The sequence below is a fragment of the Pinus tabuliformis genome, chromosome 1_2 (genome assembly GCF_031772625.1).
Source record: "Pinus tabuliformis cultivar Carrire ecotype Pingquan chromosome 1_2, CPIR1, whole genome shotgun sequence".
Classification (NCBI taxonomy): domain Eukaryota; kingdom Viridiplantae; phylum Streptophyta; class Pinopsida; order Pinales; family Pinaceae; genus Pinus; species Pinus tabuliformis.
In genome coordinates, this window is record NC_142298.1 from 795,071,082 (window position 1) to 795,143,170 (window position 72,089).

The window sequence follows — 72,089 nt, forward strand, 5'->3', positions numbered from 1 at the left end:
AAAACAGAGAAATATTCACAGAAAGAAATATACACAAGTTGTGAAACCATATTTCCTCATTACAAGACATCAACTTACTGCCAAACTTACCGTTAACCTAACCTGCAACCAGCACAGAGATCCAAGTATAACTTTCTAAAATTTAAAGAAAACCAAAACAACCCTTTAATCCTTTGGGGTTTCAAATGAAAGGAACCTTCAACCAGTCATAGGTTGCCTTTACTCGTTCACCTTTCCACGAAAACCAACCCAAATTATTATTACTCAAAATCGATGATAAATATTCAATACCTACATTCCTACTTTTATAGCAAATCTTTTGGGCAAGTTAGGCGCTGCAGAGAGAAAAAGAAATGTGCAGGATTACTCAAAATGCACCATTACCCGACAGCTCTTACAACTTCTTTTTGGCTGGAATCTGGTCGTCATCACAGTTCCAGATTGAAAATATGATTTGCTTAGAAGTTCCAACGGGCCGAGGGTTTTCTACATCTCGATCTATAAGCTCAAAACGGCAAATTAGTTTGGTAGATTCTAGCCGATTTTGAGTAATCTATATCCAACACTAGAATTAAATTTCTTATCAGATTCAACTTATTGTCCGTGCTGTCACACTCTTCTGCTTGTTTTGTATTGCATCAAACATCATTCTTATAGCCGTGGAAAATCTGTACTACTTTGAACTTAAGTCATCGATATTGAACGAAGCAATGATTGGTGGACCCGTGGCCATTTATTTTCCTGTTAACAATCTTTATGACTCTGCAGCATTGCCATTAGTATAATATAATAAACCAAAAGAGAAGAAACCGTGCATCGAGCCATTGTTGATGCAACTTTTCTCAAAATTCAAATTGAAAACCTGTGGGAAAACGTGTGATTGCTCTTACAAATTCACCAAATTTTGTCATATGAATAAAGAATCAACAGGAGTACAGAGGACTGAATTACAGCAAGCCAAACTGATGGACGTGTTTTACAAATACATTGAAGGATGAGAGACGAGCAAAACTCTCGCGCTGTCCTTTGAAAATTCTTACCTCGACCTCAAAATTCTGAAGTATGGGTAATAAGAACATAAGCCGGAAAACCATAAAACAAAGCATCGTTGGTAATATAGAGCTATTTAGATGCAATGCCTGTCCTGTGTTGCTGTTTCAATGCTGTGAATTTAGCAGCCAAGTCATCATAATCTGGGAGTTTTGGATGGACATGTGGTGTGCGAGGAGAATGACCATAAGAGGGGAATTCTGATGAGGCATTACGCTGCAAGGAATTTGATCGAACTGTCAACCTCACTGGAGAAGCCCCGGAGCGTTCTGGAGGCAGAGATATGACCCTCTCCCATGTACATGGAGGTTTTGGTGGTGGTCTCTGAGGAGGTCCCATTAAAGGTGAAGCCGGGCTAGAAGGTTTAGTATGAGAAAGGAGCTGTGAAGATGAAGTAGAGTGAGTAGATGGCGATGGTGGTGGCCTCGATGGAGATGGTGGTGGTCTCGATGGTGTTCGAGCAGCAGCAGTAACAGAATTGGCAATAGAACTATCGGTGGTGGATGTAACATCAGAATTTCTATTAATAAATTGCATTTTCTGAGGCATGACAGAGTCAGAAATTTTGTTAACACTCACTGACTTTGTAAACACAGACAGATTGACATATTCAACATGAGTTGGTGCAACTGGGGGATTCCTACTCATGGGTTGCTGCACATCTTGAATGTGACATGCCACGTCAAGTGAATGTTGCATTTTTTCATCCTTGGCCAGATCATTTACAGCATTCCTTTCCCTTCGCTTTGTTGCATAGGCATACTGTTTGGTTTTTCTATGAGAAAGATCCACTTCAGGAATCTCATGCCTTCCACTCAGTAATTCATCATCATTTTCTTCCATGTAATACCTCATCCTACGCTGCCGCTGAGCCTTCTCACCTCTGTCAATGTCCAATGCAGAAGCCCTGGGAGTATGAATTTTTTCAGCAGGAAATCTGTGAAAACTATCACCACCTTCAGAGTCCAGTTCTTCATAGGTTTTTTCTAACGACTTATTGCTTCCTCTGTGCTGCCTGTACTCATAACTTCTACCATCAAAATCCCTTCTAAATGATTCCAAGTTTCTTACATGTTTTTCTTTTCTAACATTTGCTGTGCTGTCAGACAGTTGGGAATACTGATCTTCCATGTCTGAAGTGTCTATGTCAATATCATGTAGATGCTTATGTGCCAAATCTAATGATCTATTTCTTTCTCTATGTGGCTTATCTCCCAATACTTGTCTAGCCTTATAAAGCATCTTGTCAGATCCATAGCTTTTAATTAGAGCAGGTTTAGAACTTTCCCTTTTATTGCTGTACTGCTGAAATTGCTGCTCCATTTGAGAACCATGATTGTCAAGATGGCAAAGGCTCTTTTTCGATGTACCACTGAAAGAAGGCTGACTTTGACTAAAAACTTGTGGGCTTGATTTTGTGGCTTTCTCAATCAGCTGTGGTAGTTTATAAGATTCCCCATTGATAGAACTGGTAATGTAAGCCTTCTCATCTGGATAAAAACCCTGTTCACAATAATTGCATCTCTCGTGAAGTTTTTCTTCACTTTTCAGGAAATCATTAATTTCTTCCTTAGACCTCAGCTTTCCAGAATTATCATTATCCTTGCTATATACCTTACTAGTACCATGCCTTGTTGCCTCGAAGGAATCCTGCTCTTGTCCAAGAGTTTTCCTGCTGTGAAGTTTTACATGCATTGGGAATGGAGAATCTTTTTCTGGATTGATGTTTTGAGAAATGATGGAAGCTTCATCACCTGAATCTGAGTCAATATAGCAATCTAGCATATCACACGACATCCAGTGTCCATTTTCTGATATTGACCTGTCTTTGTCTTCATATAACTGTGGTGTAACCTGATTATGGGTACTGTGAATTGAACGCCTCCTCAAATTCACACCATCCTGCACTTTGGCAAATTGCTCATTGTACAGATCCCTCATTATATTCTTCTTTCTTGAAGAGACAGTGGCAAAAGGATCTGCCCTTTTGGCCACAGGAAAGATGCTTTCAGCACCATCATTATAATTAACACCATAGAAAGTGTTCATATCAATGGGATAATGACTAGACAGCGAATGCCTTCTCCTTGATTTTGACCGAACTTTTTTGCCTGTTCTCGATGAATATCGATGTTCTGATCTGTGTTCCTTTCTGGAACTGACTTCAACTTGAGTACCATCTCTGAAATGGTATTCTTTACCTCTAGCATTCCACCCCTCAACATTTTCATTGATCATTCCTCTCTCGTGAAGTTCAATGAAGTTTTCACAGTTAGCTTCTACGGAAGTAGGTTTTTGACTGCACCATCTATGTCTACCATCTTCTACACCAATCCCTCCATGCCTCTTTGACTCAATAGTAATCTTGGATGATCTTCTTCCCGTGTTACCACTATTCACTTGTGCCTTAGAAAAATCCTGAAGATCATGCATTTGTCCATTCAAGTCAAATGTCCTCTGACTGTAGCTCTGTCCAAAATACGTAGCTGGTCCTAACTCGGAATCACTATCCACTATTTCCTTGCTCCACTCTGGAAAGTGGGTATCCTCTTTCCCATATATATCTTCAACACTAGGTGACCGTCTTGAAATCTTGCTTTCAATTAGCTGGGTGCCAGTTTGATGAATATATTTTTGGTCACTAATATTCCCCTCTTTTTCTATCCTGCAAACCAAGGGGCACTCAAAGATATTTCCTTCTCTAGACAACTTTGATGATTTGGCTAGATTTTCAGTTACCAATGTGGCTCCAGCTGCCATTTCAGCAGATCCAGCAAGAGATGCAGAAGGAATGTTATTGTCCACATAATGGCATACATTATCAAAATTAACACCTGCAACATCACTAGAATCGAAAGAAGTATCCTTCATAATTTTGTCCCTGTTAGATCTTCGGGTAAATTTCTTATCTCTACTTTGTAAAGAAATCACACATGGTAATGATTCCTGCTTTTCCACACCTAAAGTCCTGCCATTCTGTGGTGGGACAGTAAAAATTTCTTTGATAGTACTAGAAATAACTGGAATATCTCTCTCAAAAATTTTCTCTTCAGGTCCAACATGTTCTGTCAATGTCTCATCTTGTTTGTTGGACAACTCATCTTCCTGTTTCTTGACAGCAGTGGAGAAATTTTCACTGATACTGCCATCACCATCATTTATAGAATGGGCAGTGACATCCACGTCTAATACATGCAAAGATGGTTGACAAACTGAATCGACATCTCCCTGGCAAGATTTGAACTTCTCTGGTCCTCTGCTACCTGTCTGCATTCACATGAAGTGAGTCAGCAGTCACACAAAATCAAAACTCTAGAGCAATGCGTGCATGCATAAAAAATAAAGAAAAAGAGTCAAAGAAATGGTGCAATGGTCATCTCTGATCTGCCAATACCAAAGAATCTTCTATGGGCTTGCATAGTTCTGCCTCGATTGATGAGTCCCACTGGAGATTGAACTCCCTTGCTATTTCTTTCATTAAGTTCAACTTTGAATCACATGTTGGAGATCTAACTGATAGTTTTTCAATAATCTACAAAGCAAAAGAAAAGAATTGTGTCAGAAAAACATTAGCAAATGGGAAAAAACAACTTTACAAGACATTCTAAGCAAAAACCCTGTCATAACATTGTAAAACTGGAATTATCGTTTTCGGGCACCTGTTTGTTTACACCAGAACCAGGAAGTAGCTCCACTGAGGAAGATGCAAATTCAAGTCCATATCTCTTCACAAAATAACTGCGCAAGCGCTGTAACTCTGGTAGATCGGCACACCTTGCAGCAGCAAATATCAGGCTTGATAGTGCTTCATCAATATCCTGAGGACGATCCCTGAAAATTTCAACACTTAATAAGAACCATCGGAGACTTGCTTTGACATGTCTAAAATCTCTACTTCCATCATCAGTATTAAGAATGAATCCATACATACATGAATATATACATACATATAAACACAGATACAAACGTATACATGTATAGAATGTAATTGAGGTCAATAGAAAAGAAAGCAAAAACATCAAAGGTCAGCAGTCTTCTTAACTACTTTCACTATGTAGTTCTAGTGACATGTAAATAATTACACATCATAGTTCTTAACTTAGAGAAAGTCATTATATGCTTTAATTATTATTAGTCACATTATGTGAAGCAGTTGTCTGTAGATGGCGTGAGCTCAAGAGTTTCTACAAAAAATCATGACTATTCTCATATCTTCATATATGAATTTTTCCCTTCTTTTACTGTCTGAAAATGCAGGTCTTAATCTGCATTTCATGGCATTTCTTCTCTTGCTAGCACAACAGAAGTATTTTGGGGTTCAGTGGCAGCTATAGCCACAGGTTGCGAAGAGATATTTGGAGTTCATTCACTTTATTCCCTCTTGCCCGAGCACCATTCATAATCCAAATGGTAAGAACAAAGGTGTAGAAGTATTGTTTGCTTGATACAGGGTTTTCCAGAGGCATATCTGTTAATTTTAGGTAACAATGGTATGTTCTATGCTTAAGAATAATTTTACTTCAATTTCTTTATCAGCCCAATATCAATATCCAGTTTAGCAATCACATCAACATGATAGTAAAAATGCAGATAGAACATAAACATGAACAGTAGAAGACAAGAGGACACAAGATGTGGCACCAGCCAGGGACAAACCCCAATGTGGGGAAACCCTTGATCAATTCTTCTTATATTTTTCAATAGTTCAGCAGAGTCGTTTGCAACAAGTTTGGTCACTATGCCAAGGAGTGTCCAAAGAGAAGGGGCACATCTCATGATGATGATAACAATCATTCTAGGGGCAACAACAACAATCAAAGGAATGGCAGGTTCAACAACAAAGGGAAAAGGAATGCTTCCGGTACTCAACATGGAAATGATCGAGCTTCTAAAAGAACAAGAAACTCCAAGTATGATGAGTCTAATGTTGTAAATTCTAAGCAAAAGGAATTTGATCTTATATCTTCCCTCTCTACTGTGTCTCCTCCAGAGAACTTTGGGAAATTGGTGATTAATAGTGGTGCCTCAAAGCACTTCACCAGGTACAAGGAAGCTCTTTCAAATCTGATAGAGAAGGATACAAATTTGGAAACTATCCTTGGAGACAATGCCACCTATCCCATGAAGGGAGTTGGGAATGTTACCCTTCAATTGAATCAAGGTAACACCATTCATCTTCAAGAAGTACTATATGCACCTGATCTAAAGAAGAATCTAGTGTCTATCTCGGCGATGGAAGATAAAGGATTCAAGGTGGCATTCATCGATGGAAAGGTACGTGTGGAAAATAAATTTCAAAGAAGCGTTTACTCTTAGGTTTAGGGTTGACAGTTTGTATCAAGTTGAAGGAAGTCCACTGGGAGCCATGTCTTGCGACACATCTCTTCAATATGAACTATAAGGCTCTACCTGATGCAAGGAAGATGGGTACAGGTGTGCCCGAAATCAAAATAAAGCATGAAGGTGTATGTCATGTGTCGAGGGAAAACATACAAGGGGACCATTCCCCTCAAGTGATAGCAAGACCAAAGATATTTTGCAGTTGGTTCATTTTGATCTATCTGGTATGTTGCCTACGACATCATTAGGAGGATATTTACATTATGTTGTCTTTGTAGACGACTTCTTTTGCAAAACTTGGATATATTTCTTGAAGAAGTACAAAATATTCTCATGGTTCCGTGCCTTCAAAGCCTTGGTTGAAAATCAAACAGGGATGAAGATCAAGATATTGAAGACCGATAATGGAACCGTGTATGAGTCAAATGAATTCAATGACTATTGTAGGGAAGATGGCATTAAGAGGGAGACTACTACTGCATATACTCTTGAGCAAAATGGTGTTGCTGAAAGGAAGAATCGTTCCATTTTAAAAGCCACTCGTGCCATGCTTCATGATCAAGGACTTCCAAAGTTCCTATGGGGAGAAGTTACCAACACTATTGTGTACTTTCAAAATCGATGCCCTCATCAAGCATTGGACCCCAAAACTCCTAAAGAAGTTTTTACGGTAAGAAACCTGATGTTTCTCATTTTATTAGAATTTTTGGTAGCCCATATACTTTCATGTGCCAAAAGAAAAGAGAAGTAAATTGGAGGCACATGGGAAGAAAGGAACTTTTGTTGGCTACAATGAAACTTCTAAGGCATATAGAATCTATCCCTGGTCAAAGAGAAGTAGAATTGAGTCATCATGTCACCTTCGATGAGGATGCTTCCCTAACAAAGATTAGCAACCTTCCTATTCCAAGGAAGGACAAAGAAGCAAGTACAAGAAATCATGGAGATTCGCAGGATGAGCCGATGCCTGAGGTTGAAGAACCGATGGATCCCATTGATCCTCCTCCTCATGAGCCTTCCTCCTCCAAAAGGAGACCCTCATGTCTAAGGGAAACTCTCGAAGATACTGAGAGACATGTTGCACTGAGGGGGACATTTAGTGAAAGAAAGAAGTACCAAGGGTACTTAACTACTATGAGCACCATTATTTAGTTTGAACCTTGCTCATTCGAAGAAGTTGTGAAGCAACAAGTATGGAAGGATGCTATAAACGAAGATTACAAGTCAATTATGAAGAATGACATATGGGATGTGGTCCCTAGACCCCACGACAAATCTGTTATCACCTTTAAATGGCTCTACACGATCAAGCATGGTGTTGATGGAAGTTCTGAGAAGCTCAACGCCAAATTTGTTGCTCAAGGCTTCTCTCAAAAGAAAGGTCTAGATTATGATGAGATATTTGCACCCATTGCTCGCTACACCACCATCCGTTCAATTCTAGCCTTTGTTGCCTCACAAGGATGGAATCTACACCAGATGGATGTCAAGACTACCTTCTTGCATGGTTCACTTAAGGAGGAAGTCTATGTGGAACAACCTGAGGGGTTTGAAGTTTAAGATCGTCAAACACATGTATGCAAGTTGAAGAAAGCCCTCTATGGGTTGAAGCAAGCACCCCGAGCTTGCTATGAGAGGATCGATAGCTATCTGATGAAGCTAGGATTTACAAGAAGTAACGTTGATCCAAACCTTTACTTTAGGGTTGAGAATGATACACCTCTCATCTTGGTACTCTATGTGGACGATCTCTTTCTGACAGGTGCAAAACCTCTTATTCATCAATGTCAGGGAGAGTTGGCTTCCAAATTTGATATGAAGGACCTAGGACTGATGCATTACTTCCTAGGGTTGGAGGTCTGGCAAAAGCCAAGGGAGATTTCCTTTCTCAAGGAAAATATGTTGTGAAGCTACTTGAAAGATTTGGGATGGTGGACTGCAAGTCCTGACTACGCCAATGGAACTTTACTTCAAGAAGTTATGCAGAAGTGTTGTCGAACCCGATTTGGGAAATCCCTTCTGAGTATCATCAACTCATAGGCGCCCTAATGTTCTTGGTGAACACCCACCTGAACATATATTTTGCAGTGAACACATTGAGTCAATTTATGGTCGAGCCTCATCATATACATTGGATTGTTGCCAAGAATCCCTTAAGATATCTCCAAGGCACAATCACTTATGGGCCAAGATACACTACCGGGAATGTGAGGCTCCAAGGTTACTTTGATGCAGACTAGGCTAGCAATTTGGTGGATCGCAAAAGCACATCAAGATGTTGCTTTTCTCTAGGTTTTGCTTCAATATCATAGATGAACAGGAAGCAGAAGTTGGTTGCCTTAAGCACCGCTGAGGCTAAATACATTATTGCTAGTTTGGCCTCTTGTGAAGTTTTTTGGTTGAGGAAGCTCTTGAGTAAGGTGTTTGGACATGGGTTGGATACCACCATGATCTTTTGTGACAACCAGAGTGGGATTCATCTTTCTGAAAATCTCGTGTTTCATGATCACTCCAAGCATATTGATGTCAGGTACCATTTTATCTGGGATATGGTACAACGGGGAGCAATAAGGCTCCATCATATTGGGATCGATGAGCAAGTTGCCAATACGCTAACGAATCCCCTCGGGAAGGTCAAATTCTTAACCTTCCATGAACAACTTGGAGTCGTGGAGAGACACTCTTATGAGGGTCCTATATGAGATGGATAGTGAGCTCTAGGAGCTTTGGGGGACTTGGGGTACTTCTTGGAGCTATGAGCGACCATAGGGTGACTCACCCTCCCCTAGTGGTACGTTGTGTACAAAGTGAATGGTTCACCTTCCCCTGTGATACCCCATGGCAGCATATGCATAGGCTGAGTGGTTCACCCTCCCCTATGGCATATGAGTAGGATGAATGGTTCACTTTCTCCTGCTGGAAAATCCTACTCATGCAATCCGGGACTTGTGGGAAGTACCGCTCATATGGCCAATGAGTACGAAAATGAGAATAGGGACCATAGTACTACCGATGGACGTATCGTGTACTACCATACTCCCTATGCTAGGATGTTGATATTGATCTGGGGTCAATGGAAACTGACTACGGGTCAGCTAAGAGTGGTATGACACACTCCCTGTTGTTGGAGACTGACTTCGAGTCAATGGAGAATGGTATGATACATTCTCAATCATTTCTTCTTTCTTCATGGTTCAGCAAAGCAAAGCAGAGCAATGCAGTGATAGGGATGGTACATATTGTCAAACAATTTGACAGGTGATGTTCTCGCTAGTTGAGAGGGAGTGTTAAATTTGACAACTAGGGCCAAACCTCACTTTGGACAGTCCTTATGATGCAACTGATATTTTTCTTGGATTCCTCTTTCCGAGAGGTGTTGGATTGATCTAAAGATCATCCAATTTTGACATGTAGAAAAGTTATGAATTTATTTTGATTATGGACAAATTGTCAAGGTCAGCGAGCCATCAAATTAGCCTCCTCCAGCGTTCAACGTTGCATATAAATACAAGGTGCCTCCTCCTCATTTTGGCATCTCATCTCATTCATCTCTCTCTCTCTCATCTTGATTGGGTATGGATTTTTGGGCCTCTCTCTCTCCACACATGCAAAAGGAAGACTGTCTTTTCTAGCTGATGCGTTGACTAGATTTGACCAAAATTTCAAGAGGCTAACTTTGACCAGCATTGACCCTGTTTGACTTCAGTTTTGTGAGGGAGACTTTTGTTTGGGTAGGCCATTGTTTTGGGCACAATATCTGAGGCAGTTTGACCCCTGCATTGACCAGTGTTGACCATTGTTTTAAAAAACGGTCGTTTCGATACCGAAACGGCCGAGTTGATCCGAGCCGATACCCTCAGCCATGACTCGGCCTTTGAAACGGTATGTTTGGCCGAGTCAGCCATGACTTGGCCGAGTCTTGACTCGGCCAACTCGGTCGTTTCTGTTATGACTCGGCCGAGTCACAAAAAGCCAGCCCAGAAAACGTTAAACAACAATTTAATATTTTTTTAATGGATTTTTAAGGTGATTTCTGATTGGTTTGGACTCCAAGGTGTTATATGAATTTGCTAAATGTCATTTGGGGTCCATTCCCCCTCCCAAACCCTATTTAACACACTCAAATGCTCTCTACTATTGATATGCTATTCAAATTTCATGGTAATGTTAAATTCTTAAAGTAAAAGTGACATTCTCCTTAATCTTCATTTTCATCCTTTTACTTAAATTTTTAACATTACCATGAAATGACTCAGGATGTTTGAGAGTGGTTTCGGCCTCATTGGATTTCATATGGAGAAAGTAGAATTTTAGATTTCATCCAAAATCCAACAGACTTATCAGTTTTTCAGGATTTCAGGATTGGAGGATTGCAATGTTTCCATTGAATTTTGTCATGTATTAGGGTATGGAACTCTTATTTAATCAAGAGCACCAATCCCTCTATTTACCTTGATGTTAGTGACATTGGTTGTCGAACTCCTCTGGGATTCGCTCCCAAACCAGGAGCTTCTGAAAATGTCGCTCCCGCTCCCATTTTCGCTCCTGCTCCCAAGTAACACAAAGAAGAGAAACCGTTTGGATAAAAAACGGTTAAATGATCTAGTTTATGTCCAATACAACCTCCGGCTCAGACGAAACCATTTGCTGAACAAAAGCCCTGATTCAGATCCCATTGTGTTGGAAGACATTGATCCAACATGAGATTGGGTAGTGGAGAGTCGTCCAACAGAGTTTGATCTTGATGAGGATCTTGATTTAGATTTAGATATCGAGACATCAATTGAACTTGAACATGTTGTTCAGTTGAATGCAGATCCCAATCCACCATCCTCAGTCTCACAGACAACAAGGACTCCAGTTGTAGGTGTGTTTGGAAACATGAATGAAAATCTCTAAAATTATGTTTAAAATCTTTAAAATTATGTTTTTTTATAAAAAAAATAAATATTTAATGTATTTTTTACAACGACCGAGTCATTGAAATCGAGCCGGCCGAGTCATTACCGTTTCGGAGTCGGAGTCGATCCTCGGCCGAGTCGGAGTCTTAAAACATTGGTGTTGACTGCCCTAATTCAAGTTGTTGCATTGACTTTTGTTGACCAGATTTGACTAGTTATTTTCGCACTGTTTTGGGCTACATTATCTTGCTGTTGGAGGCCGAGTTGACCAAGGTTGATCGAGCTGTTTTGGAGGTCAATTTCAGCCCTGTTGACCAGCATTGACTTTCTGGTTAGGACTTTCTATTTCTGCTGTTTTCACTGATCAGTTTGGGCAAGTGAATATTGTAAATTGCACTCTCTCTCTCTGTATTGGACTTTTGAAGAATTATAAGAAGAATTGATCAAGGGTTTCCCCACATTGGGGTTTGTCCTTGGCTGGTGCCATATCTTGTGTCCTCTTGTGTTGGCTTGTCTTCTACTATTAGTGTTAATGTTCTATCTGCATTTTACTATCATGTTGATGTGATTTCTATACTGGATATGATATTGGATTAATAAAAAAAATTTAAAGTAAAATTGCTCTAAGCATAGAACATACCATTATTATCCTAAAATTAACAGTATTTTAATTTCTACTTTGAAATAGCAAATTACAATTTTTATTTTTGGAAAAAGAAAATGTGAAACCATATATCGGGTTGCAAGATTATTGATTTTGATGTTTAGTTGCAAACTACAAGCTCATTAAATCTGATTTTGTAGGACCGATGTGTATAGGTCAATAAAATCAAGGATTCTTTCTTGAAATAGAAGAAAAATATACAATAATGTATATGTGGTAGACATGTTTCACAACACACATTTGTATTTGTACGACATTATAGTCTGGAACTGTAGTGATCATGACTTCATTGGCTTCTGAGAGAACTCATGAAGTCATTAAGAAGCAATTACATAAGCAAGTGTGATAACCAATCTGGGCATTTCTTACAGGTGTTGCAATGTAAAAATTACAGCTGTCAATCTTTCAACAAAAGTTAACTACTAGTGTTTCAGTTCATTACATGCTATTACCATCATCATTGAAGAGGATAGAGAATCCGTGTTTTGTTGTTAGGGTTCTATATTCTATATGCACTTTGACCTTGCATAATAAGGCTACAATCAATGACGTAACTGCCAAACTGTTTTTTCACAAATATATTAAATGTTGAACTTTGAAAATCAATAGCGTATATCTAAAAATATCATACTTGTGTCTGCGGATGTAGGAAAGTCGCTTTAGGATGCATTCACAAAACTGCTCAACCATATCATATCCATGTAGAAGATTTTTCTCCTTGAACACCAACTCAATCTGCGAAACAAAGTGAAAGAAAATACCCGTTAGGACCTTAAATTGAATTGCGACAAGAAACTGGCAATTATAGGCATGGCATAAACAAGCTACAGTTGCTTGTATTTTAATGTTTTGAAGCATTTGGTTTACACTTCCATTTTGACTATAGTAAGAAACTTCAAAACGATATATGAGAATACAAACAAATGGCAATAATGAAAAAAGTGGAATTTGTAAGAAAAAACACATGTGAACTATGTTATTGCACTGACTCGTCAATGCATCACACAATGTGCCATGACAAATAGTCGTATTTTGTATCTAAAGAAAATATAAAAGGTGTTTTAAAAAGAAAAATTATGCCATGGAAAGGCCGCAAGAGCTGAAGGAAAAAACATAACGACTTAGTCAAATGAGGTGATCTGGCACTCGATGAGAGGGTTTCTCAATGGAAGTGTGTAACAGCTTATCAAAATTTGACTTCATTTGTATCATATGTGTATCAGTAATTTTAATATCAATATTTCAATTGGAAAGCATGCTCCCTATGTCCCATTGTTGCCTGGTTTTTCTTTCTTTGAGAATTTGGTAGTTGTAGCAAAGAAAGTGCTGCATCATTTACTCATTAGTAAGCAAAATGAAAAGACAATAAAAAATTGATAGACCATCATAATACCATCAAAATAAGCTATTGTAGTTTACACACTAGCATAGATCCATGTTAACCCCTGGGGCCTGGATTATTAAGCACAATAAAGGGATATGTAAAACTTGATGTTTACAATCCTCGAAGTTTTTGAGCTTTCTTGACAGTTAATAGATACAAGTTTAAAATGAACCTATGATAATTTATGGTTGTTTAAATAATATGCCAAACATTTTTATTTAGCTTATTGCAATCAAAAGAAATAGTGTCTATATTGTTTTTTATCTTTTTAGCATTACATGCTGAAAGATGTGGGCTCTAGAGTACATTGCCTCCCTTGGTGCAATTAATCTGATACAAATATATGATCTGAGATGTCATCAACAAAGCCTAAATAGTTTGTGGCTGTGCTTTGTTTTGTAGCTAAGTATTCAAAAACTCGTCAGCCTTGTCTAGCCAATGACCAAGTTTGATTTCATGCAGTTGGAGTCAAAAAAGTTCACCATATATATTGTAGACTTTGTTATACTATATGAAGGCCAAAAATTCTAGTTGCAATGAGAAGAACTACAACAGTAAGTTAAGATGCCAGTACAGACAGTGAGGTGAAGTTACAGAGTTAATTGAAGCCACATCCCCAAATGTGTGACAATATAAGCATGTTGCCCCTCAAAATGCATGTGTTTTTTGGCATTTGCAATATTCTCCTCAGCATAGTAGGGTCATCCTTCAAGTCTGTTCATCTCCAGCAAGAAACCTAATCTCAGATCTTACGACAAAGATATTTAATCAAGACTGGAAGTAGAAATCCAGAAGTACAGGCTTGGCTATCATGATGGCTCTCATCTGGCAGCAGGTTACAATGGATAGATAATAGAATAGTATGGTTCCCAGACTTAAGAGACCTACCCAGGCAACTGTATGCCAGCAACTTAATCCTAAAAATGGGTCATATTTAGCAGTTAGCTTTATTCACCTACAGATCTGCAGTTAAGGGGTCTGGAATAATTCACTGCAATTCTTCACGATAAAATTACATTGCGGAAATATAAAAACTGGAACTGAGAAATAGATGCACACATAATAAAAATGACATCGTTGTTTTTGGACAAAAGTCCCTCGAAAAATCCCGAAGGGAAAACTAGTGTAGCAGATGAGAGTTTTAATATTATGCAGCAAAAATAGAGAGTTACAACTGCTAACCTTCATGTCTTAGCTCTGGAAATTTATCTCAACTAGAAATATACTAGGAAAATTCTTTTCCTTCTCAACAAATCAATCTGGCCTCTCCTTGCCCGCTCACACTCCTCCCTGGCACTCACACCAATGGCCAGAAATGCACACTGCAGCCTCTTGGGAATTTCATTCTTCCGTAGCACTAGCAACTGAATCAATCCTCCTTCTGAAAACTAGCACTAGCAATCTGGGCAACTCGCACTGCAAAATATGACCTCCTCTACTAGATAATTCGGCCTCCTGTCCTGACTCTGGATTACTGAGAATTTCTCTAGAAATTCTCGCTACTGCAAACCCCTGTTACTATCTCTCCCTTGGCTCGAACTGCCTTGCTCACTTGACGTGTCGTCTCCGATCCCTTTGACCTGTTCTTATAATCTCTCGCTGGAGCATCAATGATTAAGATCTAATCATGATCAATGGCTCAGATCATCTTAACTCCATCAAGTCACTTTTCTGGAAGTCTCTAGAGCAAAATCGATTTCCTCAATCAATACCCACTAATTAATCAATTTTGCTTAAGTTAGACTTAGGAAATTTTTATTTATTGATCAATTAATTTACTTGAGAGGTTTCCAAGTGTTTTATTTCAAAACCTTTTCTGAGTTTTGGAGATTTCGTGTTCCTTAGCCTCTCTGACACCTTAGAGACTAGAACACCTATTCAATGCTTCTCCAAAAATCAACAAAAATATCTAACTAGGCCAAGTCTTGTAAAAGTGTTCCCTACCTTTCAAGAGATGGCTAAGTAGTCAAACATATTAGGTGCTTTCGGCCCCTAAGGGGATGTGGCATTTCCAAGGTCTTTTGGTCAAGGTTGTCATTGATGTCAATATGGCATTGTTTGATGGCAAATTCTTGTGATCTGTGATGTTTCCCTAAGATGCTCATTGATCATAATGCCCTAGTTATGAAAGTTCTTATGAAGATGCTCTAGTGATGAAAGTTCTTATAAAGATGCCATATCAAGAATATGACATACATGAATGACTACACTTGATGATGACATATGATGACATGGTTGGAGAACATATGATGAGATGGACCGTATGATGACATAGAGAGGATATGATGACATATATTATCGTGTGACTTTAATCGGCCCTTTGAATAATAATCCGTTGTCGTAGTAATAAACTTTGGAAACCTTTTAACCAAAGTTCCAACACATTTAATATAACACAACGCTATAATAAAACCCTTTCGGAGAAATATCACATAGCGTTTTTATTTATGTCACCACTAAAAACCTTCAATCTTCGATTTCCGATTTCCGATTTGCTCCGATCCCAATCTCCAATCTGCAACCCGATCTCCAATCTCTGATTTGCTCTAACTTCCGATATGCAGACCCAACTTGATTTAATAATGATTTAACTATCAAATCCCATCTGCCACTTTATCGAAACTTTTGAAATGGCGCCTCTGATAAGACCTAGTCTTTGATTGTCGATATGGTTGCGGACCCAATTGGCTTTATCATAACATTTTAATATAATACCGCGTTCGTTGCGTCAAAACTTTCCTATATCGCAAGTTTTGCATGTTGTGTCATGTTAAAGCTTCTGATACCCAAACCTTCGATACCCATCCACATCAAGTCGGCCTCCCTCCCTTAGTCATGTCCCCTCATTTCTAAATCGAATCCATATAAATAAGAGTTCAAACTTCATTTCTCCATCATTAATTTCAGTCAAGGAGATACTAAGATATATCACAGTTGACACCTCATGAACTAGGGACATCAAGAAAGGTTTTTGAAGATTTGTTTGGGTGAAAAATTTGGAGTTGATACACTCAGACTTGCAGCTATGACAAGAACTATACCACAGAACCTGCGACAAGGACTATACCTCAGAGCAGAAAAAAGTTTCGAAATAGTGTGAAGGGTTGTAGCTCAGATTCATTGCTGGATAGGTTCCCAAGCAATGGAATAGGCCTCAGACCTATGAAAAGATTAATTCTCGGGCATGATCTCAGAATAGTGAAGTAAGGTTTCGAAACAGTGAATTAAAGTTTCATAACGAGGCTCCATATTTCAGAACTATGTGATTCGAATACTCCTATGATAGTAATGTACAACTGGGATAGAAATACATCATTGAAGACTAAGGTTACATCTGTCATCATTTGAAGGGAGTTGAAGACAACACCCGCATTAAAGGGTTTACCTCGATGTTGTGAACAGACCTGTGAACAAACCTCTGAAGTAGTCACCTGTTGAGGGATCAAACCTCTCCTATTCTCTGTGATTCAGTCTAGGATTATAGTCATTACTTGGAGCAGACTTTGAAGGAAAGAACTTAGCCTTTTGGACAGTGAAGTTTGTTGATGACAACTTGAAGATATCCTTCTAGCAAACATATTGAAGCATCCTTGAAGCAGTAGTGTTGAGGTACATTATAGAATCCTTAGAAGAATTATTTAGTGCAAACATTGAGGCTTAGTGTAGCTTATTGTAGACACATTGTTGAGAAGCCCTGGTTGTCCTTAAGAGTTAATATTGGAGACCATGATGCATTAGTCATCTTGAAGTGGCCTTGTAGAAAGTGTTTGGGTAATATGAAGAGTAGTGGTGACACCTTCATGGTGAGACAAGGTTGTCATTGATGAAGTGACGTGGAGACTAAGTGAAGGCATCGCTGAAGATAGACAGGGCTCGTTGAAGAAGATATTGGGAGCCGTGAACAATCATCAAGCTTATCTTGACAAATTGAAGCTAAGGGTTGGAGCTGTAGAGGTAGGAGCGTCATAGAGACAAGGTTAGTGACTTGGAAGATAGGGTTGAAGCCCTAGAGAATAGGAGTCCTCAAGAGATCAGGTTGGAGCCCTAGAGGTTGGTGCCTCAAAGTGACAAGGCTGGAGCCTTGGGAAGTCTAAGTCGATTCTTGGCAAACTACAGGTTAGAGCCTGGGAGATTGAATATTGCAATGGATTTATTGTAAAGAAGAGGTTAATAAAAGTATTTATTCTTATTGTTCATTTTGTGTTCTAATTATATGTGATATAACTGGTAAAAATAACAATTAAAAAAATACTAATTCATGCCCCCTATCAGTATTTCCAACAATTGGTATCAGAGTCAATACCTTCACTCAAAGCCTAACAACCTGAAGGTTGAACCTTAGAACACAAATGGCAAAGCCAAGAAAGAAAGCCTCCAATCCTTCTAAAGATTGGTCTCTTCCTCAACCATGAAAATTGAAGACAATCAAATTGGGAAAGTTCCGTTGCTCAATGGAAACTTTGATATATGGAAGATGAGAATGAGGAATTTCTTAATGGCTCAAGGTGTTGAAGTCTGGGAATCAATGATTATTGAAAATTCGATGGAGAAAAATCCAAGGAATATAATGCAAGAGCGTTGCAAGCAATCTTGAGTGAGTTACCAGATGCTACAAAGATCAAAGTGGAGAAATGTTCATCAGCAAAAGGTATGTGAGACAAACTTCAAGATCTTCACTCAAGAGAAGCATTGACCATGACTGCTAAACAAGAAGATGATGGAAAGCAAGAAGGAAATCCATAATCCATTAAGGAATCCTAAAACATGGGTGAAGATATCAAGGCCAAGGAAGACCTAGAAGATGAAGAGAGTAAAGATGACTTCGAAGAATATCTCATGGTGAAGCTTGTCGCTGCCCTAGAAGAGATAAGAAATTTGAAAAAGGAGAATGAGGAGCTCAAGAAGCAATCACAAGATTGTGACCATGACCTTGACAAGACAAGGAAGGAAGTTAACCTATTCAAGTTTCAAGTTCAAGAAAGAGATGAGGAGCTCACCAAGCTTAAGGAGGAATTTCATGAAAACAAGAAGAAGCATCATGAAGAAGTAATATCCATGACAAATCAATTGGATAAGGCATAGAAAAGGGAAAAAACTTTGTCAAGCCATCTTAAACAAAGACATGAAGACTTTGAACAAACTTAAAGGACAAATTGATCAATGCAAGGAATAAGTCTCCTCCCTTAAATATCAACTAGGAGAAGCAAAGAAACAAGAACAAGGAGCTGAGAAGGTGATGGTAGCTTTGGCACTCATAGATGGACAAGTTGATGAAGCAGAAAAGGAAGAAAAGGATGATGACATCTCCAAATTAAGATTAGAAATCTCTTCACTTAAGGCCCAATCATGTGAAGAAACCAAGATGAAGGAAGAAATGAAGATCAGTCTATCAAAGAAGGATGAAGAATGCAAGAAAATGAAAGAAGAAATTGCCTTTCTTAAAAACGAAGTTGACTTGCTAAATAAGAACTTGAAGAGTTCTCAAGCCTTCGATGACATCCTAAGTCATCAAAGATCTCCTCTTGATAAATCAGGTCTTGTCTATGTAGGTGTACCCTCAAGCAAGAATAGTGCAAGCCCTAATACTTCAAACAACAAGGAGTGGAGAAACCTAGAAGAAATATTGATGCCCCCAGTTCTAGCAAAGGCAAGAAGGGTCAAGATGACGTTGGAAGAAACCCTACTACAAGAAGATATGCAGATGGTGTCAAGAATGAAAGAGGCAATGGATATGATCAAAGAATCCCAAGACAAAATGACTTCAGAAGTACATCAAGGCAATCTCCATCCTGCCTGTATCAAAGTATATTTTTTGGTTATTGCTATTCTTGTTCAAATTTTGGGCACATGGCAAAGGATTGTAGGGCATACCACAAGGACAAATATAATGGTCCCTATCAATTTCCCATAAGCAACTTTGCAGGAGGAAATTATGCTCTTCATTTATGTACAAATTTGAATGCTTCAATTGTCATAACATTGGACATATGGCTCGTGATTGTAACTTGACTCGGGTCCCTAAACAAGCTAAAAACATGTCTACCAAGCAAGAAAAGAAAGTTACACAAGTATGGAGAAGGAAGCAAATTGGATCTGAAAGTCTCTTGAACACTCAAGACATCCACTCATGTTGTTGATCTGATGAGTACATCTTTGGCAGATATGATATTCCAAGTTTTAATGATGAAATTCTACCAAGAAGAAGACCATGCATATTGTTAGGGGGAGCTTATGATTCTTGACTATTCTTGCAGAAGCTATCCGTGAAGAGCCCTATGAAATCCTTGATGAGTCATATATGGACAATCTTGATAAATCATCTCTCGAGAGTAGCACATGAAATTGTGAAGATGTCTTCCACTTGATCACAAGGCAAGCAATCTTTCTTGAGCTAGAGGAGGTTATGCATGCAAGGGGAGTTGGTTCATCATATGAATAAATGCAAACATATCTATCATGGAGAACTATCATCGATGAAGAAAATACGATGGGAGCAACATATCAAGAAGCAACTTGATAGGGGAAGTACTTGGGTACCCCATTTTCCATTGATGTCAAAGGGGGAGAGAATGTTGAAGGGAAAGAATATTTCCATCAATGACAAAGGGGGAGACTGTTGGTCAAGGTTGTCATTGATGTCAATATGGCATTGTTTTTGATGGCAAATTTTTGTGATCTATGATGTTGCCCTAAGATGCTCATTAATCATAATGCCCTAGTAATGAAAGTCCTTATGAAGATGCCCTAGTGATGAAAGTTCTTATGAAGATGCCATATCAAGAAGATGACATACATGAATGACTACACTTGACGATGACATGGTTGGAGACCATATGATGGATGAAGGACCATATGATGACATAGAGATGATATGAAGACATATTATCGTGTGACTTTAATCGAGCCTTTGAATAATAATCCATTGTCAAAGTAATAGACCTTGGAAACCTTTTAACCAAAGTTCCAACGCATATAACCAAAGTTCCAACACATATAATATAACACAACGCTATAATAAAACCCTTTCGGAGAAATATCATATCGGTGTTATATCATATCATCCTTTTTATCGTATGTCACCACTCAAAACCTCCAATCTCCAATTTCCGATTTCATCTGATCCCGATCTCTGATTTGCGACCTGATCTCCAATTTGTTCTGACTTCCGATATGCAAACCCGACTTGATTTAATAATGATTTAATTATCAAATTGCATCTACCACTTTAGCGGAACTTTTGAAATGGCACCTCTGATAAGACCCTTCAATAAGACCTAATCTTCGATTGTCAATATGGTTGCAGACTTGATTAGCTTTATCATAATGTTTTAATATAATATTGCGTCCGCTGCGTTAGAACTTTCCTATATCGCAAGTTTTGAATGTTGTGTCATGTTAAAGCTTTCAATGCCCATCCATGTCAAGTCAGCCTCCCTCCATTAGTCACGTCCCCTCATTTCTATATCGAATCCATATAAATAAGAGTTTGAACTTCATTTCTCCATCATCAATTTCAGTCAAAGAGATACAGAGATATATCATAGTTCACACCTTGTGAACTAGGGAAACCGAGGAAGCTTTTTGAAGATTTGTTTGGGTGAAAAATCTGGAGTTGATACACTCGAACTTGCAGTTGTGACAAGAGCTATACCACAAAACATGCGACAAGGACTATACCTCAGAGCAAAAAAAAGTTTCAAACCAGTGTGAAGGGTTGTAGCTCGGATTCCTTGTTGGACATGTTCCCAAGTAGTGGAATAGGCCTTGGACCAGTTAAGTAAGGTTTCAGAACAGTGAATTAAAGTTTCAAACGAGGCTCCATATTTCAGAACTGTGTGATTCAGATACTCCTGTGACAACAAGTGTACATTTGGGATAGCAATATACATGGGAGACCGAGTAAGGTTACATCTGTTGAAGGGAGTTGAAGACAACACCAACATTGAAGTGTTTACCTTGGCATTGTGAACAGATTTGTGAACAAACTTCTGAAGTAGTCACCTCGGCATTGTGAATAGACCTATGAACAAACCTCGGCATTGTGAACAAACCTTTGAAGCAGTCACCTCGGCATTGTGAACAGACCTCAACATTTGGGACCAAACCTCTGAAGGAGTCACCTGTGGAGGGATCAAATCTATCCTATTCTCTATGATTCGATCTAGGATTATAGTCATTATTTGGAGCGGACTTTCAAGGAAAGAACTTAGCCTTTTGGACAGCGAAGTTTGTTGATGACAATTTGAAGATATCCTTGTAGCAGAAATATTGAAGCATCCTTGAAGTAGCAGTGTTGAGGTACATTATAGAATCCTTGGAAGAATTATTTGGTGCATACTTTGAGGCTTAGTGCAGCTTGTTGTAAACACATTGTTGAGAAGCCCTAGTTGTCCTTAGAGTTAATCTTGGAGACCATGATGCATTAGTCATCATGAAGTGGCCTTGGAGAAAGTGTTTGGGTAATATGAAGAGTAGTGGCGACACCTTCATGGTAAGACAAGGTTGTCATTGATGAACTGACATGGAGACTAAGTGAAGGCATTGTTGAAGATAGACAGGGCTCATTGAAGAAGATATTGGGAGCCGTGAACAATCATCAAACTTATCTTGACAAATTGAAGTTGAGGGTTGGAGCCCTAGAGGTAGGAGCCTCATAGAGATAAGGTTGGTGCCTTGGAAGATAGGGTTGAAGCCCTAGAGGATTGGAGTCCTCAAGAGACTAGGTTGGAGCCTGTACTAGAGATAGGGTTGGAGCCCTAGAGGTTGGTGCCTCAAAGTGACAAGGTTGGAGCCTTCGGAAGTCCAAGTCAATGCTTGGCAAACTACAAGTTGGAGCCTAGGAGATTAAAGATTGGTGTCTTCATCTAGGGTTGGAGCCCTACAAATTATTGTATTGGATTTATTGTTAAGAAGATATTAATCAAAGTATTTATTCTTATTGTTCATTTTGTGTTCTAATTATAAGTGATCTCACTGGTAAAAATAACAATTGAAGAGAAATATTGATTCCCCCACTCTCAGTGTTTTCAATCCATAAGTGTTTGTGAAATAGGGGGCAATGGAGGGGAAGGACTTCATGGCCAAGTGCCATGGCCTAGGGACTAGCCAATGGGAGTCCACATCCTAAGTGTATAGATGTAGTGGAGCGAGCAATTGTGGAGGCATGAGTTGCCCCTCTTAGTCTGCTTTATCCACCCATAGGGTTCCTTTTAATGAGATGGAGCATCAAGTTCTTAGGAACCGAGTGATGGCTAATGAGGGGAGTAGAACTCATGCTAGGGTTTTTCCATTATGGGTTGGGCAACTTAATTGAGCCCCAATTCCACTAGAGGAGCATTATGACATCCTACAGGTGAAGCATTGAGAGCCATAGGACTCCTACCACTTGCAGAGCTACATTCCATTCAATGGGCACCTACAACACCCCCCAGCAATCTGCACTTTGCCCCACTTTATTCATGAGATGATGCACTTAGACCAGCATGCCCCATTCGACTTAGCAATGTACACATGTTTTAGCAGCGGATATGAGGCCCAAATGAGGATTGTCTCACCCATTGAAACATGGGAGGGTTAGCATCATGCTCAAAGCCCTCAACGTTGGAGCAAAGTCAGACTATTTGATCACCAAGAGAACCATGAGACCCAACATTGTGCCCCATAACCACTTTAAGGGGCTAGAAAATCATTTGCTCATAGGGTTAGGGACCAACCCCTAGGGCTTTGTTATAGAGGTTTTTTTCACACATCTTGGCACAAGCAGGCCTCAATGCAAGCCCTAGGATGGCCTAGGGCTAGATGACATTGTTGAATTTTCTAAGTCTATCAGTTAGAAAATTACTTTGTATTCTACTGGTTTATTTATTCTACTTGAATTCTGAACAAGTTATTCTAAACATTTAAATACCGAAATAAACAAAATACAGTCACAACATCTACAAATCATCAACTAAAAGAAAACAAGCACACAAGTGACACCATTATTTTTGGACAAATGTCCCCAAAAAACCCAATGCAAGAAAACAGGTGCAGCTATTCAGGTTTATTATTATGCAGTATTTCCTTGAGTACAACTGGGTGCCTAACCGACTCGCCCGATAGAGAAAAGTACACGTCAACAATACCTCTATATTCAGAAACAGGTATTCAAAAAACCTGTCCCACGAAACCCTCTGGCACAACTGAAGCTCAGTGTTGGCCCTTCTAGCCTTTGCGTCAACCCTCTGAGGCATTGCGCAACCTCTGCGTGGATGATGCAGTCCCTCTAGCCTCTGTGTTGTCTCTGCTGGGCTTTGCATGGCCTGAACTAGCTACTGCTCTCGCTCTCCGTGCTTTTGCACTGGTCTCTCAGTACTGTCTCTGCCTCTGTCCAGTATTCACTGCCCCTCGTTGTTGATCACTGATTCACTTTTGCTTAGCAACCCTACGGTAGCAAAATGAATGACTGATCACTCTATATTTAAATACCGAAATAAACACAATACAGTCACAACATCTACAGATCATCAACTAAAAGAAAACAAGCACACAAGTGACACCATTATTTTTGGACAAATGTCCCCAAAAAACCCAATGCAAGAAAACAGGTGCAGCTATTCAAGTTTATTATTATGCAGTATTTCCTTGAGTACAACTGGGTGCCTAATCGGCTCGCCCGACAGAGAAAAATACACGTCAGCAATACCTCTATATTTGGAAATGGGTGATGAGCCCCAAAAATGGATAATTATTTGGGCTCATTCAACCTCCTAATTTGACTTAATCCACCATTCTCATTAGTTTATTGCATGTTTTTAATTATATTTATGCTAATAGAGTGAATTGGGTTAGTCATTATGCCAACAAGTCTAATGTGTGCTTTGTGTAGCCTTTTTGGTCAATTTGGAGACAAAATTGAAGGTCTTAATGAGCACTTGGCAGCCAAATTCGTGGGAGAACAAGGGAGAGGATTTGTAGGAAGGTGTCCCCTTCATTTATGGGCCCTTACCTCGAATTCTCCACCATCAGCTCAGAGTTCAAGGGCCACCAAATCAATCAACACAAGGGCAACCAAGCAAGTCAAGTAGGACTGTTGTTAACTACAAGTCTTGGGCAGCCGAGTCCCTAAATTTTAGGAGGACTGTTGGGTCCTCAAATTGTATAAATAAGAAGGCTTAGGGCCTCATTTTGGTTAGCTAGTTAGCCAGTAGATAGTAGCTAGTGGTTAGTCATTTTGTAGCTGGTAGTTAGTCATTTCATAGTCTTGTTGTAGTCATTTTGTAGTTCGATTTTTAGGCAATAGATTAGTTTTGCTGTCAGCTCATTCTCAAGCTCTCCTTGTGGACAGTTTTGATGTAACTCTTCATTTCTTGATCAATAAAGATGAATCCAGCTTTGCACCAGCTCTAAATCTCTCTTAAGAGGTTGTAGCTCTTGGGGTTGGGCCCATCTCAAGCGCCCAATACCTCCTTTGATTATCTTTATGTGTCTTTGCTGCATTCTTAGAATAAAATCTGCTATTTGTATTTAAATATTGCATTGTTATTTGGATTTCTTTTGATGGTTAAAGTAGCTTCTCATGGTTAGAATAGATTGGTAGGATAATAACAAGAAAAAGGCTACCAAACACCTTGGATCTCAACTCCCCCTCAGTGGAATCATGAGCTGGGACCAACGTGACTTTGCTGCCAACAAAAACGCTGTTTTTCTTTTCCATGCAATTCTTAGTGTTGGAACCCTCTTTTGTAGATGCTGATATTAGTAGTGTTTAAATGCTTCAGTTGATGATTTCTTAGTGGCATAAGTTAGTTCATGCATTTCATTTCGAATAAACTGTTGTTCATTTCCTTTTGTTGTTACTTAGGTCAGAATAGAGTAAAGTAACTAGGTCATAGGTTTTATAAGTGTTTGTGTGTTCAGTTTGAAATACCACTTGCAGAGTACCTATTACCCTTCCTTACCTGCACATACCCCATCCAACCTACCTGTTTCATCCTTCACTCAGAACCCTTACCTTACATTTACCTCATTCGCTTACTTTGCCATGATTCTCATCTTCTTGGGCAACATCATCTCATCCCTCCTTGAACGAATCTCACCATCTACACCTTCTCCTCAACTCCATTCCCCAAGTCCTAGACCTCTTCACACCCCTATTTCACCTCCATACTCATTCCTCCATCTTTTTCCCTCCATCCATGCTCCAAAATCCCATTTCGAAACATCCTGTAGAAGAATTACAGAACATCCTGTAGAAATCCTGAACATCTTGTAGAACCCCTGCAGACTTCCTGTAGAAGCTCATAAACACGGTTTCTTGGCAGCCAAACTTTGTGAGACTCACTGGAAGGGTGTTAGGGACCCCTTAGACCCTCTCTGAACCTTCCCAACCTTTCCCAAGCATTTCTCCTCCTTGATCCACCTCTGCACAGTCAAAAATAGTTAGAAGCACATGCATGATAATTCCAACAACTTAAACAAAAATACAAAAAGATGTTTTCTTCATATAGAGGTAGTCTAGACACATGTATTTTACCTTCATAGAAGTAATGGCATCTCTTTTAGTAGTTTGCATGCTCTCCTTTGCGTCAGTAGGACTAGCTGGTAGAATTAGGGTTTGCTAGGGTTTGCGTTTCTTTTTGGCTTTCAGTTTCTTTTTGCAATTATATTAGCTTCCTTCGAGTTAGCTTTCATCCATCAATTAAAAAGCTTCTTCTGAGAGCTCATAGAAGTTGGCTTAAGCTCCTAGCGGACTTGTGCCAGCTGACCAAGTGACAGCTGTGGCAAGAGCTAGTACTTGTGCATACAACACCGTCGCTTCCAAGTTTGTTACGAACTACCAGGTTGATAAAATTAAAGAAGGGAGTTCCAGGAGTTGTAGCATTATTGCTACAATACTGGAGCCCACCAACGGGTATTCAAAAAACCAGTCCCATGAAACCCTCTGGCACAACTGAAGCTCAGTGTTGGCCCTTCTGGCCTTTGCGTCAACCCTCTGAGGCATTGCACAGCCTCTGCGTGGATGACGCAATCCCTCTGGCCTCTGCGCTGTCTCTGTTGGGCTCTGCATGGCCTGAACTAGCTACTGCTCTCGCTCTCCATGCTTCTGCACTGGTCTCTCAGTACTGTCTCTGCCTCTGTCCAGTATTCACTGCCCCTCATTGCTGATCACTGATTCACTTTTTCTTAGCAACCCTACGCTAGCAAAATGAATGACTGATCACTCTGGTGTGTTCTCCAACTGACCCTCAAGCCTCTTCTTATACTTTTCTCGTTGGTCCTTCAACGGCCAAGATAAATCTCTAATCAACTACTAAGATTAGATTTGGCTTGATCCATGACTTTTGGAACCTTCTAACCCAGTTTATATTAATACCCATTAATATTTTATTTTTCCTAAGTTTAGACTTAGGAACTCCATTAAAAATATTAATTATTTTAATATCTCCCAAATCGGTTAGAATCTGCCCAGACCATTTCTGGGTCTTGGAGATCTCATGTGCTTTAGCCCGTCCACCAATTTTCATGGCTAGATCACATTCGATGCTACCCCAAATCAACATACATCAACATTCTAGCCTTTCTATTGGAGATTTATCTTATTTGCACATTGGTTACTAGGTCGGCCTATGACCTAAAGTCTTTGTCTCACATTATTTTATAATTTTGGGGGCTTATAGACCTAATTCGACTTAGTAGGACATGTATATATTTGTGATCAAATCATTATCACACTTGGACAATTTGGACCTCTTGGAGGAAATCACACTTGTTTCTTTGCGGCTATTGGAGATTCTTGAAATGCATTTTAGTGTGTGGAAGCCAAATTTGGATTGTCTTTGGAGCTATTCTTTGGCAAATGGATGGGTATATTTTATATTATCTTGTAAGTGCTCTTTGTTAAATATTATCATTTTGAATGTCTAATGTCTAATGTACTTCTAGATTATGCCAGTTTGTGCCCTAATTTGTTGAAAATAATTTCCGAAGGCTATTTAGATGAATGTTGTATATGTTACTCATGCATAACATGTCATGAATATTCCTATTGGTGAATCTTTTTAAAGCTCTCCCAAGGAACTCCATTTATCATTGAGTGGGTAAATGCCTAAGTTGCATTAAAACGGATATGAGAACAAATACGACTAGGAGGTTTGAAATAGATACGGCAAATTTTTGAAAAATTTAGATATGATACAAAAAGGAAATGAATTATATATATAGACTCTAGACTCTAGACTCATCTTTTAGTCTTTAGAATCTAGACTCTATATTTAAAAATACATGATCATCATCAATGATTATTATAACATTCAAGTTGGCACCTTTGATTAAAATGTCAATACCCACTCACAGTTTAAAGGAATATGAGATTGTTTTCAGAGTCACATGATAGTTCATGAAATTATATATTTTTCTAATGAATTTGAAAACACTAACACAGAGGGAACATGGTGAATTTGACTTTATAAATAGTATGTTGCACAGTACCTTGGTCTAGACTCTAAAGGAGTCATGACATAGAAATATTGTTTAGTATCACCGAATATAATGTAAATTTAATCATTGTAAATAACAGCGTCTACACATTATAAATTGGATTGTATTCCAGTAGCTACAATAGGAGATGCTCTGAAATTCATAGAAAGAAGTAAGTTGGATTTATTTATTCACAACCTAAGATCATATGACCAAGAATCAAGATGCCACAATTTAAGCAATTAAGTATTGTGAAGTATGATACTAGTAAAGAAACGCTGAGAAATTTAACCTAATGCAAAGAAACTGCTTCCACCAGCCAACTTTGTGGGTAACAACTTTTCTTCTTGATTTCATAGATACCTTATGAGTTTCCATTCCAAATTCTATGTTTCCATCCTTTAGATTTGGAATTGTTGAAAACTTGTTGGCAAATACCTCTATCATTTCATGAATCCTTTTTCAAGAAAAATGTTCACTTTCAGTTGAGTTGTAACCAGTGGATATAAAGGTCTGCAAAGAATTCAGTTGCATTTACATGTTCTAGACTAACAAACATGGAATATATTCTTGCAATAAAGTGCCTAGAACATTGGAAACTTGGAAACTTGGAAACGTATCCATATTTTCTAGAAATGTATCCAAATTTTCTGGAAACGTATCAATTTTTATTGAAAGTCCTTTGAAACGTTTTCAATCTCAGGATGGTTGTTTCCGAAAAAGTGAAATGTGTCGAAAACGTTTCCAAGTCGTTTTGTACATGTTTCTGTATCCAAAATGTTGAACGGTGTTTCTGGGAATTGGGGGTAGCATTTCCGACAACTTATCAAAATGCTATAATTTTGATACCTAGGGGCAACAAATTTTGGCCTCCTTAGCAACAAATTAGGCTTATCTTGAGCATCAATCTTAAATTTTCTCCATAATTTTATCTTCTCAAATTCAATCCTTTTAAGGATAGGGTGGGGGCTTTTTGGTGATTTGACAGCCTAAACATCAAGAGATAGGTCTAGGCCATCTAACCTATCAATTTGGTGGGCATCTACTTAAATTTCATCCATAAAATCTCTTGCCCTAGGTGTTGCCTTAAGAGGGAAACCCTAGTTTCTTTTTCCTTCAACTTGAGGACTTTCTTGAAGGTTTCATGAGCCTTGTCTTAGCTAGTATCCATTATAAGGTACCTTTTCTCTTTGGTTTTGACCTTAGGAACACCCATTACCATCGAAAACTTCCAAAGCCCTAAATCTTAAACCTAGTTTTCTAGGGATTTTCTTTGAGAGTGACTTACTTCTTTGAAACTTTGTACATTTATTGCGCCTTTCTCTTGAATGAGCCCCAATAAGATATTATCATGCCTTATCCATAGTTTATCTGTAATAGAAGTGATCTCCCTCCTACCATCCATGAAAATCCATAAAGAGCAGGGGTTTTTGGCGAAGGTGACATTGAGCCTCTACCCCATTGTTAGCACTTTATCTAGCTTTGGTCTTGTAGGGTTTCCCTCTCCAAGGCCAGCTAGATTTTTGGTAACATTTTTGGCATTGTTGCTCGAGACATGAAGCGTGTGTTTTATTCCCATACGATAATACAACTTATTATTTGGCGACTCCTTTGGAAGAACGAAGCCCTTGTTCTTCATTAAACTTCAAAGTCAATGCTTGTAGGGTGAGGCAAGCATCTCTTAAGGCATCCTAAAATTCACCCTGGCAACTCCTGTTTAATTGTCATGCGAAGATCAAGGCAATGGCTCCTTGGGAATTGCACGAGGTTAATATTGATTCATTTTTACATATTGAAGAAGGAAAGTGGGATATTGGTCATCATTTTGACAATGATTCGATATATGACACTAATGATGATCTTGTCTCTCTTTCATCGCCTTCAAGATATCACTCCTTGCATGTCCTTAAGGACACCAATAAGAGTGGTATGCTTGAGGTTGTTCTTCATCAAAAGTTCATAAGCTTGATTGTGGAAATTTCCATTCTTTGGTTGGAAGAAAGGATCCAATGGCTCGAGCTGGATACCTTTTCCTCTTCCATGATTCTTTTTCACAATACATGGTTCTCTCATTTTCGCACTTCCCACTTCATCAAGACAATCTTGCCAAGGAGGATGTGATGTTTGGTTGCCCTACCTCATAATCATTCATAACGACAAATGTTGCTACATTGATTTAATGATATGTTGGTTGCATTGGCTATCTGACTATACTTAGTTCATGCATAGTGTGTTCGCATTGCATGGTAGTGTAGGGTGCATTGCATCTTTCCTTTTTCATAGCTAATATCGTCATGTTATGTTGTCATGCTAGAATAGGTTGCATATAGATTAGTTGCACTTAGAATAGATTTACTTTTTTGTATGGTTTAGTATTTGATGAAAAACATGGGTGATGAAAATACGCCCAATGCACATGCTCCCAATAGTTGTATTGTGATGTGCAGGATATAAGTTTGTGTCCCAGGATATTGACAGAGTTCTCATGAACTCTCGTTCAAGTACATGTATCATGTTCTCTATGGTGAGATTATGTCCCAGTTAGAGCCAGATGTAACCCACCAAAAGTGGGTACCCCTAGGAGGATTTTTCTCTTAATTATCTTCTTCCAGCCAGCGGTCAGCAGCCCCCAACAGCCATCGAGTAACCAATGTGATGTGTCATTCTTATCTCTGCCCTTTGCATCTGCCATCAGTTATATGTTTCCTTGCACATTTGTCAAGAGCCCATGTTAGAAGGTGGGCAATCTGATCCAAAAGGTATGTTATTTTAGGGCTTTTCTTTGAGAGTGATTTGCTTCTTTGGAGCTTTGTACCTTTATTGTGCCTCTCTTGAATGAGCTCTAGTGAGATCATTTCATACCTTATCCATAGCTTATCTATGACAGAAGTGATCTCCCTCCTACCAAGACTCCTCCCATCAATGAAAATCTGTAAAGAGCACGGGGTTTTGGCTGAGGCGACATTGGGCCTCTACCCCATTGTTAGCACTTTGTCTAGCTTTTGCCTTGTAGGGTTTCCCTCTCTAAGGCCTCCTAGATTTTGTGGTAACAATCCCACTGGACTAGGGCTAAAGATTACCCCCTTTGGTAAGGTGAGAGAACAAGTTTATAATCAAGATCAGTGAATCATCCAGATCACCCTTTTATCTATACTTAACAAAACATTACATAAAAGCGCTCTATTACAAAATGATTAAAGTACTTGTTGAGTGGTAGCCCACCTTCGTCCAAGAGGAGTGTCAGATGGTGAGAGGTGTATGACTAGGGCAAACAGTGGAGGAAACTGGCCTACATCATCAATGAGAAAATGTGTAGCACTGTTGGTTGGTTGGCTATCCAAGATAGGAGAAAAAGTTCTCCTATAGGGTTAATCCATTTTGGTGGGTAACGGCCATATTAATTGCAGATTTATTATTTCAAATTCTAGAGTAAAATCAAGTAACAAGTTGAAGGCGCATCCCTTTGAAAGCCCACCCTTATGAGTTTTCTGCATTATTTTCCATCATTTTTTGGGTGGATATAGCATACTTTATGCAGGTTTCCCATCCCTAATTGCATAAAAAACTACCCCTTACATTGTTTTCACAACTCCATAAGCGCTTATTTTGCATTTGAGAAAAATCAATTCGTTGAAGGTGGTGCATCCCTTTAGAAGCCCGCCTTTATGAATTTCCTGCATTACTTTTCAGCAATTTAAGGATGGTTATAGCATACTTTATGTAGCTTTTCCATCCCTAACCGCATAAGAAAAACAACTCTCTTAGATTGTTTTCATGGCTCCATAAGCCCTCGGGTTTAATGGGAATTGATCCCTCAGTCTACCACCATTCAAAAAATAAATAAATAAATAAATTATTAAATTTTCTTTGTCATGTGAAACTAACATAAATTTCTGAATATCATAAATCGGATTCTCAAGTCTAAATTCTTTACATAGATGCTAATATTTCACTTAAACTTAATTTTATTGACCATAATTCTGGAGTTTCATTTCAAGTTCATTCTTAAATCAAAACTATGGGGTTAGACATAAGTTGTTCTTCAATTGTATATCATTCACTTCAGTTATCTTTACATTAAGCAAATACAGAAATTAATTTTCTACATTTAAAATCAAATTTGCAAGTTACCTATTGTTTATTTACTTCATGTTTTTAAAGAAGTTTAACAAGTTTTAATAAGTTTAACCACTTGTTCAAATATGGAAATTACCTTTAAAAAATATCATAAACTAGATTCCAGTGATATATTCAATGTGCATGTAATTTATTAGCTTTAATTGGATCTGATGAGTGTATGCTTTAGTTTCTTAATGAAGAATTTACTTGTATGAAGCATCACATGTTAGGCTTTTAGACCCCATCACCCGGTATTCGATTCCCAAAAATCAATAAGCAGAATGAATACACGACCAAATTCCTAACACAAAAAATATAGCAGAAGCAAAAAAGATTACTCAATCTGAATCACACACTCATAAACATATTTCTACCCGATCATTAGTTCATCATTAATAAAATAATCACGGCTATTACTTGGGTTCGCATAACAGGGATAATAGCCCAGCTGAGAAAATACAATATTGATCACCAGTGTCACTACAATCTCTCAGACCCAACACATGTTCACTAAGAAGCCTCTCTTAATCTTGTGCTACCTTTGTATCTTAGCACCTCACATTAGGCTCAATTTATAACTTTTCTAAGCTAAGATTGACAGCTAAAATTAGCTCGTTAAGTTAGCTAAAGATAAGTAGCATTATTTTAGTTAACTATCTTATCTTTATCTTTTTCTACTTTAATGCAAGTACAAGTCATAAATTTAGCTTTCCTTACATGCACATCTCATGCATGTCACACACAACACATCAACTTGTGTGCAACTCACTTGCACACTCTACATGTTGAATGTAAACCCCTAATGAGGAAAATCAAGGTCCTACTCAAGACACAAGACTACAAGTACCTTTCGAGTTACAAAGCTTGGCACTCCCTCTTAGTGAGGGAGGTACTTCTGGAATAACCTCCTCCATTCGAATTTATCTCTAGGCCCATCTCAATATCTGTAGTTGCTCCCTCTTACACTGAAGCTTGTCCTACTACCTGATCTAAAACATGAACTGAGAACCTGTCACATCCAACTATGTTCAGATGATCCTAATCCTAAGTATCCATTAATGTCATATCATACCAGCTGAGGTTCTTGGCAATCCCTAAAGAATCACTCTTCCTCGCCACCTACTCACTCTTGGCAACTGTCACTTGTTTTGTATCCAAGATCCCCTCGATATACCCATAGGTTGTCCCAACAACTTGTACGATTACCCCTATCTGATGCCATGCACTATAGCTGCATCCAAGGTCGCTCCTTCTGAATATAGAAGCACATGTCCATCCAAGAACAAAACTTTATATCCAGCATCCTCCAAGACTAATACTAAGAGCACGTGTACCATCAACCCTGGAATAAACAACATCCTTGTCACCTTCATAAATCCTCGAGACTCTCGCTGGAATCTAACACATCCAAACCCCTTCACGGCTTGTCTGATGCTAGCTCCACAACTCACATGGCAGCCTGAGTCTGTGTCTGAATACTTTGGAACACTAACCTCATCCCCGTCATGTGATTGGACGCTCTATTGTCCACCAATGTTGTGAACATCACAATCAGGATTAAATTTGGGAAGGTCTTAAATCGGAAAAAATCATAAAAAATCGGCAAATACAAAAAAAAAAAGCATTTTTTTCAAATTTTTTAATATCTAAAGCATCCACAACATAAAATAAATGCATTGACACATATATATGAAAAGAGAACTAATATATAAGATGTGTAATATCATGTTTAATGCTACATCACACATAACAACAAATCATGTCCTAAATACTAAGTCCTGAGTCCCGACTCATCCTCAAAATATCAAGAAAAAACATAATAATCTATTTCATTTCATGATTCATAATGTCATATACAATGAAATGAACCAAATAACTAATACTATTGATTTCCTTTGCCCTCTTGCAAGAAAATGTAATAGCTTTCCCTCTAGATGAAGAAGGCAATGGGGCTGGCACTCGTAGTGGACTCTATTGTGCTCTAGAAGTTGAAGAACTAGGAGCTATATAGGAGGTAGACCATGTCTTTTACTAGTGACCATGGTAGGTGGTGTCACCTCCTCCTACTGTTGCTCCCCCTCCTCTTCCTCCTCTGCAGCTGCTACCCCCTCCACTTCCTCCTCCTCTAACCAATCAGGGGTTGATTCCATGACAGGCCTCTCGGCCTCGACCCTCCATGCAGCAGATGGCCTCTACATCAGGTGTCTTTTCAAGTTGCCTCACCCACAATCGAAGATTGTTGTAGACGTAGACCATGTCATTAAGTCGATGGGACTCCAACCTGTACAAGGGTCATAAATTAATAAATTATAAATAATAAATTAATAATTATAAAAAATTATTATTTAATGAATTCAAAAAATTAATTGGAATATTTTTAACTTGTTGCGCTTTTTGGTGTGTATTTTTTCAAATACACTCCAATTGCGCTCGCATCCGAAGGAGCTACATGTTTGGCTGAGCACTCAAATGGCAAGCCTTTGGAGATTGGGTACTCTGCCACCATAGCTTCTCCACCATGAATCTACAACAAATAAAATAAACATAAGAAAAAAATGAAATTTGAAAGTTGAAGCAAAGTATGAAGAAACAATGAAAGTTGAAACAAACTAAAGCTTACTTGGCATTTTAGTCTTCCTATCTACAATAACCATGTTAAAGCTAAAGCTGCCACCTGCCATCCTCTATATCTCCATTTCTTTGGAGATTTATGCACATTATACCGAAGATGACACCATTTTCTGAACACAAGTGAAGAATCCATCCATGACCTCATCATCAAATAAGAAGCCACAGGAGTAAGAAAATGTGGGGTTTAAGTAGATCCCTGCAACATGAATGGGGCAATGGAGTGTATTGTTCCATCACTCATCAATCACTTCCCATATGAGTTGTTGTCTCTGAAACCCCTCATCCCCCTTATCATCATAGTAGTTGTGAATGGATTCCTTGGCCTTATCCATGGCCTCATACAAGTAGTCCATTGTGGGCTTGTCTCCATCAACTAATCGAAAAACCTTTATCAAAGGTTCAGTAATGCTACACACCTCCTCCACTCCCGCCTAGAAGCTTTCCTGGTATGAAACTAGCCTGCATATGGTCTCTCCCTCTGGTTTGCAGCTATATGGCAAAGCACGCCACTCCTCTGAAAGAAACATTCTCTTCACATTCCACATAGAATTCAGGAGGGACTAAAGAGATATGAAGCTAGTGGCAAACCGTGTAACGGCAAGGCGCACCAACTCCTTCTTGTTGGTGAATGTTCCCATCAAATTAAGCATGGATGCATGATTATATATAAATTTTGTAATGCTTTTTGATTATTCAGCAATATCCTTGACAAAAGAAATTTTTCCTATGTCCTCCAACATCAAAATCAATGCAGTGTGCAGCACAAGGTGTCCAAAATAAGTTAGGATACCTCTCCATAAGCATCCTGCGAGTAGCAACATAATTTGCAGCATTGTCCGTTATGACTTGGACAACATGTTGTGGACCCACCTCCTATATGAACATGTCAAACAATCACATAATAACAATGCATCTTTGGTTTGTGCAGATGCATAAATAGATTTTATAAGCATTGTGCCCTTGGGACAATTAACCAAGAAGTTAATAAGGGTTCTACCCTTTTGATCAATCCAACCATCTGACATCACAGTGCATCCTGTGTGTGCCCATGAGCCCCTAAACACCTCCAATCTCTTAGTGCATTCAACTTTTTAATTTTGAAGAATGCACCCTCTAAAGTCATCATATGAAGGGGCTTTGTACCCCAAGCTAACAATAGCAATAGCATCAATCGTAGGCTGGAAAAATGGATTGTTCCTGGCAATGTTGAAAGGTATATCACTCCAAAGAAGACACCTGCCCAACAACTTGTCAGCTTCTTCCTTCTCTCCTTTTAAGCGTTGACGTGATAGATGGTTGTGCTTCAGGTGTATTTCTAGGAACAAAAAATGATGAGGCAACTATGGGGTTGAATGTAGATGTTGATGCTGAAGAAGAACCAGTACCACTCTCACGGTCACCTCCCAATCCTGCCACTCCACCCCCTACCATTTGACTCTTCAGAGTTGCCTTGATCACTTTGGTTGTCATTATTTCTTTCAATGATTTGATGGCTCTGTGAATGATTTCTAGATTTGTGTTTGTGCAAGGCCCTACCTCATGTCCAAGAGTTTGTGCAAGGGGGAGCATCAATCTGTATACCCCCCTGTCATATGATGCCCACATAACTTGCAAGTCAAATATGATCTGTCAAACCCTCCATGAGGTTCACCAACTCGCTATATTGTTAGACTTTTATCATTGAAAAAATCCTTTGACATGTAGGCTAGTTCTAGTAGAGTCATCATAAGTATTGATATATGCCTAGCCCTCAGATTTGCCTATCAGTCAGGAATGTTAATTTGTATTCTATCCTTGTTGATGATACAACTGAAACTCGATATTTACTGCATTCATATTCTCAAGCTGTCAAATTTTGATATGTTTTTAAAAAGTAGTGGAGTTTTGAAAGGGCCATAAACCTTACATAAAAATACATGACCATATACCCTTTCTTATAAACATAAACAACAAATGGAGTGACATCTGTGAATTGATCTTCAAATCTGTACTCCACCACTAGGTGACAACGAAATTTGAAAAAATAGTTTTTAATCTCTACAACAAAGTTGAATTAGTTCCATCAATAGAATTTTGTTGTACATTATTCAACACTCACTAATACAAAACTAGGAACTATTTGGATTTGAAATTGCTGGGCTGCCAGTAGTTATTAGCGCACACTGACTTAATACTAAATCTGCTCTAGAGTCTAGATATGCATCTGCCCCAAAAAGCTTTTATAAGTAGTAAAAATACTGCCAAAATATGTAATAATGTACTACAACTATTTAAAGATTTGTTTAGAACACCTACAAAAGCAATATATTGCCTCGCTATTTTAAACATTTCAGTTCTACATTTGGTTTATCTTCACTCACAGATGCACCAACATGGAGAACAAGGTGCCAGTAGTTATTAGCGCACACTGACTTAATACTAAATCTGCTCTAGAGTCTAGATATGCATCTGCCCCAAAAAGCTTTTATAAATAGTAAAAATACTGCCAAAATATGTAATAATGTACTACAACTATTTAAAGATTTGTTTAGAACACCTACAAAAAGCAATATATTGCCTCGCTATTTTAAACATTTCAGTTCTACATTTGGTTTATCTTCACTCACAGATGCACCAACATGGAGAACAAGGTGCCAGTAGTTATTAGCGCACACTGACTTAATACTAAATCTGCTCTGAGAGTCTAGATATGCATCTGCCCCAAAAAGCTTTTATAAATAGTAAAAATACTGCCAAAATATGTAATAATGTACTACAACTATTTAAAGATTTGTTTAGAACACCTACAAAAAGCAATATATTGCCTCGCTATTTTAAACATTTCAGTTCTACATTTGGTTTATCTTCACTCACAGATGCACCAACATGGAGAACAAGGTGCACTAATATCCATAGAAAAGCCATCCTTGCTGCCCAGTAGGCCATAACACAGGATAATGAAATTATAAAACTCTTGCTTGCTATATTGATCTCTATAATCAAATCAAATGTGAAAAGTGTAGCATAATGTTACTGTGGAATCTGTTTAATTGCATGGCTTTTATATGTTAAACGGAGTTCAAGTTTCAACGTTTGAACTTTAGCCTAGGAATGAGCTCAAAATATTCAATAAATATACTAAATTAAAAACCAATCACGGTACTAAATATCAATTGAGTGATCAAATTTAGTTTGTTTTGGCAAGTTATGGCTTTTGTTAGAGTTTTAAAGATTGACCCAAAGGTTCTATAAGCCATTTGATATAGATCTATATATTCAAGCATTGTTTGAATAAAAATAATGAAGTAACCAAAGAAGCACAAGATTAGGCGAAATCAGGGGAGCGAGTGAACAACAAGGACCCAACTTCAACTGCAACAAAATGGATTAGCTATGAATTACTGAGATGGTAGAATAGATCGGCTATGTGCTATTCCAATAAAGGTTCAAATAGTTTTGAACATGTCAAAGTGGAAAGGCCACGTAAGAAATGGCCTTCATAAAAAAATAATTTAGATAAGCCTTTCCATTTTGACCACTGTGTAGGATAGAAGAAAAGATGGTATTATTAAAATTTATTTGAAAGTAATCAAAACTAAACCTGCTAATTGAAGGTTTATGTACTTGACAATGAGATGAATACACCAAAAGTAAAAAACTAAAAATATATGAATTGAAATTAAAATGTAAATTTCATAATTACAAAGACTAACAGCAATATATATGCTTAGCCTTGATAGTCTAATACCATTTCATAACTTAAAGATCTAAAATGTGTAATCAAGGAAGTTAATCATCATAGCTTAACCTTGTAACTATATGCAAAGAGAAAAAAAGCATACCTATTGATTTGGGGTAGCATCGGATGTACTCTAGCCACAAAAATTGGTGGAGAGGCTAAAGCGCATGAAATCTCTAAGACCCAGAAATGGTTTGGGCCGAATCTAACCGGTTTGGGAGATATTAAAATAATTAATATTTTTAATGGAGTTTCTAAGTCTAAACTTAGGAAAAATAAAATATCAATAGGTATTGATATAAAACTAGTCATGGATCAAAGCCAAATCTAATCTTAGCCGTTGATTATAGATTTAATCACGGTCATTGATGGACCAACGAGAAAAGTATAAGAGGAGGCTTGAGGGTCAATTGGAGAACACACCGAGAGAGATCAAGAACTCGATTTCCTAGGGCAGCGTTCGCTGAGGAAATTGAGCGAGTGATTAGAGTTGCAACTGAGGGGCAATGAATACATAGCAGAGAAGTAGAGTTAGTACAAGGAGGATCAGCGCAAAGCTAGGCGAGGGACGCGGAGCCAACTAGAGGCCACGCAGAGGCAGCTAGGAGCTGCGTAGAGCCAGAGAGGGCCAACGTGTGAGACACAGAGTGTCTAGGAGGTTATGTAGAGGCTCCAATAGTTGATGCAGAGCCCAGAAAGGCTGACGTTGGGCCAAAGAGGCTGACGTAGGGCCTAGAGGCAGCGCTGGGAGCATTTAGTGGGATAGACTAAGAGCTGGAAATCTGGATAGGGTGACGCAGTCCCTATCAGAGTGACGCAGAGCAACAGAAGCTGCATTGTTGCTGTGGGATTGTTCATCTAGTGTTTTAGCAAGAATATCTGTCTCCAACTGAGAGGTACTACTATCGAGGGCATTCTTTGTTGGGTGAGCCATTTCTGGCACCCAGGATGTATTCTGAAACTGCATAATAATAAAACCCGCAGAATAACTACACCGATTTTCCCACATTGGGTTTTCTCAAGGGCATTAGCCCAAAAGCAACGGTGTCACTTGTGTGCTTGTTTACTTTCAGTTGATGATCTGTATGTGTTGATATTGTACTTGTATTTATTTTCAGTATTTACATGGTAAATAACTTGTTAAGTAACTGAACAAGTAGGAAGAAATAAATCAGATAGTACAAGAAGAATTTCTAACGGGTTAAACTTAGAAATTCCAACTTGGTATCAGAGCGTGGTTGCAGATCATAGGATAACAAAGCAGTAGCGGCTGAAAACAGTTCTCCCGAGTGACAGAAGTTGTTCCTAGCAGAAAGAAGCAAGGAAGGGGTGATGCAGAGTGCCTGCGTCATCAGTTCAAGCCGGTGTCAGGATTGCCTGTGTCGGGATTGCGCACAGCCTAGAGGCTCAGTTCTTCAAGTTTCTGAGATATAGGGGGTTGCGGATAATTTGTGGAGCAAAGCTGGTGGGGTACTGTGGTCAGAACAATACCTAATAGGGCAAGACCAAGGAGGAGGGATTTCCAGAAAGGAAATCTAGACTCAAAGGGAGTCAAAGCAAGGACTTCCAGGAGGGAAGTTAAGAGACTCAAAGGAGTCGGAAGAAGAGCAACAAGATGGCAGTGAATGGGCTGAGATATCAGGATAGACTAGACAAAGCTTCCAACTTCGTAGTCTGGAAGGCCAGGATCTTGTCCATTCTAAATAGGTATCACATCAAGCACTTTGCCTTGGAAACGATAGCCATCCCAATTGACCCGGCTGAAAATGAGAAGTACGAGGAGGCAATGGTCAAGGCAAAGTGAATCATCGTTGATGGGGTCAAGGATCACGTGGTGCCGCATATTGCCGAGAAAGACACGACAAATGAGATGTGCGAGGCCTTGAAGAAATTGTACCAACATACTTCTATGTAGAGGAAGATGTTATTTGAAAATCAGTTGTGGTCATACCAGATGCAGAAGGGAGAGTAGATAGATGCCTTCCTCAGTGGATTGAAGGAAATCTGTGATCAGCTAACTTCTATAGGGGCCACCTCAGATCAGGAACTGATGGTGAGGATTGCATTGAACGCAGTCTCAGAGGATTGGGAGGTATTTGTCCAAAGCACACTGGGCAAGTCAAGCCTTCCAGATTGGGAGGAACTATGGGTGGCTCTTCGTCAAGAAGAGATCAGACGGGTGACCAGGGTGGGGAGTAGCGAAAAGGGGTCAGAACCAAGAAGGAGGAAGAAGAAGATGTGGCTCTGGCATCTATGGGAAAGCAAAAGAAGAGAAAGAAGAAGGACCTCTCCAATATCAAATGCTTCCATTGTGGGGAACTAGGTCACTATGCAAACTAGTGTCCGAGAAAGAAGAGTAAGGGAGAGGCTTATGAGACCAAGGCAACGCCAGTGAGGGCAAAGAAAGAAGTGGAGACAGATGACGACTGTGCCATGAGTGCTCATGAGCCACTTGAGAGGAATTGGGGAGACATTGAGCTCTAGTCAAATGAACTACAAACGATGAGGGGCAGGATCCTTGAGGTACCCAACCTCTTGGATTATACCTTGCTACAAGAGCCCCGAAGAGAAGTAGCACGACTAGCGAATGTTAGTAGAGACGGATGCAGATGGAGTGACAAAGGGTGCTACAGTGCAGGAGTCTCAGGACAACGTGAAGCAACAGTACGAGATGCATGGAGTTGTTGCAGTAGCACAGAGGTCAGTAGAGGGAGCACTTGTCAGCGACAGAGGGAGCTTCAGCATCAGGAGTGTTTCTAGCCTGACAGAGATGTCAGAGTTGGGAGGATTAGCATGATGCAGCATGATGAGAGGGGATGCAGCAGTGGCAGTGGCAGGGCCATGGGCAGCAACACGGATGTAGAGGGAGCCACCGTATAGATGCAACAGTGGCAGTGGCAGGGCCATGGGCAGTGGTATAAGATACAGCAGTGCAAAGGATGTTGGGCAGGGAGACTTAGTATCAGCACAGGGACCGATGCTGGATGATCTGGGTGATACTTAGTGAGGAGTAGCACTAGAGCACAATCATTGCTAAGAGGGAATGTTGATTTGGGGTAGCATCGGATGTGCTCTAACCACGAAAATTGGTGGAGAGGCTAAAGCACATGAGATCTTCAAGACCCAGAAATGATTTGGGCAAAATCTAACCGATTTGGGAGATATTAAAATAATTAATATTTTTAATGGATTTCCTAAGTCTAAACTTAGGAAAAATAAATATTAATGGGTATTAATATAAAACTGGGTTAGAATGGTCAAAAAGTCATGGATCAAGCCAAATCTAATCTTAGCCTTTGATTAGAGAGTTAATCTCGGTCGTTGATGGACTAACGAGAAAAGTATAAGAGGAGGCTTGAAGGTCAGATAGAGAACACACCGCAAGAGATAAAGAACTCGATTTTCTGGAGCAGGGTTTGTTGAGGAAAATGAGTGAGTGATCAGAGTTGCAGCTGAGGGGCAGTGAATACATAGCAGAGATGTAGAATTAGTGCTAGGAGGATCATCGCAGAGCCAGGAGAGGGATGCAGAGCCAGCTAGAGATCACGTAGAGGCAGCGAGGAGCTGCATAGAGCCAAAGAGGGCCAGCGTGTGAGATGCAAAGGGTCTAGGGGCTGATGCAGAGGCTCCAGATGCCGACGCAGAGCCCATACAAGCTGACGCTGGGCCAGAGAGGCTGACGCAAGGCCTAGAGGTAGTGCTGGGAGCATTTCGCGGGACAGACTGAGAGCTGGAGATCCGGATAGGGTGACACGGTCCCTATCAGAGTGACGAAGAGCAGCAGAAACTGCATTGTTGTTGTGGAATTATTCATCTGGTGTTTTAGCTGGAATATCTATCTCCCACTGAGACGTACTACTACTGAGGGAATTCTCTGTTGGATGAGCCATTTCTAGCACCCAAGTTGTATTCTGAAACTGCATAATAATAAAACCCTCTGAATAAATGCACCAATTTTCTCGCATTGGGTTTTTCGGGAACATTAGTCCAAAAACAACAATCACTTATGTGCTTGTTTACTTTCAGTTGATGATCTGTATGTGTTGACACTGTACTTGTATTTATTTTTAGTATTTACATGGTAAATAACTTGTTAAGTAATTGAACAAGTAGGAAGAAGTAAATCAGATAGTACACGAAGAATTTCTAACGGGTTAAACTTAGAAGTTCCAACAATACCAAGCAGATTATATTAAGGAATAGAGAATTATTCACGCATAGGACAACGACGGTAGACTAAAATAAAATGATTTGAACGGTGCAAACAAGACAACACACATGCACAGGCTGCCTCAATATGTAGTGGTCGTCCACATACTCCGATCAATATAAGCAATTTGGTACTCAATCTTTGTGTTGGCGGGAAAAATGTACCGGCAAAAATAAATGGGGTCCTCCGATTGACATAAAAATTTATTTGATAGCAAAACACTAGCAGATTTTAGCTTGTTCATCGTAAAGTTAATAGAAAGGCTAATTTTCATCTTTGAATATCTTATTGGTCAAAACGTTTATGTTCATAGTGTAGATATTCTGCTTGGTACATGACAACTATTCAATTAAGCAAGAAACATTGAAGAGACTTGCTAATGTACACTGAATTAATCTTGGTGCAAGGACAAAAGGAAAACTTCTAATTGCCTGCTTTTCACTAGATATGGTTCTTTAAGTATTTGAAAAGGAATGTATTTGTGAGAAATAATACCATATTAGGATGTTAATGATAAGTGGGAGCAAAGGAGAATTGGGAAATGTGGGCATCATAGAATGCTTGCCGAATAGGTGGAACAATTCCCATTGAACTTCTCACACAAGGAAAATATTGGTGACTTGTGAGCAATTGAAAGAATCTATGCAAACAATGTCCAAATTATACGTTTTCATTACCACGAAGTTGCCAATGTGTACCCTCGGCCCGAAATGCAAAAGAAGGATGCTATGATCTTAAGGTGATAAAGCTTCACTAATTCTCAACAAGGTTGTCCCATGGTCTTTTGTTGTCGCCTTGAAGGAGAAGTGGCAATTCAGTTGTTCCCCAATGTAAGGGGTGTGTTTCCCCTCAAAAAGGGGCTTCTTGGCATTCCTTCTTGGCATTCCTTTCAATGTTGTCTAAAAACAATAATTTATAAGTGGAAAGTTTAATATTCAACGCTAGGGCCCTAGTAATGTTAAATTCTTAAGTAAAACTTAAAAGGATGAATCATTACCATTAATTGTTTCATGATGTTTAATAGTGGTTCCAACCACATTGGATTTCATATGAAGAAAGTAGACTCAAAACCCAAACTTAACAATTTTCAAAATTTCAACATTGGGAGATTGCAATGTTTCCATTGGATTCTTATCATCTATGAGATTATGGAAATAGCATTTAATCAAGAACACCAATCCCTCTATTTACATAGATGTTGGTAGCATTGATGATGAGGATACTCAATGAATTTTAATGACATGTAGGTATTTGTTGTAGCATAATTTTTTTTTGGACTATAGAGGCTATCTAGAGCCTCTTTGTTGATGTATTTTGGATTCAAAGATTGATTGCATTCCATGCTGTTTTAGTTTTTTATTTTAATTTGAATATTTATGTATTTTTTGGTCAGATAGGTTTCTAGGTTTCTTGTCCACAATTTTTGTCAGTGCAGTATTTGACTCCTCTGTCTTTACTATTTTTTATTTTCGAGTTTGAGTAATTCAAATTTTATATGGCTGCCTCTGTAATACTCAGTACTAATTAAATTCTAAAATAATGAATGAATGATGAATTTAAATTAATGTAGATTATATAAGGATGATTTTTCTATTTATTTTTCATTAATTCATTTATAATATACAAATCAATGTCATTGTTGACTTTGAATTTGCCCCACATATATATATATATATATATATATATATATATATATATATATATATATATATATATATATATATATATCCCCTTAATGTACCTAAAACGTGGGAGATATATACCAATCCTCTTAATGTACCTAAAATATGGGGGTGCTCTCACACGTCCCTTACGCATCTCCCCGTTAACTCGCCCCCCGTCCTGGCAACTTCGTGGAAAATTGAAATTATTGCGTGCACGTTATTGAATTGCTCTTTGAACTTTGCGTAACAGTGCTGGGCGATGAGTCCAACACATCCATTTCACACTAAAAACTAGAACTTTCCTTCAGCACTGCTACACGACAAAATTAGAGTAGTCTTGGTAGTTAGGCTGGTGGGCAGAAGACAGAGCATAACATTATGGAACAATATCGCTCCGATGCCATTTAAAAGCACAATCAAACACGCAACACAAAGAAACGTGGCACCGTCTACTTAATGGTTGTACATCTCTCCAGGATTTAGAAAAACAAAAGACGACCGTCTACTTCTCTGATAAGATTTTGCGGTGGTACGCACACATAATAGTAAATAGAAATTCGAGAAAGAAATGCTACCTTGGTCATTTTTCACCCTCCAAGATCGATAATTACTATTCGGAATCCCGTCAGGGTTATTTTTCACACTCCAAGATCAATAATTATTTCACAAAACTTGTAAACAGTGTTTTCATTAGAGTTGGACACTTCGCCATGACTTCCAAGTAATCGTTAACAACTGTTAAGATTTGAATAAGCTCTTGTATTAATTGGGATAGTTGGCACACGACATCATAAGATTATGATATCGACTACAATGTCATGTAGAAGCACCAATAGACACGCCACACAGAGAAGCACGGTTGCGTCTGTTTGATGGGATAGATCTCTCCACGATAAGAAAGGAAGACCGTCGACCACTTGAATAAGCTTTTATTCAAGTGGACCTTACCCACAAATAAAAGCAGTAAATAGAGATTCGAGAAAGCAAAGCCACGATGGACATGTTTAGCGCTCGGAGATCCAAAATTATTATGCTAACATTCGTAAACTGCATTTCGACAGGGGATAGGGCCACTTTACCATCGCATCCACGATATCATTAACGCTTAGTGAGTGATTTGAATGAATAATCCTAGTTATGACGCCATGTAGAAGCACAAATAAACACGTCACACCAGAGAAACGTGACAGCGTCTGCTTAATGGGATAGGTCTGTCCAAGATAAGAAAGGACTGTCGACCACTTGGATAAGTTTCTATTCCATTGGACTATACACACAAATAAAAGCAGTAAATATAAATTCGCGAAAGAAACGCCACAATGAACACCCCAGATGCAAAGCTCTTTTTCTAAACCTTCTCGAACAGTCGTCGACAGTGTTTTGGCGACGGCTAGGATCATCAACTGATCCGAGCATTAACTAACTGGGAAAAAAAGAAAAAATCTAGATAGTGATTTTTAAAGAAAAATATATTTTTAATCTAGATAGTGATTTTTAATTTTACGAAAGATGGACATAATTTGGCAAAATAATATTTTTAATAGAAAGCAGCAAAATAGAACGCTAAAAATATAATAAGCGACAAGACAAACTCTGAAGCTGACCATTATGATAAGCTAACCTACTCGATTGATAATTAAGAGGCTGTCAGATTCGATTCGTGGGAAGCACACTAGCACGGAAGTTGTAGACCACTGCGCTTAATGGTGGCGAGTACAGTGAGATAAAAGCAATTCAAGGAAACAACGCAACAAAGGACATTTTCAAGGATCAAGAGCAGAAATTGAGCAATGCGACAACGCAACCCAACAACGGACATTTTCGAGGCTCGACAAGAACAGTAATTAAGCAATTCGGGAAAGCAACGCAACAATGGACATTTTCAAGGCTCAAGAGCAGTAATTGCCTACTCGATAACTGAAAACAATATTTCGACGAGCCTGTGTGCAGTGCACAATTTGACCATTTCTTCCAATTCATTATTAACGCCCATTGATGAATTTAAATGCGAACATTCTTTGTAAATTTTGAAGTATGCAATTATTTGCTCGGGGGAGGAGGAGAAGAATAAAACAAATGGGCTGTTCAGCTACATAATGGCTTTAACTCCACCAACGACACATACAAAAAGGACTTAAATAATTCTTTAAATCTAGAAGAAACATGTTCCAAAATTATATAACAAAATACAGAAAAGTCTTAAACAGCTGAAAGAACACCTAAGAACATTGGAAAGAACGCTGTGTTACCTGCTCGATGATAACGAGAAGATTATCGACCACTGGGCGTAATGTTCGATTCCTAGGGATTACACCAAAATGGAATTTCGAAAAGAAACGCCCTACTGCATATTTCGAGAATCGAGAGCACTAATTGCCGACTCGCCACGTGTGAAAAACATCCCCTAAGTGTCTGCAGTAACTTCAAAGTCATTATTAACACCTGCCAAGGGATATGACAATGAGAGTTCTCTCTGCAACCCGTCACGCTTCGGGCAGCACTTCGAAGTAGTTACTAACGCATGCCGAGGGATTTGACGGACAGCGTTGTCTCTGTAATTTAAATAATCTAAACACCTGGTCACGCTTTGCCCAGAAATTCGAAGTAGTTAGGCCAGGGATTTGATTTGACGGAGAGAGTTCTCTAGGAAATTTAAATAACCTAAGCACTTGGTCGCATGAGCCTAAAGCCAAAAGCACATTTAACTAAATAATGTCTTTCAATTAGAATGATACAGAAAATTGGATTAGCCGTAAAAATTCGAGAGTAGATTTTATTATAAAGAATAGAGAAATTCTAAAGCGGCTGAAAGAACTCTGAAGCTGGCCATGGATGATAATGCGAACGTTATCCGTTATATTGCTGGGGGGTATTCTCCCATAGAAGCAGTAAGTTCGAGAAATAATCTAAGTTTTCTACATTTTTGACACTTAGGAAATAACTACGACTCAATACTTGTAAACAACATTTTGCAGAGCGCAAGTACAAGCTTCGCGCATTACTTCCAATTCATTATGAACACCTCGGGGAATCGAACGAAAGCATTCTCTGCCAAATTTTAAATAATCTATCCACTCTATTAATTAGATAAAAACTTTTTCATTGCATTAGAAAAAAACGGCCGTAAAAAAATAAAATAAAAAAAGATAAATCAGAAGACATATTTTGAAGAATAGCACAGCAAGGAAATAAACTACTTACGCGGCTGAAAGAACTCTGAAGCTGGCCTTTGATGAAAAGTTGAGCGACATCGTGCCTCAGCTGTTTAATGAGGATTTCTCTCTTATTACGCAGCAATTTCACCCGATTTATAACGATCTTGACCAAAGCCTTGCTGCATGCATCGTTCAACCGATCAGAATGCTTTCAATACACAACCTAAATTGCTTAAAGAACTCTCGATCATCACCAAACAAAGACAGCAATTACCATTTCGAGGCCTTGCCCCATCCGAACAAGCTCTCCAGCATGGTAGACGCCCTGCGATCTTGCACCTGAACGAAGCATAGAAGGTCCCGAGATCGACCCCGGTTAAACAAACTTTTCTCTCAGGGCGGCTCCTTGCAGGGTCTCGGTACGAGTGTACCTAACTCCATGCGAACCTTTATTCTTCCACTCGCACGATTAAACAAATGTTAACTCTGAGAAACTCGGAGTAAAGTGTAGAACAAGGAAAAGCTTGCACTTGCATGGCAACTTTTGATCTAATTTATCAAGTACTCCAATGGCCGTCCGGCGCTTTGGAAGCATCCAAAAAAAATAATGATATTTATTGTAAAAATCAAAATAAAAGTTTACTCGCAGTGGCTTCCAACTTCCATCTTGGCACTTCAAAAGACGCCATACTCAACGATCCACGCCATATATTTTGTTATTAACGCCATTATTATCATCACGCTTCCCCGCCCTCAGACTCAACCCAGGTCTGATGCACTCCATTCCCATCTCTTTGTATCAGTCTTCCGTCGGCTTTTTCTTCCCTGCAAAACCAGCCTTTTCCAACTCGATAGTTCAGGGTAAATACTAAAGACCGCTTCTCCAGTTTTACAGCAGTTACCTTCAACATTTTATAAGACGCCCTTCAACCTTTTATAAGATGCCTGCTATTTTAGCGGGACTTTTATCCATTTTCTCTAAATTCTGTAAAAAGTGGTCCCCCTGTGAACAGTGCATCCGGCCATTGAGTCCTTCGAGGAGGGATCGTAATTGCCCCCAGTTTTATCCACGGTTAATTTTAATGACAGGCGGTGTCGAGTTAAAAAAAGATATGCGCGTTTCTCGAGAAACGTAAAAGAGAAAGGCTAGTTTAGCGCTGACTTTCAAAAGAGCGTTGTCTAAAAACACCTCCAAATTAGCCCGAAAAGTAAAAGAGAATCGGTGAGTTTGAAAAGTAAAAGAGAATCACTAGTTTAGTGGTACTTTTGAAAGGCAAAGAGAACAGCCAGTTTAGCGGTGCTTTCCTCTGTCGACAAGAAAAGAGAAAAGGAGTAAAATTCGTTATCCTGATTGAAGGGTGGGCCCACTCAACGCTTCTTTTCTGTGTTTAAAGGCGGTTCTCATGTTGTTGCTTCCGTTGTGGGCCTCACGCCGGCTTTGAGTGATGGATTGGAGTTTTGGTTTAGGTTGTGGTAGAACTGTAGCGTCACGGTTGGGTTTGCAATGTATTAATGGATTAGTGTAATGGTAAGAATAATATTTTTTTAATGCTAATCTAAAATTATTTAAATTTAATAAACAGCTTATTGTGTTGGTTATTTATCACTTTAGATTTATTTTAAATTTAGATCTACCAAGTTTCTAGAGAGATTTTAAATCTAGATCTACCAAGTTCCAAGAGGGATCAAATCTCTTTTCACTTTAAAAGAGGTTTGCATCTCAAGAAATTTGATCCTTCTTCGCTTGGTAGATGTGGAATTAAGATGGATCTAGGCTCGTTTAATTATTAATTATAAATATAAATATAATTATTAATCTCTTTTCACTTTAAAAGAGGTTTGGATTTCAAGAAATTTAATCCCTCTTGATACTTGGTAATTCTAGAGTTAAGATGGATCTATGTTGGTTTGATTATTAATTATAAATATCAATATAATTATTAATTTTATGTCGATCTCTACCATACTAGGATCAAAAGGAGTTGTTTACTTATGAACCTCACATATAAAGAATTATTTTAATAAAAAGTGAATTGGGTGAGGGAAAATCTTGGATAGGGGTTGTTTACTTATGAACCTCACATATCAAGAATTCTTTTAATAAAAAGTGAATTGGGTGAGGGGAAATCTAGGATAAAATAAAATATTACAACATTCATTACCACCTCCACCCAATAAAAAGTGGCCAGGGGTAGGTGTGGGGGAAATACTAATTAAAATGTAATATTATTACATTTTACCTAATAAATCTAAATATTACAATTTACACAATATTTCCCCATCTCAATCTAAATATAACATTTTAGTCAATATTTCCCCACCCTTGTTAATTTTATTGTTGAGTTTGTCCCTTTCAAACTTCAAATATAAAGAAAAATTACAATAAAAAATGGACAAGTTGAGGGGAAATATTGGATAAAATGAAATATTATTATATTATATTTTACACCTAGCAAAAATATTAGATAAAATGTAATAATTATAGTTTTCTTAATATTTCCCACACCTTTGTCAAATCCCACTAACACAACCGGTTGAGGACGGGTCTCTTTAGCGAGGCGACCCATGATCAAACATCAAGGAGGTTGTTGAGCAAATGTTATGGGGAGGAGACATGCTAAAATCTAGTCATCTTAGGGTTGGTGTGGCCCAAGCCAAGTAGCAGTTTCTCAAGCCGCGATAGGTCAAGCCTAGAGGAACACAGACAAACAAACAAAAATATTTTTGCCGCCTCTCAACATATTGAGACAAATGCCCAGGGTAAACATATCAATAAAAAAAATTACCTTTACAAGCTAGATGGATTCAACATCGTCATTTTCTACAACTAATTATGTATCTAAATATAACATCAAGCTAAGGTGGATCTAGGCTAGTTTAATTTCCCCCTGAAATAGGTTAGGTTATATTCCAAAAATCATTTCAAAGGTGATCTCAAACAAGATCAAGCATCTTTTTGCTGAGAAGATTTCCACTAATCAATTTGGATTTCTAAATGACATGCAGAGACATGATGTCATTAGGATTGCACGGGAGGCCCTACATTTTATAAAAACCAGAAAATTGAATGTTCTAATTCTTAAAATGGACTTAAACAAGGCATTCAATAAAGTCAATTGGACTTATCCGAGACTTGGCCTTCTTGAGATAGGACTAGGATTGGAGGTGGTCAACTGGATAATGAGATGTGTGACTTCAACAAATTTTTCAATATTAATTAATGGCTCTCCCTCCAGAAACATCTCTTGTTCTAGAGATATTAGACAAGGATGCCCATTGTCTCCTATCCTTTTTCTACTGGTAATGGAAGGATTGAGTCATTTTCTCCTAGAAGAAAAACATAAGGGAAATATTTCTAGTATAAAAATCTCTCCAAACTATCATATCTCGATGTTGGCATTATGATGCATGTGTTGTACTTAATGGCAACCCACTTGTAGCAGAACAACTCACTTGTATATGGTAACTAGATGAATCTACAGGAGAGATATCAATTGTGACAAAATGCATCGCAGTTGTGTTTACAGATGTGAAAAAATGCAGGGCAATTCAAAGGAATCATTTCAGAAGTAATATGGAAACTTACAGTGTAACAGGTCTATTCAGAGGTAACAAGGAACTAGTACAGAAGAACAGGAAGATGGAACTAAGGTCTATTGATCAGAATAAAGAAGGTAAAGGAAAAGGTTGATGTAAAGCAGTTTAAGAAGTATACGCAGGGCTATAGAACAAAAAGAGCGTATACGTATACACACACTCCCATAGGAAGAAAAGTGTGTACATGTTGGAAAACCAAGGTTTTAGTCCAAGGTATTTGGTCCAAGGTATTGGTCCAAGGTATTTGGTCCGAGGTATTGGCACTAGGTATTTGGTCCAAGGTATTGGTCCTAAGTGGTTTTGGTCCAAGGTATTGACACAGGATATAAGTATACAAGGAGGAGAAGTTCAAAGGGCTAAGGGCACAAGTAATGAATATCTTATGAAGTGTTAGATCAAAGGAAAATATGCATGTTATGGGTTTCTGATGCTTTGCTTGATCTAGACTAAATATGCACATGAGTGTTTGATGATGGATGAGATCTAATGATGGATCAGGATCAAAATGACTTATGATTATGTGATCTGATAATGGATGGACTAGATATGATTGCTAACACATGTTTTATCCTTTATATGTGATGATCTAGGTATGTCTGAAGTCGGGAATTGCAGCGAAGTTATAATTAAGTATTTGCAGATCTATACGTTGGTTCTCTTTGGTAAAGAGGTTTTATGATTCAGTATCTTTAGAAGTATAAGCAAGTTGGGAAAAAGGAAGTAGTGTATATATGCAGGTTTACCTCATTAAAGGAGCGTATACATTCTGGCACATGCCTTTTGAGGTTTCAATTAGTTCTGGTTGTTGATGCAGTGTTCTGGGTTCAGATTTGTGTACGAGTTACAGTAATCTGTTTGTTCCAGTTGATTGGTTGAATTTGATTAAGTTTGACTGAATGGTTGATTCAGTTGTGTCAGAGGTTCAGTGATTGTTTGATTCATTTGTGTCAGAGGTTCAGAGGTTTCAGCGATTGATTGTTTTAGTTATATCAGATATTGATGATTGGGTTTCAGTTATATCAGAGATTGATTGGGTTTCAATGATTGGTTGATGCAGATGTATTTGATGGTTCTATTGATTGTGAGTTTCAATGTTACTAATGGGTCCAATATGAAAATTTGATGAAACGAGGCCTTCATGTGTATTGTTGTGTACCAGGAGCATCCAGTTTGAAAATTTATGAAACATGGTCCTGGAGGATACTGAGGGTTGGAGCCCTCAGTGAGGAGGTCGAAGCTTCCTGCCAGTAGTGGCCGGTGATTTGATTAGGGGGTTGGAGCTCCCTTCCAGTAGTAGCTGGAGAACGAGTGAAGGTTGTAGCCTTTTGTAGGTCGGAGCCTACGTACCAGTAAATATATCAGCTAGTACAAGAATTAAGGGGTTGTAGCTCCCTTCCAGAATAAGCTGGAGAACGAGAGAAGGTTGCAGTCTTCTGCAGGTGGGTGCCTGCGTACTGGTATGAGTCTGCATCAGTATAAGATTGTAAACAGATTTTCTTATTATTAAAAGAAGACAAAGATGACAACAGCAGGTGGTTTTCACCCACATTGGGTTTCCACCTTAAATCTTGGTGTTCATGTGTGTTGCTTATGTGTGATGGTTTATTATGTTATTACTACACATGGTTATTGTTTAATGTTTAATAAAGTATTGATGCATTGATTAAAGATCAACATATGATGAATTAACTAAATCATAAGTTCACTAGATATACGCTGGTTGGCTTAAGAACAATTGCGTGCACACGTGAGTTCCCTTCTCTAAAGTAGCGTATATAAATCTGATTATGGAAATGAAAAAGTTATTTATTTGTAAATACTGATTCACCCCCCCCCCCCCCCCCCCCCCCCCCCTCTCAGTGTTATTTCCAACAATTGGTATCAGAGCAAGTCCTTTGGCAGAAGCTTGATCACTTAAATGAGATCCATAGTAACAATGGGAAAGAAGCAAAAGAAGAAAGCACCTCAAGAGAAGAAGACATCTCAAAGGAATTGTGAGAGTGGGAGAGATGATTGGCCTTTATGTGAAATCAGCTCTTCAGATTCAGAATCACCTCATAATGAAGATGAACAAGCAAAAGAAATATCAGATACGAATTTTTTGTCCTTTGGTGATACATTTCTCTGTTCATTTGAAGATAATGAAAGTGACAGTGAAACAACTGAATTTTCTCTTATGGGTGAAAGAGAAAGAAATCAAATAGAGGCAGAATTTAAAAAGCTCACAGACATAATTAGAGATCAACAAGATCTATTGGACAAAAGGGAGTGTACCTACAAAGAAGAGATTACAAGGTTAAAAGCTCAGTTAGAGGAAGGAAACAAAGTAAGGAAACAGTACGAGGAAAAGGAAGATCAAACTCAAAGGCCGCAGGATGAAGTGACATCATTAAGAAATGAAGTGAATGGAAAGGACACAACAACCAAGGAACATATAGAAAGAACCAACTACTGTGAAGGTCTTGAAGTTGTGGTCGTTTCCCTAAAAGAAGATCTCAAAAATTCAAATAAGCAGAATGAGGAACTACTCCAAGCATTTGAAGAACAAGAAAATGAAGTTCTCGAATTAAGACAACAAGTGGAAGAAGGAAGAAAAACTGGAGAAATCATGAAGAAACAATATCTTGAAAAGGAAGAGCAATATCAGGTTGAGGTAAATATCCTAAAAGGTAAATTAGAAGAAAAAGATAAACTTTTACGATTTCAAGATAGTACTAAGATTTTGGATCATATTCTTAGTAGTCAAAGGTCTCCTACCATCAAATCTGGTCTTGGTTTCCATGAAACTGTTAAAGGTGAATCTATCTCACAAACAAACTGAAGCAAGGAACTCTAATGCAAAATTTGAAATGCTCAACAAGGAGCTAAGAGGTCAACCCCATCAACAACTAAGGAAAGAAAATCTTCAAAGAAAATCATTTACTCCTAAAAAGTTAGTGATAATCAGTTCTTTCCTTTGATGAATAATGTTGAATGTTTTATATGTCATAATTTTGGACATGTTGCAGCCAAATGCAGAAGTAGAATGGTTCAAGTTAATAACCATCACACAGAAAGATCATCAGCTTCCAGGTACTTCAAGGGATATTGTTTTTCTTGCAATATGTTTGGTCACAAAGCCATTAACTGCTATAGAGGAAATATGAAACATATAACATGTTATGCTTGTAACGAGTTTGGGCATATAGCAAAAGAATGCAGGAAGAAGCAAACATCATCACACTCCAAGGTATGGAAGAAGAAGGAAGTACAACCAGAAATATGTGGCATAGCTCAGTATGCAGATAGAACAGACTCAGGAGGAACTAAAAGTATGAAATTTCAGTGTTCTAATTCTCATACGCAGTTATCTTGAAGACAAGTCGCCTATATACATGAGTTAGACGTTGCACAATCGCGTATATGTTGGTTTGATGAAGAAGCAGTGGGACAGACTCAGAAAAATGATGTAATATGGTTCAGACAATTATCAATTATCTTTTATGTCTTGATGATTGATGACTACAGTCTGTGGATGTTATTTAGAAGCGCGTAGTCTAATGAGGCGGAGGAGTTGCCCGGAAAGTTATGGAAATTTTGGTCATATTTAGAGAAAATCTGGCAAGGATTTTTGTAAATCCAAGTTATAGTGGTTAAACTTCAAAATTTTAGGTGTCCTAGATGTTTTTGATGGTGCTGAATCCATTTCCACCATAAAAAACATGATTCAAACACTGCCTCTACAAGATTTTTTGAAAAAATTTTGCCCAGATTCCGACCACTTTTGATCGTCCGGGCAATTCCTCCGCCTCGTTAGACAACTCCCTTTAGAAGTGCTTTGATTCTCATAAGTTGTTGATGAATTGATGTATATCTGATTGATGATGATGCCTTGATATTTCTTACCGATATATGCAATGATCAGATCTGATAGTGAATAGGTGATATAGGTTCAAGGGGAGAATATGTTATACTTCTAATAATGCATTGTTGGCATTATGTGTAGAAGTCTTTGGTATCTAATTATTCTTGTCAATAGTGATGATGCTTATGTGACTAAAGTATTTAAATGATACATCATGCTATGTTGCGGTTATGTGTTGCCCGCGATGAAGTCTTAGATGATACTTGTATTGCTTGGGGTTACATAGTTGTTATTCAGATCATATTTATGGATGATTGTGGATGAATTTTTGATGATGCATACAATACATATATGTTGCTTACATGGTGATCTTCATAAGGACAAGGAGAAGTACACAACTTCATTATTTGATGATGAGCCACTCATTTCTTTTATGTTGTTGTCATCACGCATTCAAAGATGCATAAAGTTCATATGGTGCAGTTATGATGCGGGATTCCTATAGTTCTTGGCTCTCACATGGTTGAGGATTGTTGTTGTTTATGGTATCAAGAAAGATTGACAAATGACTATGAGCTCATGGTTTGCCAGATACATATTGCTATCTCTTTGATGAATATACAATATGTTGGATACATGGATGATTACTTAAGTTGCATATTGATAAATATTGTTGGTTGGCCAAGAAAATGGTGTTATTGCAGGCATAGCTATTTGAAGACATGGATATTCCGAGACATGGCTTCCTTAGTCACATAATGATAATGACTTCTTACTTTATGATGATAGGTTTGATACTCACATATGTCGATTATCATGGTTGATGCTTATCAGATGTGGGATGTTTCCTAGTGATGATACATGGTTAATATATTGAGGGTTCTTGTGGAAAGATCATGCAGTTCTTGATGATGATGTTATGATCATAGATGATGAATATGGTGTTTTCACATACATATGATGTGAATGATTTTGTGTTACTGTTTGGACATGGAAGGTTATGATAAGGCTCTTTCTTCTAATGAAATAAAGCAAGTTGATCTTGATGAGATCAAGAGGATGAGTTGATATCTATATACGACATACTTTGTCACAGGTTGATGATATTTACATTGTCATATCTTGAGAACTGATGATGGACATATACAGGTTGTTGGTCTGGATGCTACTAACAGATGATTATGGTGCAGATCATATATGGTGTATGATAGTTGCTGATGACTATCATGGTATTGTTTAGGTCTTTGGTCTTTGTTAAAAATGTCATGTATATCATTTGATGTAAAGGTCATGTAAAGGCCCATGATGTAATAATATGTCTCTGTTTGTCATAGTCTTTTAATGAGTCCTTTTTGGTCATATGATGTAATTTGTACCCCCACTATGCATGGGAAGGATGATGTAATAATTGTTATATTTCAGTCATGTATAAACAATTGGTATATCCCCACTTGGTTGGGTCGATGAGTCAAATTTGGTATATCCCCACTTGGTGGGGAGATTGATGTATGTATGAATCATTGGTGATATGAAGGTCAAACTCACATAGTTGAGTTATAGAGTCATGTTATTCTTTTGGAAAATATTTTTGCAGACTTTGCATGTGCTCAGGGGGAGCATGGACAGTTTAGTGCATCACATCATGTACAAAGAGGGAGTTTAATCAACGAATTCAGCATGTGCCTATGGGGAGCATGATCGATGTTTATATTCAGTTGTTCAGATATGAAAGCCTTCACTTTGGTAAGCTCTTTTCCCTTGATATCAAAGGGGGAGAATATCTTGGTCCGCCCTTTGCCCTTGATGTAGAAGGAGGAGAGTATTTTGGTGTTGGTTTTTATCTCTAACAGTTTCTACAGCTTGCAGTAATCAACACCAACATGGTTGCCATTAAGTCCAAGGGGGGGATTATTGGCATTATGATGCATGTGTTGTACTTGATGGCAACCCACTTGTATATGGTAACTAGATGAATCTATGTAACTAGATGAACCTACAGGAGAGGTATCAGATGTGACAGAATGCATGGTAGTTGTGTTTACAGATGTGACAAAATTCAGGGCAATTCAAAGGAATCATTTCAGAAATAATATGGAAACTTACAGTGTAACAGGTCTATTTAGAGGTAGCAGGGCACTGGTACAGAAGAACAGGAAGATGGAACTAAGGTCTACTGATCAGAATAAAGAAGGTAAAGGAAAAGGTTGATGTAAAGCAGTTTAAGAAGTATACATAGGTCCACTTAGTCAAAACGACGTATACACACTGGTCCACAAAAAAAAAGAGCATATATTTATACGTGCACTCCCACAGGCGGAAAAGCGTGTACATGTTGGAAAACCAAGGTTTTGGTCTGAGGTATTTGGTCTAAGGTATTTGGTCTGAGGTATTGACGCTAGGTATTTGGTCCAAGGTATTGGTCCTAAGTGGTTTTGGTCCGACATATTGACAAAGGATATAAGTATATAAGGAGGAGAAGTTCAAAGGGCTAACGACACAAGTAATGAATATCTTATGAAGTGTTAGATCAAAGGAAAATATGCATGTTATGGGTTTCTGATGCTTTGCTTGATCTAGACTAAACATGCACCTGAGCGTTTGATGTTGGATGAGATCTAATGATGGATCAGGATCATAATGACTTATCATTATGTGATCTGATAATGGGATGGGTTAGATCTGATTGCTAACACATGTTTTATCCTTTGTATGTGATGATCTGGGTATGTCTGAATTTGGGAATTGCAACGAAGTTATAAGTAAGTATTTGCAGATCTATATGGTAGTTCTCTTTAGTAAAGAGGTTTTATGATTCAGTGTCTTTAGAAGTATATGCAGGTTGGGAAAAAGGAAGTAGCATATACACGTAGGTTTGCCTCATTAAAGGAGCGTATACATTCTGACACATGCCTTTTGAGGTTACAGTTAGTTCTGGTTGTTGATGCAGTGTTCTGGGTTCAGATTTGTGTACTGGTTACAGTGATCTGTCTGTTCCAGTTGATTGGTTGAATTTGATTAAGTTTGAATGAATGGTTGATTCAGTTGTGTCAGAGGTTCAATGATTGTTTGATTCATTTGTGTCAGAGGTTCAATGATTGTTTGATTCATTTTTGTCAGAGGTTCAGAGGTTTCAGTGATTGATTGTTTCAGTTATATTAGAGATTGATGATTGGGTTTCAGTTATATCAGAGATTAATTGGGTTTCAATGATTGGTTGATGCAGATGTATTTGATGGTTGTATTGATTGTGAGCTTCAATGTTACTAATGGGTCCAGTATGAAAATTTGATGAAATGAGGCCTTCATGTGTATTGTTGTGTACTAGGAGCATCCAATTTGAAAATTTATGAAACATGGTCCCTGGAGGATACTAAGGGTTGGAGCCTTCAGTGAGGAAGTCGAAGCTTCCTGCCAGTAGTGGCTGGTTATTTGATCAGGGGGTTGGAGCTCCCTTCTAGTAGCAGCCGGAAAACGAGTGAAGGTTGTAGCCTTTTGTAGGTCGGAGCCTACGTACTAGTAAATATATCGGCTAGTACAAGAATTAGGGGGTTGTAGCTCCCTTCTAGAAGAAGTTGGAGAACGAGAGAAGGTTGTAGCCTTCTGCAGGTGGGTGCCTGCGTACTGGTATGAGTCTGCACCAGTACAAGATTGTAAACAGATTTTCTTATTATTAAAAGAAGACAGAGATGATAACAACAGGTGGTTTTCACCCACATTGGGTTTCCACCTTAAATCTTGGTGTTCATGTGTGTTGCTTATGTGTGATGGTTTATTCTGTTATTATTGCACATGGTTACTGTTTAATGTTTAATAAAGTACTGATGCATTGATTAAAGATCAACATATGATGAATTAACTGAATCATAAGTTCACTGGATATACGATGGTTTCCTTAAGAACAGTTGTGTGCACACGTGAGTTCCCTTCTCTAAAGTAGTGTATATAAATCTGATTATGGAAATGAAAAGGTTATTGATTTGTAAATACTGATTCACCCCCCTCTCAGTATTATTTCCAACACTCGCATCTATTGTCTGTAGATGATATCCTCTTTATGGGTATAGGCACGGTGGAAGAATAAGAAGCATTTTTTAAACCTATCAACATTTTCTGCAATGCATCTGGTATGGAGATTAACTTGAATAAATCAACCTTCCATTACTTTTATGTCAATCTAGACATCTTATCGGTCATCCAAAATTTTCAACCTTTGCAAACCATCCCTCTACAAAGTGGATTTAAATACCTTGGTTATTTTCTTAAACCAAATGATTACTATATAGGAGACTGGAGATGGCTGGTCAGAAAGGTTGAGAAGAAAATAAATATATGGTGTTATAATTGGTTAACATTACAGGACATAATGATTATGGTCAAAGTGGTGTTGGAAAACATCCTTGTTTATTGGTTATCACTAGCCAAGATCCATTCTTCCACTCTAAAAGCTATTAGGCAGTTGATGTTGAGATTTTTATGGACATGCAATAAATCTAAGGAAGGATATCATCTTACTAACTAGAAAACATTACCTTCCCCCAAACATCTTGGAGGATGGGATTTCAAAATTCTCCCTTGTTTTTCCAAAGCCCTATCTCTTAAAAATTTGTGGAGAGCTTTATTTGGAAAGGGACTATGGAGCTAGACTATAAGAAGGAAGTATCTTCACGTGATCTTCACCAAAAGTCAGTGGTAGACTGGATCAGAAAATTTGCAAATAAACTAATCAATGGAGGACCTGTAGTATGGCAAGGCTTTATTGAAACTTTTCCTTACCTCAATAGCTAGCTTGCTTGGCAAGTCGGGGATAGCAGGAAGGTTCTTCTAGGTAAGGACCCTTTCATTAGAGGGGCTTGAGTCTATAATTTCAGTCCTAAATTATCCTCACTCCTCTCCTCAAAAATTATGTTCTTCCTAAATGATATCAAATTTGGAGACTATTTTCGGACTGACCGAAATTACTGGCTTACTCCTACAAAATTGGGGTTAGAAGATAAGTTGTCAGAGGAATGGTCGAATTTCATATCAGAATTATATTTGAATGGAGTTATTCTTTGTAACTCAAAGGACCATTTAATATGGAGCTGGGACATTGCGTCTGGGGATGTAAAAGCACATCTAGCTTATGAAGCTATAGCCATCTCGGAAATTGAACCAAATAGAAAATGGTGGAACAAGTACATTTGGAATTGGCACATCCCAGCTAAGCTAAAATGTTTTGCTTGGCTGGTTCAACTTGGGAGAATCTTAAAAAAAGATAATTTATTGGACCAAATTTTTGTATTCTTTGTAATCGGCTTGAAGAAACTATGGACCACCTGTTTACAGATTGCCATATTGCACAGGAAATTTGGGAAATTGTTTGCATGTCAATGGGCATCAATACTTGCAACAGATGGTCCACATTTGAAGAAGCGCTTCACTTTTGGAACAAGAAATCAAAACATCTTGGTCCACTCCCAATCTTTGTTGCTTGGGGTATTTGGCTCCTCAGGAACGGAATCATCTTCCGAGATGATAGACCTAGTCTTCTTACTCTTTATTCCAAGATAGTTGCTCACTTCAGAGACTATATCCATGATTTCCCTATTAAGAAGTCTAGAAGTCAACATTTTCCTGAGATCCCATCAAATGTTCCTATTGGATTTTTCGATGGGGTTGCCCAAGAAAATCTGTGTGGAGGAGGGGGGTTGATAAAACTTTCTAATTACAGATCTATTAAGTATAAAATTGGTATTGGTCCTAGCATTAATACCAAAGCAGAGCTCATTGCTGCTTGGACCCTTATGACTGTTGCAAAGCACATAAACATAAGAAATATCATGATCTTGGGGGATTCAAAATGCGTTATAGATTGGCTTTCAGGAGCAGCAAAGCTAGAGGTATTGAATTTGGCTACCTAAAAACAAAGAATTAGAGAAATCAAATGTCACTTCTAGGATATCGAATTCCAACATATCTATAGGGAATACAACAATTGCACAGACATATTATCAAAAATAGCATTAACATTGGAGCCCAAGCACATTATAATTAAAGAATTGTCTCGTTGTCAGATTATAAATACAATCAACACTTCTCTAACACAACTGGACTACCTTCCGGTGTTTCAACAAGAGTAGAAGCAAATACAAATTCAAGAAAATCTACAAGCAACAAATCAAATCCTATAGAAGACAGAAAAAGGACTCCAGCAAATTAATATACAGGTATATTATTCCTGTAAATTTCACAGATTATAGACAATCAACTTTTCTATCTATTGATGTAAGCATGAATTATACAGGGTTGCCCGTATTATTTATGCTCTTACAGCCAAAATTATAGAAGTCTAGATCAATAAATTAAAGTATTGTAAACCCTCTAAGGGGGTGAATCAGATGATAAACATAACTACTATGCGACCCAAATTGTATTTTTTTTTATATGTAATGAATAACAAAGAAGTAATTTTTTCAGGTGAAAAAAAAAATAATATTCCACATGAATACCATGGTTCTTTTTTTTATAGTTTTTATAGGATTATTTTGTTATTTAAGTTAAAATGTTTACATTACATTACCTTAAGTTACACATTTCTAGCACACTATAGGCATTAGATCTAGGCTCAATGAAGGAATTACATATATCCCTTTTACTAAAAAGTATTTTTTTTTTTAATTTCAATTACTTTATCTCACTATATAAAGTTTAATGTAAAATAAATGTGAAAATTGAAGTACTTTATTTATGGCCGCCATTGATTTTTATAGTAACATTATTACTAAAAAAATAAGTAACATTACAACATAACATCTCTAACATATACATATATTAAGTAACACATATATATAATTTTTTAATGCAACATTACTTGACAACATCTCCCTCATGTACTAGGTTGTAGAGCACCTCTCAGCGCAATGAGTTCAGTAGGTATGTGGATGTTTTGGGATGGATCTACTAGGTTATATGATTTACTAGGAGTTTCTAGTTCCTATGGTAGTTCATGTGTTCCCAAGCCAATGGTCACATCCTCATAGGCACATATAGGCTACTTACCTATGCATAGGTGTCCTCTTTACATATCATGTTGAGGATCCTAGAGAGCTCTCTTCGTTCATCACTTTCCACTTAATTAGAGGGATAACCCTCATATGTGACCATTATGATAGTCATGGAGTGTTTTTATGACAAGATATTCTCTTCCTTCTTCTCTTGTTGTCTAGGTTAAGTGCTTCATTCATTGCTTTGTCTTTCCTCTTGCTTCATTGATAGGGTTTTTTTTGTTTGAGTTATAGTTCATCTTGTTGACAAATGTTTTTCCGTTATGGCATTCCTTTTTATAGGGCCTCGATATTCATATCTTATCGTGATTAGATAACAAAATGTTCTACCATAGGGTTCCAATCTCTTACCATAATCCTTAAGATAGGAATGACCAATTCTTAGAAGGGCATATTTATTGACCCCATAAATTGTAATTAGAGAAAGGCACTCGTCTTCTCTTCAAAACCAACCAAAAAAATTGTAAAGCTCCAAATCCTTTTATTTATTTATTCTTCAAAGATATATAATAGTTAAAAATAAAATAAAAATTTAGATTTAGATTTCTTTCATTGTCTACTGCAAAGTTAATGCTTTGTTTTATTTTCTAGAAGTTTTTTTCTGAAGATTTTGTGCTTAATTGTTGATCTTTAACCCTAAGTACGCAAGCAACCTATAGATTTGTTCTTTAAGGTTTATCTAACATCTCACAAGTTGATTGAAGGTATTTGTGAAATATGAAAACTAAATTGCAACAAAAAAATCAGATTTGGTGGTAAGGGTTAGGCAGCTCGAAGGTGTATTCTTACTTATACCTAGCCTCTATTTCATTTCTATATTGTTTCTACAAGTCTGTTTAACATCTATAGTTGTGGATACCTATAATTGTTCTTAATTGTTACCTTTTACTTAGATACTTATTTGGTGAATTCTAAGTGTTGACTTGAAAACACTAGGGGGGACTCACCTTATATTTTGCAAGTTATTGTGTTATCAAATCTCTTTTGAGCTTATTTCCCAACTTTCGTTGGGTTGTTGTTTCATAGTATATCACTTGCAAAAGTGGAAGAATCTAGGACAACTTGCTTTATAGTGCAAAATATCTCTCTTTGGTGCTCTTTTCATGCTCTAAATATGATTTTTTTGTATTTTTTCATCATATGACAGATTTAGAAGTCAAGGAAAACCATAACCTTACTTTGTTTTAGCGATAATCAAATGGTAAACATAGCACATGTTGCACCATTGATTCATGCTGGTTATATTCACTCTTTTGCCTTAAAAGTAACTTGAAAGGTGCATTTGCCTCCCTTAAAGTTTATTTGTTGAATGATGGTGTTTAATCCAAATCTTAAGTGGTTCATGTTGTTATATCTCTAAAATCATATTTGTAACAAATACAAATCCACTAACTTATAACTCTCTTTCAAGTGGATCTATTTGTGGTTTATGCTTTATTTTCTAATTATTAATATCTTTGAAGCTTCTAACTACTTATTTGGAATCCTTCTGCATTGTCTTGCTATATAAATATATATTGGATTCATTAAGGTAAATCACAAGCTTGCATGGCCATAATACAATCAAAGAGGTTAAATTTTGTGGATTGGTATGTCCCACTTAGCTTCTAGAAGATGACCTAAAGTGAAGAGGAAATAACAATGAGGTGATAGCGGTATAACTCCCAATTTGTTGCCCTAGTTAGCACCTATGTTGGCACTTTTTCACAGGGGTTCTAGTTCAAGTGACAACATATAGCAAGTAATTTTGATCAAATTTATTTCGATCACATATATCAAGAGAAAAATCAAGGATGGAAAGTTATCCAAAGAAGGTCATTAGATGGTCAAAGGAAAGGTGAAATTTGAAGACATCAAAGAAGGGTTCTTTCTCTAAAGACAATTTATCTTGAAATTGGTAAAAGGATGCAATGTTTAGTTTATTTTATTTCATGGTCATTATTTCCTAGCATATTTGATGTTTTATGTCTAGAATTTTTAGAGTTAATAAGTGGTTTTCGAGAATTGTTTGACTAATATGTTTTGAACTATTTTCATCCTATCCTTTTGTGGGATAGAATAATAAATTTTTTTGAGGATTAAAAAAGTTCATCTCTCTAGTAATGTTAGTCTCCAGTATTTTGGGGGATTTCTTAAGAGATTTGGGAGAAAGAAGGTCTAGCAAACCTCTTACATGTTACTATTTAAGTGCTTTATCACATTAATAATGTGATTTCCATTAAGCTTGAATAGAAATAGGTTTTCTTCCTTTGGAAGAAAAAGTGGAAAACAAAGGATATAAAAGAGAAAAATATAAATTGTAGAAATTTGGAATGCAAACAAGAAGGGCCAAGGAAATGGGTATTTGAAATGACTAGTGGCCTTCTTTAAGGTTTCAAAGAATGATACCTTATGTTAGGAAAACATATTCAAATCAATATGATTTTATTAAAAAAGTAAGTAAATACACCTTAAAAAGCATGATACAAAGTGATGCCATGTAGAATTAGATTTTTTTTAATAAAAAAATAATAATTCAAATGAAAATAGATGTTTTTTTATTGAAATCCACATTATAAATGTTAATATTTGATCATGCTTAGTGGATACTATTTCAAGGTTGAGTTTTCCGTGAGGTTTCCAATTTTAGTTTAGTTGAGGTTCAAGTTCAACTAAGTCTCATTAGATTGCTAGTTTTTGTTATGGTTTGTAGTTAAACCATCCACCATCTATATATGATATATTATAGGAAAGAGGGAATATCCCTAGAACAAATAATCAACTAGCTTGAATTGAACTAGATATTTATTTTAAAAAAGGCTCATATATAATTCATAGTTACAAAATTATAACTAAAATTGTATTGCATCAAGAGAACTAATGTGTGATTTACAATATAGTACGGATAAGTGAAATTGGTTGTTTCTAGAAAGCTAATTTGCATTTATTTTATTTGAATTAGTATGAAAAATGAAAAACCACACACTGTAGGACCTCAAGTAAGCATTTTAAGAATTTCCCCTAGTAAATCAAAGGTTTTATGCAAGATGTTTATGACTAAATCAATAGAAAAAAAATGATGAGCACCTACATATCAATAATATTGAATGGGTCCTTGATGCAACCATATTGGACACGTGTTTCCATGATATACTAGTGCTTCCCTAATGTTGAGAAAAAAATATTGAAGTCACCCTCATTATCAAACCTCTTAAATGAAATAAAATAAGGATCAACTCACTCCATCAAAATAATATTCACAATGGAAGGCATGAGCAAGCCAAACAAATTAAATTTTAACCACCAAACAAATGTTAGATAGGGATTGCCACATGAAATAGATAAACAAGGTATCTCAGTAGAACCACTTCACATAACATATTCAATGTTGCAACAACTAAACTCACTCCCATTTAACATTGATGGGGATCACAAAATTCCTCGTCAAAGTGTAACTCTCCTAGCATGCAACTCGTTCTCCTCAATGTAGCTAGCAAAGAAAGGTAAAGTGGAAAAAATGCATAGAAAAATTCAGGGCATGTCTATTATGGAGCTTAATATAGAAACAATTACAGAAGCTCTCAAAAGAAACATGGATTTTGGCAAGAACATCAATAATGAGAATGTGACCAATGACACTCCCTCCAAATTGACGATGTTTCTCTTTTGTCCCTGTGTTCCATAGAATTAGAGAACACAAAATGCAATTTCCCTAAGGGTTCAAAGTAATTTTAGTGCTATAATGGAAAATCCTAATGAAACTAATCAACAATGTTGTTACTTTTTCAAAGAAGTGAAAAAATGGAGATACAAATCATTGAAGAATATTTACAAAAGGAGAAAAATAGTATTTACAAAAATTGACTTTATTAATTGAGAAGAATAGAATCTAAAATATATGCAAAGGTCTATTGTCTACCTCCATCATGTCAAGCATGCCTTGTAGCTTCAAAAATTTGGCTTTAGTCTTATTTTGATAAAATTAAGCTAAATTTATTCATCACTACAATAATATTATAATTTGACAACTTGAGCTTGGATATGATCTTGGATGCAATGAAAATAAATATCAATATGTTTGATTTAAGAGAAAAAAATATTGTTTGAAAACTGTATTGCACTTGGATTGTCACAAAATATGGTAGTTGTATAATTTTGGGTAAAGCCAACCTCAAACAAGACATTGTCAATCCATGCTACCCCTTTCTACTTCCTTTACCACTCTATCCTCTACCTCACCATAGGATAATGATGTTGTTGACTATTTTTTATTGCTCCATGTAATAGGTCTAATCCAAGTTGGAAAACATAACCACCTATGGATTTTTTGTCATTAAAATCATCACTCGAATCTAAATCAATGTATCCTACCAAAGAAATTTGGGGTTGATATGCATAAGGGATGTCATAGTGCATTGTCCCACAAATGGAACATAAAATTGTTTTAGCAGACAACCATTAAATTTCCCTTAGATATTGCATAAATCTAGACATAAAGCTATCATGAAGTAAAATTCTAGCCTAGTTTGTGATAAATAAATCAAGATGCCAACAAGTTGTCTATATAATGTAGATTGCACATTCTTGGAAGCACCTCCCTTGGTAAGCTTGACTCCAAATTGAAATGGCATAGAAGTGGGTTTGCAATAAAGCATTTGAAATTTCTTGAAAATATCCGATGCATATTTTGATTGTGAAACAAAAAATCGATCATGGAGTTTACAAACTTACAATAGAGAAAATATTAAGATCACCTAAATCACTCATATCAAATGCTCTTTGAAGGTCTAGTTTAAAAGTTTTGATCAAGTTAATATTTTGGGTCAACAATGATAAAATCATATACATAAATAGAAATAAGAAGGATCCCTCGAGAATTCTTTACATGGATATTTGGATTTGACTTGAAATTTTTGATCCCATGCTACTTGAAATACATTTTTTTTTTCTATGCCCTTGAAACCAATTTAAGTCCATAAAATGAGTTTTTCAAGTCAAGGATGCATTTATAACCTCTTTTTAATGAGTATGGAAAATGAGACTTGCAATGTGAATTATGCTTCAAATACTATTTGTTTTTATGACATGTGCAAATGTTTCATCATAGTCAATGCCCTTTTTCTACTTTTAGTTACTAATCTAACTTTGAATTTCTCTATGGCCCCATTTGAACTAAATTTTATCTTATGAATCCATTCAGAACTAGTACCATTTATTCCTTTAAGATGAGGCACAAGATCACATGTTTTGTTCTTCATCAATGCATAATATTCTACTATCATGGCTTGTTCTTCATCTTTATTTTTTCTAGCTTCCTCAAATGAAACTCGTTCCTTGGTTTGTAATTCTTTTTCCATAAGTGCACTTCGATATCTCCTACGTTCTTGTTCATAAATTTCACTCACGCTCTTCATGTTTTGTCTACAAGGATGATCATCATTGTCACCACTTTTGTCTTCATCTGCAAAGGTGGGTTGATCAGTGTTACTATGAACATCCTTGTCATAATGCTCCTCTATCAAATCTATAACACAAGGTTGCATATCATTATCATTAATGTTAATGGGATTTTCTTGCAATATATATGAAAATAGTGAAGAATACATTGCTAAAAGTAGGAAGTGAAGTTATGATTTAAGTGTAGGTTTTAACCCTATATAATTAATTGTTGCAAACAAATTCTTAATAAAACGGAAAATGTGCAATGAAAAATACACACATTAACACAAAGATTTTATCCTAGAAACCTAAACCAAGAAAATTAGTAAGTTTGTTTCAATACATACATACATACATATACATACACACACACACACACACACACACACACACACACACACACACACACACACACACACACACACACACACACACACACACACACACATATACATGTACATATATACAAAGGTGGGTTGATCATTGTTACTATGAACATCCTTGTCATAATGCTACTCTATCAAATCTATAACAAAAGATTTCATCTCATTATCATTAATGTTAATGGGATTTTCTTGCAATATATATGAAAATAGTGAAGAATAGATTGCTAAAAGGAGGAAGTAAACTTATGATTTAAGTGTAGGTTTTAACCCTATATAATTAATTGTTGCAAACAAATTCTTAATAAAACGGAAAAGGTCCAATGAAAAATGCACGCGTTAACACAAATATTTTATCCTAGAAACCCAAACCAAGAAAATTAGCAACTTTGTTTCAATACATACATACATGTACATATATACACTCACACACACACACACACACACACACACATATCATGTGGCATCCATAATATATCAATCCATTTACCATGGATTACAATACAACCATAGTTCCTTAACCGAAACTACAAAACATTGACAAAACCACCATGTACCACGAAACCGCTAAAGGAAAAAATTGTGTATGAAAAAAACTACAAAAACCAAAGCAAAAAACCACCCAAAAAAAATTAAGGACACTTCCCCTAAACCCCCCTACGACCTCCCCAAACAAGGGGGCCACCACCTCCTTGTGACTACCCCATCGTGCATGATGCAACATCTAGCACGTGGGGATAGTCACTACAAAGAGTATACCAAATACGAAATATTGAGCAAGTTCATCAAGCATTACATCTTCGCTCACAATGATATCCTTAGTTACCAAATCATATGACTTGTACGCTTTAAATTCTTCAATGTAACTCACAAGCAAGCACCCTAGGACTTTTGGGTTCCAATTATTTTCTCTTTTCATGTGGAACATGTGCCCAAAAAATGCAAAAAAATGTAACCAAAGACTTCAATATGTGACATTACACCACTCCATGATTCTTTACAAGTCATGCTTTTAGGAGCTTTAATGGGTATTCTATTAATTATAAAATATACACAAGTAATTTCCCAACCCCAAATTATGCTATGCAAATGTTTCTAATGCAAGATGCACTAAGCTAACTATGCAAGGTTCTATTCACTCACTTAGCTAACTCATTTCATTGAAGAGAATGTGGAGTTTTTCTTTGAGTTTTAATACCACACTTTTCATAGAATGATTCAAATGCATAATTGTAGAACTTGCCCCCTTTATCATTTCTCAAAGTAACAATCCTTTTATCACTTTGATTTTCGACCAAGGCTTTGAATTTTTGAAAGACATAAAATTCTACACTTTTTATTCCAATACAATAAACCCACACTCTTCTATTAAAATCATGAATGAAATTTAAGAGATACTTGGCCTCAGAAAGTGATGGATGATGCAATAGCCCACATAGATCACAATGAATGAGCTACAAGGTATGTCTAACTCTCCATGTTTTTCCTAAAGGAAAAGAATATAAATTATGTTTTCCTAAAACACAACCTTCACAAAATCCTTTTGAAGCTAAGATTTGTATCAAGCCCCTGACCCTACTATTAGCTATCATGTCTTGCAATTACTTGTAATTTAAATGTCCAACTCTATCATGCTACAATTTTGACATATAATCTATATGTACAATCAAAGCATTGGATGTTATATTTCAATGAGTGAGCTTAAATAGGCCATCATTATGATTAATGGTGCTTATAGGAATAATTCTACCTAGGGATTTTCTTTCTCTATTAGTGATTCGATTTGTTGAAGCAACAAATCCATAACCAACTTAAACACATTTATATATTGATGTAATATTGACCCATAATACCTTCACTAACAAAACATTTTTCAAAGATCCATTTTTCAAATGAATAGATCTAGTTCCCAAAACATCTAATTCTAAATTATTCCAATACTAATTTCTTGGACTAATATTGTTTCCTTATAAAAAATAGCAAACAATGATCTATCACCTATCATATCAAAATACACACCGGAATCTATCACCCATTCTTTATTGCAATAAGAAGCAAAGAACCCTCACTTTGTCAATAAATTTAGTTTTTTGTTGTGAATTAACTTTAGAATAGCCCATGCTTGATTTTCCTTGCTTCTAAGAGTCGCTTGCTAAAAAATTACATTTTCAACTTGATCTTCCATTGGGAAGTTATTTATGAATCCATCACATAGGAGTTTGGAACTATCAATGTTTCGAACCTGGTCATGAGGTTCATCATCAATATGAGAATGTCAATAATGTGATCAATGCCAAGTTTTAATAAATAGGAAAGGAGGAGGACAAGGGAGAAAAAAAATGTATAATCATCCTAATTTGTATTTATTATATATTTTTAGGGTTCCTTATGTGTCGATTTTTTCTCCCTTTTCCTCCTCGTTTCTTATTTATTATAGATTGGCATGATCAAATTTTTCATATTCTCATCCTAATGATGAACCCCATGAGTAGGTTTGAAATATTGATAACTCCAAACTCCCATGAGACATATCCAAAAACAAATTCCGAACAAAATTAAGCTTGCATAAGCCTCAAATATGAAATACTTACCCTATATGGAAGGGAAGTTGATATTCCCTTTTCCTTTCTTTATCTCCATGTTGCACTTTACGCCTATCTTCTTCCTCAAAAAATACTTGTGTGTGTCATTCTCACCTCCATAATACATGTAAACAATTGGCTTCCTTTCATCTTGCTTTTCCCTCACACTAGTTCTTATTTTTTTGTTAAAACCTTTAAAATTTTTCTTTCCATCATCAGAAGGCTTGAAATTCCTTTCATAACCTTCAAACTTTCTCAAAATTGATCTCCTCTTAGCTACATATGCATGAGGTTTCTTAATGTATCCTTCCTTAATGAGATGAGATTCTTCATCTAATATTGGTTTATAAAATGTATCAAAACCTTGTTTAGGGGCTTTTATATTTTGATAAATCACCCTTTTCCTAGATTCTTTGAACATCCTAAAACCCAGGGGTAGTTTACTTTTAGCGATAGCAATCAATTCAAAGTCTTCCTTCTTGTAATCAACTTATATTTTCTCTAATTGATCATTCAAATAATCAAACACTTTATCAAAATCAACAAAATCTAGATTCATCATTTTTTCTTCTATGTGGAACATATTAGCAAGATCAACATCTTTGTGACGAGCCTCTATATTTTCCCATAATTATATTGGGTTATCTATATGAGAAAATCATCTATTAAGATTTGGGAGTAAACCCTTACCAATGATTCCCCTTGCTTACTCAAGCTTAATTATCCATATGTCCTTTTCCTTATCATTTTTTTGAAGTTATACGACATCTTTGTTAACAATCCTCTACAATGATTTTACTCAAAGAGCATTTTATTGCAAGATTTCAATTTTAAAATCTGGTTCTATCAAATATGGGAAAGCTTCAACATTAATAGAATACATGATGTGAGAGAGAAAAAAAACAACTCACAAGATAATGGATTAAAATATATATATATCCAAACAATCCAAATAACCAATCTACTTGGATAGGAACTTAAAAAATGAGATAGTGATTTAAAGGAAGAAGCCAAAGTTTTCAGGTTTTTGAAGTAGACAACAATAAGGGCTCGTGATGGCTCCTTAAGAAAGAGTGATGTTGTTTCACATTATTTTGTCACATTCATGGAAATTAATGTCATACTTATATCTTTCATCATCCAAATCATTGTTTCCATTAATCCCTAAAGAAGATGGAAGAAAATATTCTCCATGGAAGATCAAAATATTGTTCAAATCCATTTAAAAACCCTAATTTAGGAGGATGTCACTGGTTTCACATTGACAACATGCAACATAGTTGATTGTCGCGGGTTGCATAACTGTAAGATTCGATAATTTTGTAGGTTGGTCATTCAAAAGGTGTGACGCTGTTTTTACAAAGGAAAAATAAAAAGAACGAGAAATTTCTAGAAGATAAGCCTCGTGGATGGCATCTATCCTGATCGGTTTAGATCCGACTCGCATATCTGATTTTTCTAGATCATAACTTCTTCTTCTTATCCTCCTCTAAGCCTAGTAATACAACCATATCTAATTGAGAGAGGGCTCTTGGTTGATTTCAGAAATGGTTTGGCTCTAATATTCTCCTTGAAACTTTGCTAAAGTATCAACTTATTGTGCCAAAGCTTTTGAAAGAAAGGTGTTGAGACAAGGAATATCTGCAAGGGGACTCGATTACATCAAGGCATCAAGATGTAACAACTTTGTCTATGATAATACAATTATATATTGTTTTCCCACAATCCTTGTCTATGTATGATTCTTTTTGCTATATTTTTCCTGGATCATATATATAAGTCTTGTCAAATTGCATTTGGATTATATGTGTTTTTATTCTTATTTGTTTTTGTTTTCTACAGGTTTTTTCTTTGTGACCACTGAAGACAAGGCTGGTAGATACAACATTTCAGGAAACTAGCGAGGACAAAATTTGATAAAAAGGTATG

The 72,089-nt window shown here is 37.3% G+C and overlaps 1 protein-coding gene across 1 annotated transcript; it reads right to left on the bottom strand.

Annotated features, from left to right (window-relative positions):
* Positions 1–322: 322 nt before the first annotated feature.
* Positions 323–48,148, bottom strand: LOC149208297 (uncharacterized). Its single transcript, XM_089394046.1, has 6 exons — positions 47,568–48,148; positions 47,340–47,472; positions 12,587–12,690; positions 4,710–4,881; positions 4,445–4,582; positions 323–4,317 (listed from the first exon to the last, which is right to left on the bottom strand). Exons 1-6 carry the CDS (start codon positions 47,606–47,608, stop codon positions 1,123–1,125), a joined length of 3,783 nt encoding a protein of 1,260 aa, XP_089250172.1. The 5' UTR covers positions 47,609–48,148; the 3' UTR covers positions 323–1,122.
* Between the last annotated feature and the right edge of the window lie 23,941 nt (positions 48,149–72,089).

Coding starts and splice junctions, on each gene's coding strand:
- LOC149208297 (XM_089394046.1), bottom strand. CDS start 47,608: ATGCTGGAGAGCTTGTTCGGATGGGGCAAGGCCTCGAAATG. Junction 4,882..12,586: donor TCCTACATCCGCAGACACAA/GTATGATATTTT, acceptor TGAAATTTTCAG/GGATCGTCCTCAGGATATTG. Junction 4,318..4,444: donor AGCCCATAGAAGATTCTTTG/GTATTGGCAGAT, acceptor ATGTGAATGCAG/ACAGGTAGCAGAGGACCAGA.